Below are 72089 nucleotides of genomic sequence, written 5' to 3'. Positions count from 1 at the left end.
TGATATCTACTGTAATTTACTGTACTTTTTTATTTTCACCACAGTGCAACCATTTTGAAACTAATTTCAGATCTAATTGTTGCTACATGCTAACAATAGGGAGGAGAAACTAACTGCGTTTCAGTATTTGTCAAAAATGTTACCTTTTGTGGCTTATTATCGCGAATAATAACAGTTATTGATATAATTCATTCAGAACGCTGAACTTTGAACCCCCACAGAATCTGCCAGGAAGTGTAGTTCGGTAAAATTCCAACGCTGATCGACAGCTATAGATGCCCTCCACAAAATGGCAGCAAAAACAGTTAGTTAGCACCAGCCAGGTACCGACGTTAGCTCCCGGAACGTTAGCCAGTTAGTTAGCACCAGCCAGGTACCGACGTTAGCTCCCGGAACGTTAGCCAGTTAGTTAGCACCAGCCAGGTACCGATGTTAGCTCCCGGAACGTTAGCCAGTTAGTTAGCACCAGCCAGGTACCGACGTTAGCTCCAGGAAACGTTAGCCATTTAGTTAGCACCAGCCAGGTACCGACGCGAGCTCCCAGAACGATAGCCACCTAACCCTCTGCTGGCGTGTGCTGTGCACTACAATCAACTCCGTGTCAGTGTAATAGCAGTCTGTGACGTCACGGTATTGAGAATCATACCGGCGGGATCTCGAAATATCCTGGTATACCGTAATACCGTCATACCACCCAAGCCTAGTCTGTGTCTCTAATTATCATATTGACTCATCAGTATAGTCTCGAGTTCACGAGATCCTCCCTCACTCAACTAAGCTGTTCTGATTTGACCCGCTCCCTGACGTGAATAGGTACTGATCTGCATAACTAACGCCCCCTCTATAGCGCACAGTGAAACCCGACACTTCCTCAACCGGGAGGGAGGGAGAGAGGGAGAGAGAGATGCAGGGGGACTCAGGGAGAGACAGGGGAGAGATCGCGCCGTATGAGCCTCTCTTTCTCTATCTATCTCTCCCTCGAGTCGGGAGCACTATATATCACTGTAATATCTTTGCGCATGCTCCCACGCCCTTATTCAGATCCGTACAATAATAATCAGAGGTATATATTGTCATTTGAAACAAGTTACCAATGCATTGTCCTGTGGGATTATGCCCCCCGCGGCGAAATTAATTAGTATCCCCCTCAGTCTCTCTATCTCTCTGTCTGCCAGTCTCAGACTGTGTGGATGACTGTCACTCAAAGTGCTTATGGGCGGAGCCAGGCCAACACAGCCTGAAATCCAAGTGAGAAAAATGTGGCTTTTGAGTACTTGATTAGAAATATAAAACAATGAATTTTCTTGAATAAAACGTTACAGAGGTGTTCCATAGACTCACAGGAATTGTGTAAAGTTCAGGGCCCTCATTTATCAAGTTCTTAGAAAATGTTCTATTTCCACACGTAAGCACATAATTTAGAATGTGTGCACGCACAAAAAAAACAGGATTTATCACACGTGCGTACACAGGTCCTACGCACACCTGTTATGATAAATATCACCTTGCTCCTACGCTGAGACTCGTGCACACTTTCACGTATTTGCATACCAGAACCGCCCCGATTAACCATATACGGTAATGGAACACCCCCATGAAATGTGGAAAAGTGGACTAACCCGAGCGAACTCTGAGAGACTTCACTGAGAGCGAGATTGATCACCGAGGTCCAACCAACAAATTGAACATATACAGCATTTCCCGTTGTGAACAATCTTATTTGGAAACATGACACACAGAATAATAGTATTTAGCGTTTCATTTTAAACAAGCTGACCCGACATTAAGCACTGTAATGACATTAAGCACTGCACGCCAACTCTGCGCTCGCAATGCCTATTATGTGCGCTCGTCATGAGCCCGTGGTTCTTGGTCAGAGTCATTATGGCTTCAGTGGATAACCCTGATCTGCATTGTGATGTTTTAGATACCCCAGTAATAACATTACAATTGAATTAAATACAATTAGGCCTGAATGAGACTCCAGCCATCGGCACATTATCAGCCAAAATGCGCATCGCAGATTATCTGTACATTGACCGAGTGGAATCCCATTCACATTACTGGATTTGTTTATTGATGGAGCAAACTCTACGAGATTGTTCACAGAGGCGCTGCCGAACCAAGATATAATATGATGTGTAATGTGTATAATATAATGTGTGTAGAGGCATATGATACAATCTATTTTGTTGTTGTTATTAGGTAGCCTATGAATTACATATAATAGCAGCCAGCCTACATTATGCAACAGTAACTTGCGCATATAACACACAGCCATGCGAAGCCTGCATACAGTAAACTAACTTGATCATTAATCTAGCTGTTGTATCTTTACGCTTATGAAAACATTAAATAATATGTATAGGCTATAGGCCGTCGCTTTAGCCTATATTCTCAAATTGCATTTAATGGCTATCCGAGTCCTCGATATCCTCGCGGACGGACCAGTATACCTTTATATCATATCATATTCATATCATAGTTTACTCTATCAGCCTACCAGCATGTAATACGTTCTTTGTTAGAACTCAACTCGTTATTATTTTGCGCATAGATTGCAGAAATACGGGAACGTTTTGATTTAGGCTTTGACATTGTAAAACTAAATAAGTGAACTTCTGTAAGCAGAATACAAGTCATGATATCACCCACACGATATATGCTCTGTGTTTTCATTCATTTAAGACACATTTATTGCAAGGGTTTTGTATACACATACACTCAACAAATAACCTCAGTCTGTTCTCGTTGCAATGCGTTTTTTATTCTTTCTTATAGGAAGGGTGAAGAACACTATATCGTGGGTGTTCATATGACTTGTATTCTGCTTACAGCTTCGGGGTTCCACTTATTACGTTTAACAATGGCAACGCCTTTTAAATATAATCAAAACGTTCCCGTATTTCTGCAATATATGCGCAAAATAATAGCGAGTTGAGTTACGCGGAGCGCAGTCAGTGCTTATTTCCTTGTTGTAATAATATATTCTACCACCGGCGCCAACTACGCATGGTCCGACCTGTGCTTAAATATACGCACAAAGTCAAGCACAAGTTCAAATTGATAAATCCCACACTTTGCTTAGAAATGATCGTACGCACGGGTTACGCACATATCTGTGCGTACGCCACGTTGATAAATGAGGGCCCAGGGCTCTACAGTGCGACCATATTGCTCGCATATGCCCCTAAAAATATATGTGTGCGAACCTGAAAAATCAATTACTCGCACGGTGTGCGAGTGCAGATTACAGCCTCAGTCGTTCTTATTTCTCCGCTGAGAATCGTTAAAAAACTACAAGTCCCACATTGCACTCAAGCCAACGGTCCAATCACAGTAGAGTGACGTGACTGGTTTCATGGGAAATAAAGCAAATGACCAATCGGAAGCTCTCATTTTGCTTGTTTACTTCCTGAAAGTCTGCCATTGCGATATGCGAGCATTTTCCGAGCAGCAGAGCTCCGTGGAGTCCAGTCCGAGTACAGTCCGCTCGACTATGGGAGCACCTTTATTATAGTCTTACCAATAGCAATAGATTTTAGAACACCTAGATTTAGCGATAGCGATAGCAATAGTAATATAACGTTAATGCAACAAAACGAATGCCTTGCTTTGTTAATCATAACGTTGATGCAGTAGCGTATGTCGTTGTGTTGACTGTAACGGACATGATAACAACATAACACTGTGTACACATTCAAATTGCGATAATCGATTCTAACATTTTCAAATCTATGCAGTTGAATTTTCCCCTTAGGATCGATGCATTGTTACACCCCTACACCAAAGTAACTGGCCCACTGTGTATGTTTGTACAGCTAACTTGGCTAGCGTTATCAACAGCAGAGGTGGGCAATAGGGTCCAGCTGCAGCGCCGGATGGCCGGAGTGCAAGCGGTGTGACGTAATTGGCAGAATCGACTGTCAATCAATGGTCTACCTGACACGCAAACTCATAAACAATGTTTCTGTACTGGAGGTGTACAGTATTTCAATAGGCAACCCTAAAAGGATTCTTTTTCTAGAAGAGCAACACAGCCAAAACATAGGCATTGTATGCATAAAAGGGGCAAAAGCTAAAGTTAAGTGACTGTTACTTTTGTAGCAGTAGTTTGATTTGATAGTTTATTTGATAGGGACAGCACATGTTAATGAACATCAAGTACAAAATACAAAATGTAAACATGCAGGGTTGTAGCAAGAGCTAATTTACACCAGGAGACAGCAAAACTCTTTCAATAAATAAATAGCCTGCTTAGGGTAAAGCATGGTGACAATCAATGATAAAAACAAGAAACAAGTTACATAAACGAAATCAGATTAAAAATTATCACAGTTCTGGTTTGCCTTAAGATGCAGTTTAAGATGGGTCTTGAACATGGAGTATGTGGGGCACTCTCTAATCACAACTGGTAGGCTGTTCCAGTAGTTACCACCTTTAACAGAGAACACAGTTTTAGCAAAGGTAGTATACCGAAAGGGCACCTTACAGTCCCCTCTACTGATGGCCCTGGTGGTAATGCCAATGTCACTGCCTTTCTTATTAGGCCTAGTTGTTGGCTACAACTTTGCCACAGTAGGCATTAATCACTTAATAGTTCAAATGTCTGTGTCCCATTCCCGGGTGCACACGCAGATACACACACCAGGGCCAGTGACTTTGGTGGTATGTGCTATTGCACAGATGTGTGTCCCGTTCCCGTTTGCACATGCACGCACAGTACAAATATACATTTATTTTTGAAAATAAAAAATAAACTCTGTTACTTGAAACATTTTCACCGTGCTCCTAAATATTTTTGGGTGCTCCTAAATTTCTTTGTGTGCTCCTAAATGTTTTCATTTAGGAGCACATGTGCTCCTTGGGAAAAAGGTTAGCGTAGAGTGGTGAAGTTGCCCAAATAGTGCTAGGAATAGCAATGCATGTCCCCTTTTAAAAATACATAACAATGAATTTTATTGAAAAGAAACTTACAAGATGTGTTCCATAGACTCACAGGAATTGTGTAAAATTGCACAAATAGTGAAAAATAAAGCAAAATATGGCCCTTTAAACATTTCAAAACAGTTTTTCTAGATAAAATAAATGTGTAAATATGTGCACATATCTATTGTAAGGGGCTGAGGGGAATGGTGATCAATGGATGCTATGTTCCTGCCTGTTGGCTCCCCCCAATGGAGAGAAGAAGACTGACAGCTGCACACATGCAGAGTCACACACAGCTGTCTTTCAATTAGCAATCAGCATGTAGAGCTGCCGCGATAACCGCATTACCGCGGTATCGCTGTTGCATCACGCCCACCGCAGAGTTGGGCTGAATACCGCATCACTGCTGATTTTTTTAATAATAATAAAGTAGCGCCCAGACGTTGGACTTGCGGCTCTGCAGATATACCCTACTCGGTTCCAAGCGACCCTATTGGGTAGAAGTGGTACCAGAAAAGTCATGTGAAACATTGCAGACCACTGATTGGTCAGAAGAGAGACGCGTCACACATTTGGAGTCTCTGAACAAAAACAGAAAGCCGCCATCTTTACTGCCTCGCTAAGGATGTATTTCATTCAGGATTTGTTTGCGACAGCACCAAGTGTAATAAACAGAAAAGGATGGATTCACTGTGTATTCGGCCTCATTTATTGATGAAACAAAACCGACATCAACCCAATTTACCACAGAGCGGAAAGTTTAGTGTCACAACAAGATCGCTGATGTGTTAAGTTTGTTGTTATTAGCCTAATACTAACGTCAGCAGATATACACGAGAGGTAACGTTAAACCCGGGTTGCTTGGTAGAATAGACACAATGAGGTAACGTTAGCTTTAGCACAATAGACACAACGAGAGTCTGGTTAATGTTGTTATTGATTGATTGAAACTGTGTTAAACTCTGGCTTGCTGCAAGCCCTCGGACATGCCCACGGAGCTTTCAGTGTACACAAGCGGCCCCGCCTGCATCCCCACACGGAGACAAACAGAGCTTTTTTTTTTTTTTGTGCGCACTGTGCGGTAATAACAGCGGCGGTAGGAAATATTTCGCAAATTTGTGCGGTAAGGAAAATATCAATACCGCGGCAGCTCTATCAGCATGCCTCTCAAAGAGGACAGACCAAGAACATCAGAGGGTGTCTTGGAATGGAGAGTGGGAGAGCTGTTGGGAGACAACCAAACAGTGAGTTAACAGCCGGTAAGCCGGACAGCGGCCGGCCTAGTTAAAGACTGGACTATAGCAAAGACGGTTAGGTAGAGCTGCCGCGATTACCGCATTACCGCGGTATCGCTGTTACATCACGGCCACCGCAGAGTAGGCTGAATACCGCGTCACCGCTGTTTTTTATAATAATAATAATAAATTACCCTCCTCTCGTTGGGCTTGCGGCTCTGCAGATATACCCTACTCCTCTATAGAGGTTCCAAGCGACCCTATTGGGTACCAGAAAAGTCACGTGAAACATTGCAGACCACTGATTGGTCAGAAGAGAGACGCGTCACACGTTTTTTACGTCCTGAATGTCAGCTCATCACAACACGGCTAATAACGTTAGCTTTAACTCTCCGCCGGAGTGGACTACCATCGCTCTTCAGGAGTACTAAACGAGACATAATGATTTTACTGTCTGCAACGAATGTTATAATAAAAGCCCTTCGTTCTATACACTTGTCTGATTGAAAACTTTATTAACAGACCGCAGAATGGGACAACTCAGCACGCTCTGAGCAAAGAAAGGAACTGAGATATGAATAGAGTATTGCTTGGCTTGCTATGGTCCGGTAAATACGCTGATGTTATTGAACGTATAACTATATAATGTTAATGCCACAAAACGAATGCCTTTATTATAAAGTACTAACTTTATAGTAATAATAATAAGAAAGGGTCGGGGGGGTTAGGGGTAACCACCCCTGCCCGCGACACCGAGTGAACTGCGCACGACCAGAGGGGAAACTTCGAATCCGTGTTTCACTTTCAATAACTAATGCGTGCTTGCCGAATCCCAAACAATATTCATGCTGCAAAGTCATCCTCTAAAGATAGACATTTAGACTAGAGGCAGGCTATATGCTATAAAGAGTAGACTACTACTAAAAAAAAATTCATTCAAACTTTTATTTTTTATTTTTTGTGTGCGTGCGGTAATAACCGCGGCGGTAGGAAATATTTTGCAAATGTGTGCGGTAAGGAAAACATCAATACCGCGGCAGCTCTACGGTTAGGTGCTTCACTGGGAGCCAGTATGATTTTTGTTGGTTTCTTAATTTTCTGTTTTGTTTAAATAAATGCCCTTGGCCATTGCCCAGCGGGGAGCTAAAGCTGTTTGACTGTGTTTGATTATTTGTACAACCATATTGCACCTTCCACCTACCCCTGTCTGCTACCTTTGTTACACTATATTAAGGCTGTCAAAGTTAACGCGATATTAACGCTTTATCGCCCGATTCTATTAATGCCCCTATTGTTTTAACTCACGATTAACTTAAAAATCATTTTAATTTAATTTTTTTTTTTAACTTGACTTCACTCGGGTGTATTATTGATGCTCTCATTGATACTATGTTTGTTTCTTGTGTGTGTGTGTGAGAGATATAGAGACGGGGTGAGAGAGATGAGGAAGGGGGGGGGGGGTGATTACTCAGCCCTTGTGTGGGTGAATGTAACAAGTTCCTAATGTTTTCTTTCCCCTATTGCATGCACACTTTATTCATTGTTTTAAATTATTATTTTCTTAAGTTATTTTGTGCATCTCTGTTTTGAATTTGATGCAAATTTGCAATGCATGAGGGTCATCCTTTTGTGTTAAATGGCTGCATAAGGGCTTGTGTCCACCAGGGACGTTTTATGAGTTGTCAGCTCCTTTTCTGTCATTCATTTCTATGCTGGAGACGCGACACGTGCGCTCCTCTTCCCAGCGCCGCGCCTCGCGTTTTATGAGCTCTCGGCGGCAGTGTTTTTTGGCGGAGCGCTCCCAGCGCCTAAAGTTGAAACTAGTTCAACTTTTGGAAAGGAGCACGCTCATCTAGGTAACTTCTTTTTCCCAACCAATCAACATCGAGCAGGTGGGCGGAGCCGCGGCAGGCGCGAGCTCAAGCAGATTGAGGTCCAAGTTCAACGCCGCCATCTACATCAAATTATTTCGACATCGGCTGCGTTTATCATTCCAAATAAAGACATAAGAAATGGCTGAGAGGCTGATTGTTGCGGTGTCGGACAATCATGTCATCTATGACATGACAATGAAGGGTTATCACGATAACAATGTCAAAAATAGAGCCTGGAGAGATGTCTGTTCTTTTGGGGGTTTCAGGTGAGAATTATTAATTGTATTCTCATGTTTGGTTGCTGTTAGCTTGCTAATTTCTTTGTAGTTCATCATAATTTACCTCAATCAATAAAGCAATTCAATCAATACTAACGTTGGCTAATAACTGTCAGTTCGTATTATCTTAGGTTGATGTTAGTTTGCTGTTTACCTTGTAGTTATGTTAACGTTAGGTTATGACTATAACCAAGTTCTGTTAGTTAGGGGCGATGCTTGGCATCGCCTTCTGCACTATCTCGCGTACGTGCACGCGTACTGAATAAACCACAAATGTACCTCTAATACCAGTATTAGTCTGACCACACCCCTCATCAGCTTACCTTCATAAGCAGGTGTGTGGTCACCTGCTCTCCTCCTTCCAAAGCTTTCACCACAAGGTGAGGACAAGGGCTGCAGCGGCGTCCGATGCCAAGCATCGCCCCTAACTAACAGAACTTGGTTATAGTCATAACCTAACGTTCTGTATCGTTAGTGGCTTAGCTTGGCATCGCCTTCTGCACAAGGGAGGCCAAGCGGAGCCACTTGGCTGACAAATACACCCCGCTGACAGCCCCCCAAAACCATCAGAACAGGGAGGGCCGAGCCCCCCCGACCCCCCCTAATGGAGGGTAGCCCCCCTATTAGGGACGTCACGGGAGGGCGACGGACCCGACCGTGCGAAGAGGCACTCAAGCAACTCAACGCACAGGGTGAGCAGACCGTGGCTTGACCCACGACTACACACACGCACAACCCGCATGCCACCCGGGAACGAACGGAGGAACAACCTCGTTACTGCCCCCAGAATCACGGGGTCAAGGGCAAACCCAACCCCGTGGCAAGGCCGTAGCAGCGGAGCACGAAGGAAGACCCAGACCCACCAAAAGGACTGGACTCCCTGGAATGGGGGCCCGGAGAAGTCCATGATGCCAGCATCAAGACCCCACCAGGTGGGCACGTAGTGCCCCGCCCCCCACATCGCCAGCGTATTCGGACAAAGGCCCCTCAGTTACTGCACCTGGTATTCCCAGGCGGAACCAACCAGGCCAGTAAGCCGAGCGGGCCCCGTCCCCCCAATAGTACACCGCCTGGCACACTGACCCTGCAGAATAGGCAGTCAGCATGGCCGTAAGCACACAAAAAAGGTTAACCAACGGAAGCAGGCAGCGCACCGGGGAAAAACCAGGCAACAGGCTGTTAACCCTAGCCTGGAGACTGCGGACGAGACAGGCGCCAGAGGGGACAGCTGAACACAGCCGCCCCGGCGGAAGGAGCGTAAGCTGGCGGTGTTGCATGACCAAGCCTCCATTTAACAACCCCCACCCAGAGGGGTCGAGGCAGAGAAGGCTGACACGATTGGCAGACGTCATGAACGTGCAGGGGCACCCTCAACCGGTGAACCCGGGAGTTGACACTGCTCCAACACACCAGGGAATCAACCACCTCGGTGTTACCCAATGCGGTGGTTGTTCCTATAACCCCTCAAGAAAAAACTCCAAAACACACCTGCGGGTATACACCGGCTATACCGCAGTACAAGTGTTTCAGTTTCCAAAAAGGGTTAACCCAGGCCTACGGGTCGCAAACATCACTTCGGACCGGGCCTGGCGGTACGGGAAGCACAGGGTCACCAGAGGAGGTCAAAAAACCACCCCCACAGGCCCCTCTTCGCCATGCGTGAGAGAGGAGCGAAAAACAATGGAGAACCAGCCCCTAAGCACACCGTACCTGGTATTCCCCGGCGGTCTCCCAACCAAGTACTAACCAGGACCAACCTGTGTAGCGGCCGAGATCCGACGAGATCGAGCGCGTACAGAATGGCATGGCTGTAAGCCATGACGACAGTGCTGAGTAAAAACATACCCAACCAGGGTCTCCATAGCGCTTAACCCTGTGACACCCAGACCGACCTGGCATTTTTCCCCCTGAAAAAAGCCCAAGTCCCTCAGGGTACCAGAACAGCAGATCTGCATCCCCGGCGGACAACGGGTTCAACTGATCTGGACCAGCGTGACCAGAACCAGTCCCGTGCCCTAACCACGCCGACATGCCTACTCCAGGAGAAGGGCAGATATGCGTGTTGATCTTAACATGAAAAGAAGGCGCCACCCAGACGTCGGGACGAACCGCGCCTGGTGGCCCACCCCAAGGGCGTGAGACCCCACTACATATGTTCAGATCCATCCCGTCATCATCCCCCAGACATGAACGAGGATCCGTCGACAACCCACCCAGGTCATGGGATGTGGTCGCCGGAAGAGGAAAAACCCCCATCTCAGTTGCTTTATAAAAACGCTGTTTCAACCACAAGCAACTAAGGCGTGCCAGTCAATCGCCTGTTTACAGCGAGCTAGCACTATACGTGCGTCGGGACACACCCCCATCAATGAACAGGCTATTTAGACCTGTCATTGAATCCCCAAGGCGCCCAGGGGAACGACAAGAGGGGTGTGACACTCCCTAACTCCAACACTTCTGGAATAGAAAGAAGGAAGCATCAACAGTATGTATCCCAGTCTACACAGCCGGGGTAAAAAAATTTCACATTTTTACATCCCACCACCCTCCCATAGGAAAGAGACGGGGATCCCCAGAGAGACTTCCCACGCGAGCTGTACAGATTGAAAAGAATATATTGCACCTTGAGCCATGTAAAAAACTGGTTTTAGGGCCTCCGGGGAAGAGGCACCGAACCCATACACACTCAATAAACGAATTGAATCGAATATACATACAATAGAAAAGGACCCTTCTAGAGGGTCCACTCACTTTGACAATCTGAGGAGGAAGGCTCTGTACTCTGATGGAGGCTTCCTCACATGGATCACATGGAAGAAGGAGTCCGAACTCACAGAAGGCCTGAGTAGGCGCTTGGTGAGGAGGAGCCCTGACCACCCCCCCTGAAAACAGATCCATCACATGGACCTGAACAGCACACGGAAGTCCTACCAACAGAGACGCGCACGGTGACGTACTCTATGGCGGGGGAATTCCTGCGGTGCACACGCCCAATATACCAGGCCGTGGGACCAGGAACTCCCTCCCCCCCCCCCCCCCCCCCCCCCCGTAACGTGCCGAACCGCCACGTGACGGGAACCTTGAAGGACAGGGGGTGTACCCCTGACCGACAGAACAATGGGGAGAGGAAAGGTTACCAGTTCACCCCTTTACGACCCCACACCCATGATACGACGTAACGACAAAAAGAGAATATGACACAGTCATAGTCAGCTCTATGAAGCGTTTCACAGCTCCACACAGCGCACGAGCTAACCTGCTATCTGATTTTTACTAAGGAAAAACACAGAATAGAGAGGGCTCTAAGAACCCCGGTCCAACATACACATGTGCTTCTGTGGCCAGTACAACCCAGTTGTAGGTCACATGACACACACAACCCATCATCATCACAATGAGAGAATACATCATTCTTGATTAGTATCGACCACAGGCCTTGCCAAGCACACATGACAGCAACCAAACCAACTTCCCTTTAGGAAATAAGTTTCTCCAGCAGATTTAGCACAACCTCAGCAATCAAGCTGAGAGTTACATCGTATCCCTACCACACAAAAGACACAATTAATGCACAACATGTCTGATAGGAGGTGATAAAGTCCCCAGGGAACCGGGGGGGGGAAAAACACAATCCTCCTATTTTACCCTCAATACGGCCAGTTAAAACAGGAAAACCTGTTAATCTGTGAACTCACTGTCCATTGTCATTACAGTCTGAGAAAGAACATTCTTTTACTCACTCGTCACCAAGCATAGCTTCATAGGTTAGTTGCCTTAGTAGTGAGTACACGGTACACATAACACCATGATGTTTCTCACACAACAACCAGATCAATACATCACGACCTGCACGGAGAAGCTACTGCCAGTGACAAAAACAGCTCACACACAACCCGCAACGTATCTCAAATGCATTGCAACAACACACGTTTTGGGAAAAAACACCGTCATTCACAATACATTTAGCAAGGTAAAACCAGAAGACGTGTTATGAGGGTCTGGCCAACCCCGTACCTGCCCGGAACGCAGATCAGCGAAGTGCAGTCACAAGCCACCGTAGAACACATCCGTCCCGTGTTGTCCGATCCGGGCAGCGTCGCCGCTCCACCAGTCGCTACAGTCCTCTTTGTTGACGCAATCCCCGTCTAGGCTCGGGCAGGGTTGACGAACATCCCCTGTCAAGGATGACGTCGTGGTCAAGAGTGTAAAACATGTTAAAAATCAAAGCACGTTCAACAGAATAGCATCAAGCTAACGGCTGCTCCAACCGTTCGGTTGCTATCGCTTCCGCTCGCGAGACGCCGATCTACGACGCACGCGATCAGGAGCGAGCTCCCGGCGGCGCGCGAGAAGCCAAGCTACCCCGCGCCAGGCCACCGACCGGCTAACCGTAAGCTATGAACATGTAAACAATGACATAACACTCACCCAGACAGGCCGCCGTTCTGAACCCTCCTCACTTTTTAAGAGAAAAGAGAAAACAAGACGTCAACACCGCTTCACAACAGTGACATTAACACGTCCGGCGGAATCAGCACAGTACCAACTGGCCCGTATAGCTGACTTTGAACATGAATCTGCCGCTATCGCACATTACATGCACATATCCCCTCGTGAAGGAATACTCTCATTTGGATATGAAAGATGGGGTCTTAACACGGTGACAGAGAGAATCCACTCGTCCAGAACACACAGGGATCACCAGTGTCAATGGTCGCGGCCCACTAGTTAAAACTATAATGGTCGCCAGACCAAGGCCTTCTGTCGCCTAGACGGCTAAACAAAGGACCCTAGCCTGGGGCCGGTTTCCATAAACTTTGTCTAGTAGCCCCCATAGCACTAACAGACAAGTGGAGCCCGCCAGCAAACACTACTCACCCAACCTGGAACGCACCGCTCCTCACAACAGCGGCATGTCCGACAGTTCAGCTGTGGCCTGACAGGTTTCACCCCAACAAACACAGCAAGGAACTGCAGTTGAGAAGCATGCAGCGGCGTGCTCCCAATACGAAAACCGGTGGAGGGTTTGTAGAATGATCATCATCTTCTAGACACTCCAGTACGAAGACAATATCGCCGTATTTTCTCAAAAAATAGTGAGAGAGAAAATAAAGATATGATGTCAACGTATCCTTGTTTCCCAAGCTGTTCCTAATCCAATTTCTTCCATCATGGTGTCAAGTGTGGGGATCTACCGAGGCACCTCTTCCTTGTGGTGAAAGCGAGAAGGAGGAGAGCAGGTGACCACACACCTGCTTATGAAGGTAAGCTGATGAGGGGTGTGGTCAGACTAATACTGGTATTAGAGGTACATTTGTGGTTTATTCAGTACGCGTGCACGTACGCGAGATAGTGCAGAAGGCGATGCCAAGCTAAGCCACTAACGATACAGAACTAGCTAGCTGAGTTTTAACTGCCAGTTCAATAACGTTAGTGGTACCATGATTTCAAGGTTCTAACTGACATTTTGGACATTAGGTATTGTGTCCTAAACATTTTGTTATTGATAAAAGTAAAGCTCTGACAAGTGTCCTTTATGTATATGACTGGTTGAACACCTCAAATTGTTTATTTAAGTAAGATTTTTTTTTAATGAATGTATTCTAATAGAAAGTTAGCTAATTGTAGATACATCTTATATCAACAGTTGAGGAGTGCAAAAAAAATGGAAATACCTAAGGGACAAATATCTGAAGGAGAGGAAGCAGGAGAAGGAGCAGAAAAGAAGTGGAGCCGGGGCCACTACCCGCAAGAGGTGGAAATACATGGCCATCATGGGGTTCCTGGCACCTCACTGCAAGGAGAGGGCCACAACCTCAAACCTTTTTGTTCAGGGAGGAGAGGATGCAGAGGTGTCCAGTGAGGTCGAGGCCCTGCTGAGGCCAATGATGTCGCCCCAAAGAGAGGTAGTGTAGCAAGTGTTAAAACATACCCTAGTGTATTACCGCTGGACTATTTCCCATATGGGTAAAACTCAGGTAAACTTAAAATATTATCTTTTCTTTACAGGTTGAGGAACGTGAAGAGGAGGCAGCAGGCCCAGCACCTCCCCCAGAGGAGGAAAACCCTCCATCGACCTCTACCTCGGTTCCATTAAAAAGACCCAGAAAGGGCACACAGCCACAGCAGCTTACCCATTATCAAGAGAGTCTGTTGTCAACAATAGACAAGGAGGTGGATGGAGACGAACATTACATGCTGAGCTTGGTACCGACCCTGCGTGGGCTCTCTGAGTATAAAAAGAGGCTAGCCAGAATTGGCTTTGAGAAATTGCTCTTAGATTTGGAGTTTGGCCCCGAGATGTAGATATATTTTTTCCTTTTATTTATTTAACATGTTCTGTAAATATTTCAATAAGATTGCTTTTTACTTGTTCTTCTTTCTTGTTCTTGTCTAGTTGCAGTTTAATAATTTTTAGTAGTAGTTGCATAATAATTTCTCACTTGTTTTATATATTCTAATAAATTATTTAAAATTAGTTATTGTCCTAAACATTTATTTATTTAACATGTTCTGTAAATATTTCAATAAGATTGCTTTTTACTTGTTCTTCTTTCTTGTTCTTGTCTAGTTGCAGTTTAATAATTTTTAGTAGTAGTTGCATAATAATTTCTCACTTGTTTTATATACTAATAAATTATTAAAAATTAGTTATTGTGTCCTAAACATTTATTTATTTGACATGTTCTGTAAATATTTCAAATAAGATTGCTTTTTACTTGTTCTTTTTTCTTGTTCTTTCACTTGTTTCATATATTCCAATAAATTATTTTAAATTGTGGATCTGTTTTTACTTGTTACTTGCCTGCTGGCATGCAGTGGAACAGTTCAACAATACAAAATGTATTGCCACACTGCATTTTACCTTTTTATCTTTTAATATGAACAAAACTATATGCACAAAATAAATAAGTTTATAATATTTTATTTGATTATCATCGTCACTAGATGTATTAGGTAGGGATGTGTGTAGCGGCTGGTTTGCTGCCAATGGTAAGAAGCAGGGCACATTTAATCCAAGTAGCTCATCTCTTGCTTGACTCTGTCTGCTTCTGATGTTAGAATCCATGCCTCATGAAAACAAGTCAAATCCTCCTCATATCTTGTCAGTTGCAATTCAAGTGTATTGTATGTAAATCACGACCTTGATGAGCCAAGCTAAGACAGACCAACCTCAGCAAAACCCAAGAGATTACCACGTACTTATACACCTGCATATAACCCATACAACTCTGTATGATACATGTACTATAATGCAGTATTTACTCTTACCATATATATATCCACGTCTGCACATACCTGCATATAATAATTTTTACAACTCTGTAGAGTGTAGATCGTTTAGATACTATATCTATTGAAGATATAACGTTTATGTTGTTTGCTGGAGCCACTTCAGGGACAACCCTGGTCAAGAGAGTGGACACAAGAGACAGAACAGTCCTTTTGTATTTTAATTAGGATTTGTTGTTGAATGAGGGATCTCTCAAAATGAAGGAGTGTTTCAGAGTGATGGTATTCCAGAGTGGATTTCATCCAGGTTGTAAAAGGCCAAATGGATTAAATGTGTAATGGATTTAATGGCAGCTCCCACCCTCTGGAACTCCCTCCCCGCAGAACTCCGCACCGCCCCAACTCTGGACTCATTCAAAAAACTGCTCAAAACCCACCTTCAACTTGGCCTTTAACCCCTAATCTCTCACTTTATATGTATATGTTGTGTCTGTCCACTGTCTGTTACTTTGTTATCCCCCCCCCCCTATGTAAAGCGACCTTGGGTCCCTTGAAAGCGCATTATTATTATTGTTATTATTTATGCGACCGTGGGGTGGCGCTTCTGTTTATGAGCGCCAGGTACACCGACTAAGGTTTTGAGATGAGTAGATGGAGTCAGTTACCACCACTGTGTTTTCTGGCATTTCCAGCCGTGTTAAATTTAGTGGTTATCCAGTGACATCATTTTTCCATCTCATCTTTTTTTATTTATTATTATATTATACGTTTTTATTAGAGGTTGCGTATAGTATGTACCCGCTTCCTTATCTAAAGAGTTGGGTCAATAAGGCTTTTCCAAACCATAGCGTCTTTGTGTTTTGGACATGTGGGTTAGGGTAAAGGTTATTTTATTTAATTTCTTAATTTTGGGAGGTTCTATTTGTAGAGTCCGGGGTTTAAGTGAGTCATCCAGTTATGCCAGATGTGCTCTCCCGTTCTCTTGGTCCAGTGGATTCCATCCCTGATTGTTGTAAATAATCTTTGGTCTAGTTTGGGAAGGCAATCTACCATACCCTTAATTTTTTGGTTTAGGGTGTTAATATTTTGTTTATGGGAATGTCCCATGTTTGTGTCTGTGTTACAAGTGCTGAGAGGAGGCTAGCACAGGGGAAGGCCGTTCGCGCGCTTGTAATTAGTTCTCTAAAACTCTCTTCTAGTCTTGCGGTGTTGTTCTGCTGTTTGTTGTTAATGCCAAATGCCAGTATGACCACCTCGACGTCGCCTGTGGGTTCTGTTTTATTCTTAAGTATGTAGGCCGCATGCTTGAGATTTGCTCCCGGGTAGCAGTCGACCTGGACCCTGCTGTTGTGGATGGTGGGTAGGTTGGCCAAGTTAGAATCACCCATCACTATGAAGGGTCTGGTTGGTGTCAGGGTCCAGTTGGTTTTATCCCCGCGGTGTAGGTGTCTTGTGTATTTTGGTCTTATGTTATCGGTTAGGGGGCTGGGTTGGTGTGTTTTAAGTGGCAAGTGTTTGGTCTCAGGAAGCCCTGTGTCTATGTGTGTTGGCAGGGGGGTGATCTGGTGTTTGGGGTTCTTTTTTGGCGTGTGTGTATCTGCGTCCGTGTTAGTATTGGGGTTTGGTGTGGATGGCCGCTTTTTCTTTGGGGCTTCCGTGTCTGGTTTAGGTTTCCGTGTGTGTGTTGATTTTAGTGTTAGGACTAGTTGTGTAAAGTTTTGAAGTACCCCTGGAGCCATGGCTGCTAGTCTGTGTCTGGACCATGCTATGGCCACATCTGAGGCCTCTAACCAGCGCAGTGTGTTGAAATATTGGAGCTCCTCAAGGGCGGTTGCGTGGGCCTTTGCGTAGTCTGAATTTAAGATTCTTATTTCGTTTAGGAGCCTATTTCTGCTGTTGCCGTATATATACGTTCAGAGGTAGTTAGGGTCGGTGCCGATGTGTTAACTAATGTTAGAGTCTGTGTGCGATTTTATCCAGTTGTTGTCTGGCATTGCTCTCCTTCTTGTGTAGGTTGCAGTAGGCCAGTGGTGCCCAACCAGTTGATCGTGATAGACAGGTAGATCGCGGGCTGATTTCAAGTAGATCTCGATTAATAAATAATAAATAATAAATAAATATTTTTTTTTTTTTTTTTTTTTTTTTGCAAAATCAACTCTGCCTCTCCTTGTTAACTACAACAAGCAATGCTGTTTGTTATTTAAGATTAGGTCGGACTCGGCACTGACAGATTTGTGTTCATTATGCTGCTTTTATAAAGCCTCAAATGACTTACAATACAATGCAGCTTACAATATACAATTTTGGCTGGTAGCTCTCGGCTAGGTGGTAAATTAAAAAGTAGATCTTGGTTCAAAAAAGGTTGGGCACCCCTACAGTAGGCTATTCATAATTTTTGGAAGGTCTTGCATATGTAATGGAACTCGTCCTGGGAGCAGGTTCCATTTTTAGTGTGTGTGTGAGTGTATATAATATATATATTATTAGGTTAAAGGTTAGTGTTGAGGTTAGGCTTAGGTTAGGGTTAAGATTGAGAGTGTAGGAGAGGGAGAGAGAGTGTAGGAGGGTTAGGGTTAAGGTTAGGGTTAAGTTTTAGGGGTGTGGGTGTGCTTTTTGCAGTATCTGTAGTAGGGCTGACCCCTATTAATCGATTAGTCGACTAATCGGTCGAAAGGAGCCGTAGTCGACTGGCCAACCTCTTAGTCGAATATAATTTTAAAAAAAATGATCAAATGCAGACGCAGTTGTTCTGTTCTGTGGCCCCGCGCTGTCATCGCCGGCAGCTTGCACTGATGAGTGCAGCTGTGCATATGCTGACCAGCTTTCATGACTGCAATCTAAATGCTTGATTGCTCCGGCTGCGAACAGCGGTCATTATTGCTCGGATGCCCCTGACAGCGGTCAGTTATCGAAAAATAACTGACCGCTGCTATGGGCAACCGAGCGCTATTGTCCAATCACAATCAAGCATTTTCGCGAATGTTAAAACGCCATGTAATATATATATATATTTTTTTTGAGATAATGGTTGAAGAAGTGCGTCTTTAGTCGACGTCGAATATATAAGGAATACCCATCACCATACTAACACCGACCAGACCCTTCATAGTGATGGGCAAATGTATAAGGAAGTATCATTAATTAATAGTTACTCTATTGCTAAACGTTTCTTGGTCCAACAGGAGCATTGTTCCCTAGTGGAGTAAACTAAGTAGGTGCTTAATTAAAATTTAGGGTAGTTAAGTTATAGTCTATGTAATTTCTAAGTGAAGGTCCAAGTAATATCTAGGTGATTCGACATACGGTAGGCTATTTGGAGAGACGTGTGGTGTAGTAATGTGCTGTAGTGCTAATACTTACCTAAGTATACTTATGTTGTGTTTTTATATATTTAGTTACGTTTTTATTAGAGGTTAATTTAATTTTGGGAGGTTCTATCCGAGGACGCTGTCCTGCCAAGGCACTAGGCCGTCTGGAGAGGAGAAGTAACCTGTGAAGGTCTCTCTCACTGCAGCTGCTTCTCTGGAAGCATTGTTGCTGCCGACCCTCGGGATGTTCTGCACTGCACCCTGCGACTCTGCTGGCACAGTTGTAGTGTGGGGATTCTGGGGAACATCCTCTCCGTCACAATCCCAGCACAGGAAGTTGTGGAGGATACAGGTGGCCTTCACCACACGCTCAGCAACCTCTGGGGACACTCCGAGAACCCTCCTGTAGAGCCTCCACTGGGCGGCAAGGATCCCGAAGGAGCACTCCACCATCCGTCTCGCATGCGATAGGCGGAAGTTGAAGATCCTCCTCTCGTTCTCCAGATGTTGGCCAGGGTAGGGCCTCAAGAGGTTCCTCTGAAGAGTGTGGCTGGGGTCCGAGGTGGTCTGCTCCAGGCAGGGGTCGATCCTCTGGGAGGTCGAGGTTCCCACGCCGCAGAGCAGTGCCAAAGGCTGAAGAAGCCAGCGTGCCTCCATCGCTGCTCTTGCCGTAGGCACCCACGTCCACCACCGTGAACCGGTAGTGGGCATCCACCACTGCCAGAAGCACAATAGAGAAGGTCCCCCTGTAATTAAAATATTGGCTTACACTGGATGGTGGGGCTTGTATTGCTATGTGCTTCCCATCAATGGCACCAATGCAGTTTGGGAATGACCAGAGCCTCTCATAGTCCCCCGCAATTTTCCTCCAGGCTTCAGCCCCTGGTACGGGCATGTAGTCAGAGACCATACACTCCCATATGGCCTCACACACACTCCGCACAATCCGGGCTACAGTGCAGAACCCCACTCTGTAGCTGAAGGTGATGGAGCGGAATGAGTCTCCAGTTGACCGATACCTGCAACATAAAAAAGATACATTAGAGAAGAGAACTGTGTTTGCACGTGTAATTGCATGTCGAGTCGGAGTGTGTCTTAATGCCATGTATACCAGTACACAGGATAAATAAATAGATTGATTGATTGATATGAATGAATGAATTATTTTATTTCGAATGTTTAAAAAATCGACAAAAAAGGTCGGTCAGGTGGCGTAACGGAGATTGCGTTCGTCACCAACCCCGGAGACGCTGGATTCGCCTGTTCGAATCCAGCTCACAGCTCCGGGGTTGTCACCAGCTTGGCTGGCCGTTCACACTAATACAATTGGCAGTATTAGAGGGTGGGAGAAGCTGGCGGGTGGGTCCGGGTCATTGTAAACAGCGACTCCTACAGTTCGGTCGGGGCGCCTGCTAAGCGCGGATAGAATCTAAGTGGGATAGTGTGATCCTTCCACACGCTTCACCCTGCCAGGTGAAAAGAAGCGGTTGATTGGCTGGACGTGTGTCGGAGGAAGCACGTGGTAGCCTCCACTCTCCCAGACCGACTGTGGGGGGTAAGTGCGCAGCGACCAGGAAGGGGATTGGGAATTGGCATAACGACTAACATTGGGATGGGAGAAAATCTGAGGAAAAAGGAGGGGAAAAAAAATTAAAAAAAAATTAAAATCAACAAAAACGTTCCTAAAAAGAACATAAGCCAACATAGGAAAAATCATCTGCTTTAACAGCGGTCCAATTCAGTGCTTTATCCAGGTAAGCATTTGCGATCTTCATCTCGTCACCAAAATGTATCTTTAATTGTCGCATAGCCTCTGGATATCCTTTTTGCCCATTCATGTGCATGCAGCTGCTCACAATGGCTCTGGCTGGACCTGATGTGAATTGTTCAAGAAAGTAGAGCCTATCCTGGAAACAACTAGTCATGTCCTCAATTGCATGTTTAAAAGCCAGCATGAAAGACTGGTAAAATAGCAGATTTCCGTCAAACACTGGGACCTCTCTTTTGGGAAGTAGGGAGAGATTTTGCTGTCTGATCATTAAATCAGTTATTTCATTTTGTTTTTGTACCATTGCACTGAGATCTCCATGAGAGACATTACTGACATAATGCTCTTCCAGCTGTGGAATAGATGCATTTGTGGCTCCATGAGAACTACTGCTGATGTGTTCCACTGCCCTCTGCAGTGGGGTCTTAGGTATTGCAGTCAATTGAATGAATTCCATTCCAAGTGTCAGTATTAAGTGTAGATTCCACCTTTTGTGCAGGTTCCACAGTTCCATCATCATAATATTGATTCATAGCATCCATCTGTGATCCAGGCTCATCATTGCTTAGAAGGACTTTAATCCTGGCATCTGCTGCTGCAATTTGTGCATCCAGCTCCACTTTTTCCATTTTTGATTTGATCATTGTTTGTTCCATTGCTGCCTTTGATTTGATCCTCGTTTCTTCCATTGCTGCCTTTGATTTGATCGTCGTTTCTTCCATTGCTGCCTTTGATTTGATCATCGTTTCTTCCAGTTTTAAAGTATGTATGTCCTTTAAAGCAGCAGACCTGGCCTGCAGTGATGCCTTTTCAGCGGCTGCCAGTTTAGCTGCAGAAGATACCTTAGAGGATGCTCTAGATGATTTAGAATATATTGATGTTTTGGTTTTTGAAGATTTAGATGAGTGGGAGGATTTGGCTGTTGATGATGCTTTTACAAAGGAGACGCTGTCCTGTGGACAATCATTGGCTTGGTCATTTTGTTCAATGTGCCATGCTTGAACTTCCTTTAAAAAGTTTGTGAAATTCATACTCCACTTGATCTTTCACCTTTCCTTCATCTGATAGCAGCTGTTGCACCTGCTGGTGTACCTGGTCAAATTCATCAACAACTTGGTTAAACACTTCCACATGTATATTGACAGACTCCACATTTCCACCATCTACAAGCAGTGTTTTAGTTTCATTTAATCTCCTTGTGCATGCTGCAAGTTTGGCTTTGCGAGTTGCAATCAGAGTCTTTAGGAGAGCCTCTGCCTCCTCTGCGGTTATAACCTTGACACTTGGCACTTTTTATACACAAATTGTTTATTCACAAGTTGTTTATCCACGAGTTGCCATCATAGCCTTTGACGTAATTTTAAATAATAGCCTGTCCATTGGCTCCTTAATCCTCTTCTATATGTGTTGCATTTAGACACTGCCTTTAATACATATTATGCGCCGTTCTGCATGATTCCATTCAAACACATACTTGTTCCATAGCGCGAAAATGTGCTTCCAACAATGGACTTCAGCGTTGTCAACCGCATTGTAATTGACGCACGGACGTTGCCTTTAAATACATATTATGCGCCGTTCTGCATGATTCCATTCAAACACATAATTGTTCCATAGCGCGAATATGCGCTTCCAACAATGGACTTCAGCGTTGTGCCGTTGTGAACTGTGTTGCACTTGTATACACAGACGTTGCCTTAAATACTTATTATGCGCCGTTACAGGTTTCCATTCAAACCCACAATTATGTGGTCTTTAGCGCGGAAGTGCGCTTCCAGTTATGGATTTCACCGTTGTGAAATGCGTTGCATAACAGTGTTTGGCTTCGCCATACGTGAAGTAAAGCACAAGCGCATTCATTCATAAATCCATTGTTTGGGTTTGTTTACTCACGACCGCCCTTCATGTGATAGTTGCTGGTCGCGTCATCCTCCGTCCACATCAAACAAGCAGCGAGCCTTCATTCACAACCGAGGTTCCATCCAGTAGCTGGTCGCGTCCTGGGTCCAAGTTTCCTCGTTTATTATCTTGAAGTCCAGCTCGCTCGTCTTTGCTTGAGTTTTTCGACTATGAAGTGGCTAATCCTTCATAAATTTCCATTTAGCCACTGGTGTTAGTTGCAGATTTGGCGGACGCACATTCATCATAAAGCACTCAGAGAGGATGTAAGTAGATTGACATTTATTAAACATAAACTCCGGTTGACTTTGCTAAACTAAATAAAATAATATCGAACAGGATCTTGACAAAGTAAATGATATAATTGGTCTGGCTTGATGCGGTCGAAAAACTATTGCACACCAAACGCCGCTGTCTAACTCAGCTGTCAGACAGTTCATTCACTGATTTGAAGACTCCCATCTCCCGCATCTATGAGTGAATCTATGCCACGCCCCCACAGTCATCAACAGATAAGCGTCCAGGTAATATCTAGTTCAAGATTAATTTAAATCATACAGGTAAATACAATTTCATATCAATTATTAATATAATCCATAAATCAAAATATATATTATGTTACATGTTTCCCATTAAACTCAAATTGGGTCAATATGGCTCCAACACCGATACCCGATCGATACATCGGTGCACCCCTACTTTTAAATCACATCAATAACTACATTTGGAGCATGGAACACGCTTCAAACTCGTAATTGGTGTACTTCTCTCTTCTCCAGGTACAATTGCTGCATTGCTCCCCAACAGCAAGCAGAGATATGAATGAGTCAAGGCCTCACTGCTGTGACCAGTGTGGAAAGCGCTTCATCAAAAAGGCAGCTTTTCTAATACACCAGCGCATTCATACAGGAGAGAAGCCCTACCACTGTGACCAGTGTGAGAACAGTTTCAAGAGCTCTGGGGAGTTAAAGATTCACCAGCTCATTCATACAGGAGAGAAGCCCTACCACTGTGACCAGTGTGAGAAGAGCTTTAGTCAATCTGGATGCTTAAAGACTCACCAGCGAATTCATACAGGAGAGAAGCCCTACCACTGTGACCAGTGTGAGAAGAGCTTCATTACCTCTGGAGACTTAAAGAAACACCAGCGAATTCATACAGGAGAGAAGCCCTACCACTGTGACCAGTGTGAGAAGAGCTTCAGTACCTCTGGAGCGTTAAAGATTCACCAGCGCATTCATACAGGAGAGAAGCCCTACCACTGTGACCAGTGTGAGAAGAGTTTCAAGTCCTCTGAAGAGTTAAAGATGCACCAGCGCATTCATACAGGAGAGAAGCCCTACCACTGTGACCAGTGTGAGAAGAGCTTCAGTCAATCTGGACACTTAAAGATTCACAAGCGCATTCATACAGGAGAGAAGCCCTACCACTGTGACCAGTGTGAGAAGAGCTTCAGTACCTCTGGAGCCTTAAAGACTCACCAGCGCATTCATACAGGAGAGAAGCCCTACCACTGTGACCAGTGTGGAACGCGCTTCAAGAGCTCTCGAGAGTTAAATATTCACCAGCGCATTCATACAGGAGAGAAGCCCTACCACTGTGACCAGTGTGAGAAGAGCTTCAGTACCTCTGGAGCCTTAAAGACTCACCAGCGCATTCATACAGGAGAGAAGCCCTACCACTGTGACCAGTGTGGAACGCGCTTCAAGAGCTCTCAAGAGTTAAATATTCACCAGCGCATTCATACAGGAGAGAAGCCCTACCACTGTGACCAGTGTGGAACGCACTTCAATATCGCTGGACATTTAAAGATTCACCAGCGCATTCATACAGGAGAGAAGCCCTACCACTGTGACCAGTGTGAGAAGAGTTTCAAGTCCTCTGAAGAGTTAAAGATGCACCAGCGCATTCATACAGGAGAGAAGCCCTACCACTGTGACCAGTGTGAGAAGAGCTTCAGGCAATCTGGACACTTAAAGATTCACCAGCGCTTTCATACAGGAGAGAAGCCCTACCACTGTGACCAGTGTGAGAAGAGCTTCAGTACCTCTGGAGCCTTAAAGACTCACCAGCGCATTCATACAGGAGAGAAGCCCTACCACTGTGACCAGTGTGGAACGCGCTTCAAGAGCTCTCAAGAGTTAAATATTCACCAGCGCATTCATACAGGAGAGAAGCCCTACCACTGTGACCAGTGTGGAACGCGCTTCAATATCTCTGGACATTTAAAGATTCACCAGCGCATTCATACAGGAGAGAAGCCCTACCACTGTGACCAGTGTGAGAAGAGTTTCAAGTCCTCTGCAGAGTTAAAGATGCACCAGCGCATTCATACAGGAGAGAAGCCCTACCACTGTGACCAGTGTGAGAAGAGCTTCAGGCAATCTGGACACTTAAAGATTCACCAATGCATTCATACAGGAGCGAAGCCCTACCACTGTGAGCAGTGTGAGAAGAGCTTCAAGAGCTTTGGGGAATTACAGAGTCACCAGCGCATTCATACAGGAGAGAAGCCCTACCACTGTGACCAGTGTGAGAAGAGCTTCAAGAGCTCTGGAGTGTTAAAGATTCACCAGCGCATTCATACAGGAGAGAAGCCCTACCACTGTGAGCAGTGTGAGAAGAGCTTCAAGAGCTCTTGGGAATTACAGAGTCACCAGCGCATTCATACAGGAGAGAAGCCCTACCACTGTGACCAGTGTGAGAAGAGCTTCAAGAGCTCTGGAGACTTAAATATTCACCAACGCATTCATACAGGAGAGAAGCCCTACCACTGTGAGCAGTGTGAGAAGAGCTTCAAGAGCTCTCGGGAATTACAGAGTCACCAGCGCATTCATACAGGAGAGAAGCCCTACCACTGTGAGCAGTGTGAGAAGAGCTTCAAGAGCTCTCGGGAATTACAGAATCACCAGCGCATTCATACAGGAGAGAAGCCCTACCACTGTGACAGGGTTCCCACGGTACCTGGAAAACATGGAACTAATTTTTAAATTTTCCAGGTATGGAAAAGTCATGGAAACTGAGCAAAAGTGAACACTTACATGGAAATAGAAACAATTGTCCTGGGAAATTGTATTGGATGATGTGTAAAATAGTAATAAAATTAAACTATTGAGCACAAAATAAGATGAGTTTATAAAAATTACATGTGAACAGCGTTTACTGTAGATAGAAATGGATCATCCCATGTTGTAGAGCATGCTCTTGGCATCCTATATGGTATATTGGATGTTGGAATTTGATCCAGGCAACTTGGTGATATGGACTTTAAAAGTATAGTTTCCGATTGGTGGACTTCAGGAATAATAACGTTACTCCCAATCTCAATAGAAGGGTCAAATACATGCATTTCCCAGCCAACACGGGAGCCTTGACATCTACAGTGAAACTTCTTATGCAAGTTTATCCTCAAATGTAAGTACTGTAGTTGTGTTTTAACTGTGTGGTAAACCTGGGTTTATCAACATTACTTAGTAAGCAGTGCAATCTTGCTAACTAGCTAGCAACTTGAGTTTGAGTTTGAGGGGATGCTTTTAATCGTCAAGGTAAGAGGATTTTAAGTCATGGTATCCATAAACTTCAATCGGTTTGGATCCTTTGAATGAATGAGAATCTAAACAAACTGAGAAATCACTGACTGCGCTCAGAGAGGAGTCGTTCGGCAAAAAATAGTTCCGAGTATATCTGCTTAGAAAACGTAATTGTCAAATTCAATTATTTTTTATTTCTCCATGTGGTAAATACACACGTCACAACATGTTTACAGGAACGTTTTGGAGTTGTATTTGGAGTGTATTTGGTGACTGTAGGGAACGTCAGGCTCTAACCCTCCCCCACTTCTAGTGATGAAGCTAAGCTACGCTAACGGAGCGACTGTTCTCTAAGCTAAATGCACGCACAGAGACAAAAAAGGTATGTATCTTGTCTAACTCCAGGGAAGATGTTAAATAAGCTAATTTCCCAAAATGTTGGAGTTTTCCTTAATTTTTTTTTTAATTCAACAAACATGACCATGTTCACGTCTTAAACTCATACTGAGGCCTTAGTTTTGGTTTTAAATTGCATAGCATCATTCATTTGTTTATTGTCACACAGAGCAGAAGAATTTTGCCAAAACAAACGCATTTCCTGGGCGGCTACGTGGCGTAGTGGGCAAGGCACTCGCCACGAAATGCTGGAGACGCTGGGCTCGTCAGTTCGAGCCCAGCGCTCCACATAGGGCTGGGCGATATAACGATAACGATAAATATCGCGATATATTTTAATAATCGATATCGAATATCGAAATAAAAAAAAATCGAAAAATCGTTTTTTTTTTTTTTTTTTACCTGCAACAGGGCAGTTTTAAAACCAGAGACAGTGGACAGACTTGTCTTTCTTGCCTGCAACTTAAAGTAATGGCTTTGCTTGTCCAAATGACAATACTGACCAAATTCAGATTTCTTTTTCTCTTGTCCATTTATTTTGTTTGCTTTCTAATTTAAAATACATTTTGAAACCGTCTGTACACAGTAGGCTATGTGTGCTAGCAGAACTAGACTCCAGTCACGAGTCACAGTGCACATGTGCAGTGGTTTGTCCACCAAAAAAGCGCCAAAAGATCGAAAATAAACTAGCAGAGCCAGAACTGTTCAACTCCTCTGGAGCCACAGCCAGCAGAGAAGCCGGTTTACTTTAGCTTTTAAACCAGCTGCAGCCTGAGAACTGGAGTGTGAGGGGATGTAACACTAAAGATGGCGGCAATGACAAAGAATTGCTGCAAAATAAACATACATATGTTGTTTAAAAAAAATAAAAATAAATATTTTTTTTATACTTATAACAATTTGATAATTATCGATATCGAGAAATAAAATAAAATTATCATATCGTTATCGCGATATGATTTTTTTCCATATCGCCCAGCCCTAGCTCCACATTTGCTTTCAGTTTGCAATGTATGACTTAGTCCACATTGCAGCCGGCTTGTGGGAGGCAAGAAACAGCGTCCGTGACAGGGGAGGGTTGAATTGGATGATACGAAATTGGGATGGGAGAAAATATAGAAAATGGGAGAAAAAGTGGATACAAATTATTTATGTCAAGGATTGCAATGCCTCGCTTGAATGAAGTTGAATGAACTTTTCACCTGGATAACGTCAACATTCAGGGTGAATGTAATGTGAGAAATTGGGATAAAAAATTAAAATAAAGATTTAATTATAATTCTTTTTGGATCGGATCGGGAAAGATCGGTATCGGTAGATACTCAAAATCACATGATCGGATCGGGAGCAAAAAAATGTGATCGGGACATCCCTAATGCAAGCACATGGAGTGCAATCTTGCTAGCCAACATACAGTTTGCTAACTAACTAGCTACTAGCTATTGTTGGCTAGCTTGCATTGCTAGCTAACTACCAATACATTTTCACATTAGGCTGTGACATTACTTCTATACTAGTTGACATGAATAGTCTAGTCTTGATACATTTTGTAACATTCATTCTTATATCGTAAGGTAATCCTATAACCCTAGTTATATGAATACTGGCTGAGCGTCTCGCTCTGCCTACTGAAGAGCGAGATGCGAAGCCAGATGATATATAACGTAAGGTTATTCTATAACCCTAGTTATATGAATACTGGCTGAGTGTCTCGCTCTTCAGTAGGCAGAGCGAGACGCGAAGCCAGATGATATATAACTACTTTTAGCTATTTTGTGATTTTTTGTTTTTTTCTTAAAAAAGATTATACTACTAAATAGGAACATGCCTAGACTGATTCTATACATCTATACTGTTAAGCTAAACTTACTAGTGGGGTTGCTGTACTGAGGAACCACAGGGGAACCAGCCTTATGTTTTCCCTTTTAGGTTCATTAGTTTGATTTACAAAAGATTTTACAGAGTAAGAGTAGGCATACTACCCCTTCTACGTAAGACTCAATCTAATAAGACTAATAATAAAGGAAAGAGGGAGGAGGAAGAGAAGAGGGGTGAAGATGAAAGAGGATGAGGAGGGTATTAGATAGCAAGTATTAGGTGTATATCTCGTATACTACATTTATTTAAATGGTGATTTCATTGGATGTTTACTGTTAATGCTTGTATGTCTAATTTTATGTTATGTTTAAAAAATAATACAAAAAATAAAAAGTAAGTAGTCAGGTGTCCTAGGGGGTTGTGTGTGTGACGGGAGGGGGGCACGGATGGGGGCGGAAAGCTTCAGGGGCCTATAGATCACACTTACACTATTACACTAGCACACTATTACACTATTACACACTATTATATTATTACACACTATTACACGATTACACACTTATACACTATTACACACTATTACACACTATTACACTATTACACTAGCACACTATTACACACTATTACACACTATTACACACTAGCACACTATTACACTATTACGCTATTACACTAGTACACTATTACACAATATTACACTATTACACACTATTACACTATTATACACTATTACACACTAGCACACTATTACACTATTACACACTACTACACACTATTACACCATTAGTGTGAGGTTTGGTTCGTTCCCCGCCACACGCTCTCCTGAGGTACGGTGCTGATTGGTGCATTCCCCGCCACACGCTTTTTGAGCGATTGCCACTTTCATCACGCAGCTGTCATAGTTTGTGATTAGCGCCCCAGAGGGCTTTATATACCTGGACCTTCTTTCTATCGTCGGGTCGTTCTGGAATACAACTGCATTTGCCTGCTTTTTCCCTGTTGCTGTTCCTGGTCTACTTTCTCTCCAGGACCTTTCTGTGGAGAACCGCTGTTGAGAACCTTGTTCCCCGTTTGGAGCTGCGCCTCGTTTTCCCGCTTTACGCGTTGCGCTTGGGTGAGTGGAACCAAACCCCTCAGGATTATTCTGATTGTGTGTTTTAGAAAAGACACTGAAGATTTCGTTACCCCTCTGGATTATTCTGATTGTGTGTTTTAGAAGAGACACTGAAGATTTCGTTTTGTTTGCACTGACTCAGCTAATTGTGTGTTGTGGGGAACACTGAAGACTGTCACTGTCAACTGGTTCTGGACACAGCTAAGGGAGGAGGTAACCACACTGCCTCTGTGTTTCGTTGGACTGTTTCTGATACCTCTCTCTCTCTCCATTTTCCACCTTGAGTAAAAGCTGGGAGTATCTGCAGAGCCGCTACAAACGTCACATGCCTTTTCCCCACCGCTATCACCAGGAGGATTCTGCAGAGCCGCAGATGACTCTGCCGAAGGCAGTCTCCCTGTTTGTTTGATAATTGTACTTTACCCTTTTTTTGACTCTGTAAATAAATACCCCCTAGTATTTGGCTAACTCTGAACTACCTGTCTCTGCCGTTGCGTTTGAGGTCGGTTACAAACCATAACAATTAGCACACTATTACACACTAGCACACTATTACACTATTACACACTATTACACTATTACACACTAGCACACTATTACACTATTACACTATTACACACTATTACACCATTAGCACACTATTACACTATTACACACTAGCACACTATTACACTATTACACACTATTACGCTATTACACACTATAACACTAGCACACTATTACACTATTACATACTATTACACTATTACACACTAGCACACTATTACACTAGCACACTAGCACACTATTACACACTATTACACACTATTACACTAGCACACTATTACACTATTACACACTATTACACTATAACACTAGCACACTATTACACTATTACACACTATTACACTAGCACACTATTACACTATTACACACTATTACACTAGCACACTATTACACTATTACACACTATTACAGACTTACACTATTACACTATTACACACTAGCACACTATTACACACTATTACACTAGCACACTATTACACTATTACACACTAGCACACTATTACACTATTACACACTATTACACACTTACACTATTACACACTAGCACACTATTACACTAGCACACTATTACACACTATTACACACTATTACACTATTACACACTAGCACACTATTACACTATTACACACTATTACACACTATTACACCATTAGCACACTATTACACTATTACACACTAGCACACTATTACACTATTACACACTATTACGCTATTACACACTATAACACTAGCACACTATTACACTATTACATACTATTACACTATTACACACTAGCACACTATTACACTATTACCCTAGCACACTAGCACACTATTACACACTATTACACACTATTACACTAGCACACTATTACACTATTACACACTATTACACACTATTACACTAGCACACTATTACACTATTACACAATAGCACACTATTACACTATTACACACTAGCACACTATTACACACTATTACACTAGCACACTATTACACACTATTACACACTATTACACTTACACACTATTACACTATTACACACTATTACACTATTACACACTATTACACCATTACACACTATTACACACTATTACACTATTACACACTATTACACTATTACACTATTACACACTATTGCACACTATTACACTATTACACACTATTACACTATTACACACTAGCACACTATTACACACTAGCACACTAGCACACTATTACACTATTACACACTATTACACTATTACACTAGCACACTATTACACTATTACACACTATTACACTATTACACACAATAACACTATTAAGGCCCTCCCATAGTCGAGCAGACTGTATACAGAGCAGACTCCGCGGAGGTCCGCGCGGCTCTTTGAGCCTTCATAGTCGAGCGGACCTCCGCGGACCAATTTCCTACATGTCACGCGCCAGTTTACACAATTGTCCCCACGCTGTTCAACTTCTGTCATGTCGTCGTCATCCGATGTCAAAATAAAGAGTATGTTATCTCCGTTTCCAATATTTCGATAATAAAACGGGCAGTTTTACGCACTTGAATAACAGGTATATAGGCAGCGAGATGCAATGTACCGTAAAGGCTTGAGGTGGACAGCGCTGGTGCTGAAATGACAAACACGCATTGCATGAAATAAAAGCACCAGTTTTATTTCAAAATATTGGAACATTCTATGTTATCTCCGTTTCCAATATTTCGAAATAAAACTGACAATTTTACACACTTCATTTAGAAAAGCCATTCAAACATCTCTCATGGCACGGAGCGAGTGGTCAGAGTAAAATGCAGATCGGCGTCACATTAAATGCAGTTCGATGTCAACCAAAACGCCGAGCAGCGTTTTGTGTGACACCAAGTCAGCAGCGCGGATGTCCGCGCGTCAGAAAATAGTAGCTTCGCACCTGTGGGTCTGCTGTCCGCTGAGATCAAAGCTCAAAGAGCCGCGCGGACCTCCGCGGAGTCTGCTCTGTGTACAGTCTGCTCGACTATGGGAGGGCCTTTACACTATTACACACTATTACACTATTACACAAAATGTAATTTTTTTTTTTCATTTTGGGATATGTTGGGGTATTTTGGGGTACTGTGGGGTACTTTGGGGTATTTTTGGGTACTTTGGGGTATTTTCTGGTATTTGGGGGGGTATTTTCTGGTACTTTGGGGTATACTTTGGGGTATTTTAGGGTATTTGGGGGTATTTTCTGGTACTTTGGGGTATTTTAGGGTATTTTCTGGTATTTTGGGGTATACTTTGGGGTATTTTAGGGTATTTTGGGGTATTGTCTGGTATTTTCTGGTACTTTGGGGTATATTTTGTGGTATTTTCCGGTATTTTGGGGTATACTTTGGGGTATTTTAGGGTATTTGGGGTATTTTCTGGTATTTGGGGGTATACTTTGGGGTATTTTAGGGTATTTTGGGGTATTTCAGGGTATTTTCTGGTATTTTCTCGTACTTTGGGGTATACTTTGGGGTATTTTCTGGTATTTTGGGGTATACTTCGGGGTATTTTGGGGTATTTTCTGGTACTTTGGGGTATACTTTGGGGTATTTTCTTGTATTTTGGGGTATACTTTGGGGTATTTTCTGGTACTTTGGGGTGATTAGTAGGACCCATCAAGGGTGGTTCTGTCTTTAATGAGACACTTGTGGTCTCTCCTGTTGGCGCACAATAGAAGGAATGTCAACTTCAATGTTTGTGCATGCGATCTGCATCAGATGAAATAACGTTTCATTTTTGTGTGGGCGCGCGCGCTTACCTGATGTATAATGCAGTGCAGCATTGGACACTCAACGCCACTCTGCCTTAGAAGCCCGGCGAATCCTGTGTGTTTTCCTTTCATTGCAGGTGCTCCATCGGTAACAACAGCTGACAGTTTATCAAACCCCCCATATTGCTGCATGGCACTTTCAACAGCGTTGAATATGTCCACACTAGGGCTGACCCCTATTAGTCGAATAGTCGACTAATCGATCGAAAGGAGCCGTAGTCGACTGCCAACCTCTTAGTCGAATGCAAAAAAAATTTATATTTATAATTTTTTATTTATTTTTTTAATATTGGCCTGGGACCGCATGGAGCGTCGGTGAGGGCCGCCAGTTGCCCCTCCCTGTTATAGAATATAGAATATCAGAGCAGCTGGGTAGCGCAGCGGACTAAGCGCCTGCCTACCACCGCAGATACACTGGTATCGAATCCAGCTGTCAGCGGTACTTCCGGCTTGGTCGGTCGTCCATACCGGTGGGGTATGTATCCTGGTCGGATGGGGCGCCTGCTCAGCGAAGAAGGGAACTGAGGGAAGTAGTGTGAGCCTCCCACGAAAAGAAGCGGCTGGCTGACTCCACATGTATCGGAGGGGACATGTGATAGTATCTATCAACCCTCCCTAGACCGGCAAGTGGGGGGCAAATGCGCGCAATGACCAGGAAGGGAGGGAAGGGAATTGGCATAACGACTAAATTGGGATGGGAGAAAAATACAGAAAAAAGGGGGGAGAAAAGGTAGATACAAAAAAAAAGAATATAGAATATCAGGCCTATAAATTACCTTATTATAGCCAACTTGCACATCTATGGATCGGGCCAAATCTACTCTTTCCAATGCCAGAGTTCAATTTGGATTTAGTATCACCAAGCGTGCAGGAAGAACCGAGAATGAAATCTACTGTATGTACAGTTCCATTCTTATAATGGATATAGCTCCGCTAATTTTGGATCGGATTGCAACAGGGATTGTTGCTAAATGTTCACAGAAGGTAGACAAACTAAATGCGCTCCAATCTATTTTGTGGTAGATAATCCCGAGAAATAAAAAATAATAATCAGGAAGTAATTTGCTTGCAGGAAGCTGGAATCGGCTGGGAAAGGTCGTTTTTCGAATTTTCAACGCTCATTGAGAGCTCTGGATGCCCTCTCCTCATATAACTACAAAACCTTTAGCAACGCAAATTCAAAATGGCGGATATTCGCTAAATTATAAAGACATTCCATAAACTTAAATCTCACTAATAACACTTTACCCTATTGGTAAACAAACCTATTGTTGAAAATATACACTATGACTGCTGGATTATAGTCTTTACTCTTGGATACATTTGGAAAAGAAAACGCAACATTATGTCATACAGTCTAGAGCAGGGGTCTCAAACTCGCGGCCTGCGGGCCAATTGCGGCCCGCTGGATGATATTTTGCGGCCCCCTACTTGACATCAAAGTAAAGAAAGAAATTTTTTTTAATTTCTTTTAATATTTTTCTTTTTATTCATTTTTTTATGTTGTGGGACTTGTACAGCACTTTGTTCAACTTTTTCAGTGCTGTAACGTTTAAACCTTTTAAAATCTTAGACAAACAAAACACTTTGCTTTCATGAAATATTGTAAGCCGTCATTTGAGGCTTTATAAAAGCAGCACAATGAACACAAATCTGTCAGTGCCGAGTTCAACCTCATCTTAAATAACAAACAGCATTGCTTGTTGTATTTAACAAAGAGAGGCAGAGTTGATTTTGCAAAAAAAATAAAAAAATCATATATATATAATATTTGATGTGGCCCAGCCTCACCCAGACTCTACCTCCAGCGGCCCCCAGGTAAATTGAGTTTGAGACCCCTGATCTAGAGATATGACGTGATGTCATTTTGGGACTGGTACCGGACCCGTCGGGCTTAAGAGGTTAAGAGGTTAAAGTAGACGCAAATGTCTTTTAATATGTCTAGGCCTCTACATTTCTATGTTTCATATACAATGCAAAATTGTAAGATTGCAATATGTCACTGCTGCGGAAATAAACCTTTTGATTGAGGAAACAAATACATTTGTTATTGTTTGGTAAATTGGGTATTTTTTGTTACAATTAATCGATTAATTGATCATTAACGTTATCAATGATCGATTAAGGAACGTTCTTACAATTTGCAACCCTACTACAACCAATGCAAAGTCAATGGGGTCAAATTCCTGTCTGTACAAGCTGACTGAAGACAACTGAAATCTACTTGGATGTATGAGGAACAGCATGGATCGTGCTGATAAAGGATTCTATTGATCAATATCATGATTGGTAAGTAAGAAATAAGGCTAGCAGTCCAAATCTCACTCAGAGCCCACCTACTAGAGTAGACCAACGGACCAATCAGAGCACACCAACTAGATCAACGGACCAATCGGAACCCTACTAACCAGCAGGCTGTCCTGTGTTCTGAGGACCTCCTGGCCGGACACCCAGTCCTGAGCAGAGGCCAGGGCCCTCATTCATCAACGTGTTCTACGCACAGATTTGTGCTTACCCTGTGCGTACGATCATTTCTAAGCAAAGAGTGGGATTCATCAATTTCAACTTGAACTTGACTTCGTGCTTATATTTACGCACAGCTCGGACCATGCGTACCTGGCGCCCAGTGGTAGAATATATTATTACAACAAGGAAATGAGCTTCTGTGCATAATAACACTGGATGTTCTGTATGAACCGTAATTCATTATAGTTCATTGTAAAATAGCAACAGTAGTGTAATTATGGTCAAAACCCTATAAATAGCATTTGGAATAATAGATCTTTCTCTCAGAATGAATGCAGCATGGTTTATATAGCGTTATCGGAATATACGGGGTGTAGGCTACTGACTGACTGCGCTCCGCGTAGCTTGATTGATTGATTGATTGAAAGGTTTATTAACAGATTGCAGAATGGGTACAGTACAGCTCAGTACATACAATTGTTAAGGGGATGCAGACCAGAGAAAGACTTTCGTCTTGTTTACATCAGGGTCCCCCATTTTCAATTCATCATAAATCATAAAGCTCAACTCGTTATTATTTTGCACACAGACCGCCGAAACACGGGAACGGTTTGATTATATTTAAAAGGCTTTACGTTAAACGAAACAAGTGGAATTTCGAAGCTGTAAGCAGAATACAAGTCATATGAATATAGTGTTCTTCCCCCTTTTTACTGTATAAGAAAGAATAGAAAACGCATTGCAATGACACCAGATAGTGGACAGACTATGTATATGATGGGATTCAAGTTCATGTATTGAAAGGCAGGCTACATCATACATGCAGTGAGATTCATTGTTCTTGTATATGCTCTCGTATTATTGTTTATATAGGCTACCCAATACTGACATCAAAATAGATTGTAGTATGCCTCTAGAAATCATATGCAGCAGGTAGAAAATTGACGGGAGATCCATCGCGATTTGGAATAAAATTGAGGAGAACTTTAATCCCTGGGTATTAATCAAACAACACGGGAAAAGGCAGTCATATTCCAGCGCGGTCTTTATTAGCCGACAACAAAATAGATGCCTCTAAAAATCATATAGCCAATTGAACACAACTAATAAAGGCATTCATATTACAGCACGGTTATAATGACACACAACCAACGCCAAACAGTGGTCAACGAACGGTCTTTATTAGTATTTTGAGCTGTCCAGGCAGAATTGCAGCAATGGTCTTAGGGAGCCGTTGATATCTGACATCACCGTTTACAAGTCCGGCTTTTATTTATCCCATAATACGCGATAGTGTCTTCTTGGTTCGACAGCAGTGAACAATCTCCGTGGAGTTTCTCAGAGTTCCGCTCGGGTCAGTCCATTATTTCACATCCCATGGGGGGTGTTTCCTCACTTTCATGACCATATATGGATAATCATGCACAAGCATTGACGGTAGAACAAAGTGGTATTCATCAACACGGAGGAGCATAGAGCCTGCGTACGCACGTGTGATGAATCCCGACTTCCCTGTGCGTACACTGGTTCTACATTCCGTGCTTACGTGTGGAAATAGAACATGTTCTACGCACACATTGATGAATGAGGGCCCAGGTCTTTAGCACATCTGAGGGAGAGGGACTCGGACAGGCGGGCCTCACCGACCACCCTGGCCAGGCTGGCGGCCGTTCGGAGCGATGCCACATCGTTCTTCCTGGCGATGACTTTGGCTGCATCATAACTGGCATCCGCTGCCAGGTAGCTGGGTAGAAATATATAAACAAAAGTTCTGGTACCCATTTGGTTGATAACATACTGTAGATGGTGTGTAGTGTACTGTCTGATCCCACCAGAACTTTCCCTCCTGTGTCTCTCCTTATCTGTTATCCTCTCACCCTTCCTACTGACTCAATAAAGAACCTTCTCTCCTGTGTCTCCTCTACTCTGTCTCCCTCTCAACCTTCCTACTGACTCAATAAAGAACCTTCTCTCTTGTGTCTCTCCTACTCTGTCTCCCTCTCAGCCTTCCTACTGTCTCAATAAAGAACCGTCTCTCCTGTGTCTCCCCTACTCTGTGTCCCTCACAGCCGTCCTACTGACTCAATAAAGAACCTTCTCTCCTGTCTCTCCCCTACTCTGTCTCCCTCTCAGCCTTCCTACTGTCTCAATAAAGAACCGTCTCTCCTACTCTGTCTCCCTCACAGCCGTCCTACTGACTCAATAAAGAACCTTCTCTCCTGTGTCTCCCCTATTCTGTCTCCCTCTCAGCCTACCTACAGACTCAATAAATAACCTTCTATCCTGTGTCTCTCCTACTCTGTCTCCCTCTCAGCCTTCCTGCTGTCTTAATAAATAACCTTCTATCCCAGTGATTCCCAACCTGGGGTCCGCGGACCCCCTGGGGGGGCGCAGGGGGTCCGCCAGACCACAGATGATTTGAGGTATTTTTTTTTTTTTTCAGAGAAATATTTATTTAGCATATTTTTATCATCAGAAGCATGAATAGTCTCTCCACTACAATAAAAAATAAAGATAAATAAATAAACATCTAGACATGATTTTTGAACGTTAACAGTAGGCTACCGGGTAGCCGCTAAAACGCGAATCAGTTGACTATCACTTTCTGTAGCTAGCCTAGCACGCTAGTTAACTTTCTCGGCTCGTCTGCAGTCAGCCGCCAGAGGCGAAAATGTGTGACAAACGAAAAGGAGATGACGGCAGCTCATCTGCAAAAAAAGTTAGGACCTACAGCAATCGCGAAAATTACATCACCATGGGCTTCACTGAGGGACCAGACAAATGACCTGAGTGTGTGATTTGTGGAGAAAAGTTGGCAAACTTGAGCCTGAAGCCCAGCAAGCTGAAGAGACATCAGGCGTCTAAGCACCCAGAAACCGTTGGGAAGGATCCGGACTTTTTTCGGAGGAAAGAACAGTCTCTCAAGGCGAACAAGCCTGTTGATGTTAGAGTAGCGTGGAGCAGGGGTGGCAGTGATTTACAGAAGGCTACCGAAGCCTCCTTTGAGTGTTTGCTTTTAATTGCAAAAGCAAAGAAACCGCACAATATTGGCGAGCAGCTCATCAAACCAGCCTGCATCAAAATGGTTTCGAAACTGTGCTGCCCACAGGTGGCGGATAAACTAAAGTCAGTACCACTCTCGAACAATGTAGTGAAAGACCGAATTGATAAGATGTCAAGTGATTGCGAGCAGCAGCTGTCAGAAAAGCTTAGAAAGGGTCCATTTGCCATACAACTTGATGAAACTACAACTGTCGCAGACGAGGCTGTGCTCATCGTTTATGTGCAATATATCGAAAATGAGGATCTGAAGCAGGACATTCTCATGTCAGTCAACCTTACTACCACCACTCGAGGTGAGGATATTTTTACTGCAGTGGATTCTTACTTCATTCAACATAAATGCAAACCGTTCACCATTAGGGCCTGATTTGAGAGGGTGAATACAGGATTTGAATATTGGCCAAAATTTTGAAATACATATGGTGCAAGATTAGATTTGTTGATTGAAGGCACAAGTCAAAGAAGCATAGTGGGTCTAATTATGATGCATATGCCTGTGTATAAGCAGTTTGTTATTAAAATGACAAAAAAAAAGTATTAAACCCAGCTAGGACAGATTCTCTCTGCTACTGATTGGAATTTCCTGTCTCATATTTAGTTTAATTTGTTGCATTGATTTGTTCCATAAATGCAAACCGTTCACCATTAGGGACTGATTTGAGAGGATGAATACAGGATTTGAATATTGGCCACACATTTTGAAATGCATATGGTGCAAGATGAGATTTGTTGATTGAAGGCACAAGTTAAAGAAGCATAGTGGGTCTAATTGTGATGCATATGCCTGTGTATAAGCAGTTTGTTATTAAAATGACAAAAAAAAGGTATTAAACCCAGCTAGGACAGATTCTCTCTGCTACTGATTGGAATTTCCTGTCTCATATTTAGTTTAATTTGTTGCATTGATTTGTTCCATAAATGCAAACCGTTCACCATTAGGGCCTGATTTGAGAGGATGAATACAGCATTTGAATATTGGCCAAACATTTTGAAATGCATATGGTGCAAGATAAGATTTGTTGATTGAAGGCACAAGTCAAAGAAGCATAGTGGGTCTAATTGTGATGCATATGCCTGTGTATAAGCAGTTTGTTATTAAAATGAAAAAAAATATATATTTTATGGTATCTTATTAGGAGGGGGTCCGTGAATTTCATCAGAGATGTTTGGGGGTCCCTGGGGGGAAAAAGGTTGGGAACCACTGTTCTATCCCATGTCTCCCCTACTCTGTCTCCCTCTCACTCTTCCTACTGACTCAATAAAAAACATTCTCTCCTGTCTCTCCCTTACTCTCGTCTCCCTCTCAGCCTTCCTACTGTCTACTAGGATCATACCATTATGTCTCACAGCGAGTGTAGTGGTACAGGCCAGGTACACCACACACACACACAGCGACAGAGAGCCAGATTTAAATAAGAGAGTCTGGAAAAACGTAAGAAATTAGCGAAAATAGAAAAAGAAGCACATCTGGCTGCATTTCAACAATATTGGAGACTGCAAAGCTGAGTGCAGAACTTGCTAAATTAAAATATGCTGTGGTTCTGTGTTCAATTGTTCATTAAAGGTTTGATTAAAATGTTAAACAATAGTAACTGCCTTTTTTTTTGTAACAAAGAGAGCTGAGCCAAAAGAGCCAAATCTTTTAAAAGAGCCGGACTTCCCATCACTAGTATAAAAGTCTACTGGATCATGTCTCCAGCACCCCAGCACAGTTGGTGACAATATTGTCACAAGGAAAGATGAAATAACATACCTAGGTTCCATCCTAGAGGAAAATATTTCCTGTGACAAATGGCATCCAATGTAATCAAAAAAGTCAGCCAGCGAACTAGATTCTTGTACCGGATCTCCTCTCTGGTAAACAAGAATACCCTGAAGACTCTGGCAGGAGCACTCATTCAAGGGTACTACGACTATGCTTGCACCTCATGGTACCAAAGCACCTCAAAGGCGGTACAAAATTTATTACAAACATCACAAAACAAATTGGTCAGACTACTGCTTGACCTTACTCCTAGAACCCACCTCACCCCTGCCCACTTTGACAACCTAGGATGGCTTAGAGTAGACGACAGAGTACAGCAACTTGCAATGGGCCTGGTCTACAAGATACACTACACGACTAAGGTACCCATGTACATGTCAAAATACTTCCCAAAGGTCAGTGAACACGGACATGCCACCAGGGGTAGTCCAACAGACATCATCCCAGTGAGATGTAATAGAAAAATAGGCCAAAACTCATTAATATATTCAGCAGCAGTACTATGATGGAATAGCCTACCAATGGAGTTGAAGTCCATAAGCCCCTTCTCCACCTTTAAATCAGCTATAAAGAGGTGGATCATAAGTAGCAGAAGCTGGGAGTAGTGACCAAAGGGTTTCCAATATGTGTTATTCCTTTTTATTCTTTTATTGTCTATAAAATGGAATATTAATGTATGTATGCATGTATTATTGGTATTGCACAGTTGAACAATTTTATTGTAAGTTGTATGCAATATATCGCCCCTACCCCCCTCCCTGTGGTCACCCATGCGTATCCACAGACAATTTCTTTTTTTATACCACACATCCTGACATACAGACACTACAAACACCCACGTCCACACACCAGTACATAAATCCACGGACACCAATGATGAAGGACCACAATGGAAACAAGCCTATGGCTTTATTCAGGGACGCGGGAAGGGGGGGTGCGGGGGGTGCTGCAGCACCCCCTCTCAATTATTGCACACAAAAAATATATATAATTTTTTTTTTTTTTTTTTATGGCAGTATTTGTATATTTGTATATACTGTAACTGTATAACTGTAACACTGTATATTATAAGTTTATCCTGCTCAAAGCACGTCACCATTTTAATATTGTGTGTATTGAGCCGTACTGTATTGTAGCTATTCTCCAATCTGTTAAATAAAGTTTTCATTCATTCATTACACTACTGTATGTACACAATCATACGTGTAAAACCGAGTAGATTTTCGAGTGATGACAGACTGTCACAGACTGATTGAATGACAGGTGAAACAACTAATTGTATTCACCTCCCGCCCTTCCCACGCGCCACGAACCACTGAGCTACTGTGATACAGTGCTTGCGCAGTCAGTCGATTTGAGCTAGTAGTCAGACTTTGCTAGCACAGAATGTCTCACTCGCAGAAAAGAAAAATATCAGATTTATTTTCGAAACGTCCCGCCGGTCCCAGTGACAGTCCCACTAAATCTGATAAACGTCAGAGAGAGACAGAGACGACAGGTTCAGCCTCAGCATCAGGTATTGAAGAGTTAACTGAGTCTGTTCCCCTATACGGGCGCCAGGGGCTTCCACTGAGGGGTGATGAAAATAGGGATGGGGTGGTATGGCAGCTCATGATGGAAAGAGTGCGCACCGAGTCTGATCCCGAGTTGAAGAATTGGCTCCAAAAGAGAGACAACTGGATGTCCAACAACATCCAAAACGAAATCTTACAGCTGCTTGCCCATGATATTCAGCGACAAATTAGAGGCAAAGCATCCAAAAGCCCAATCTTTGGCTTGAGCGCTGACGGAACCACTGATCTCACTCACTGGAAAAGAACAATTCTCGTGTAATATACCGTTAGCCGATGACAACTTGGAAGCTCAGAACTTCTTTTGGGGTTTTTACAATGCCCGGCCCAGACACAACAGCCGAGACGCTGTTTTTGTGTATAAAATACTTTTACGCCTCGACCTGCCCATGGAGAGGCTGATAGGATACTGTTTTGACGGGGCCAGCAATATGTCTGGGGGGTACAGGCTAGACCAGGGGTTCCCAAACTTTTCAGGCCACGACCCAAAAAAAACGGTGTCAGAGAGCCGCGACCCCCACTATTATAGGAGGTAAAAAAAAAAATTTTAAATGGAAATGTATGGTTGAAACATGCAAACGTTCAAACGCACACACACTAATAAGCATTGGAGGCTTTTAACCAGGGCCGGACTGGGGAAATCATTCAGGCCAGGAAATATAGCCCCAGTCAGGCCACTTTTTAAGCAGGGGGTCTGGGGGTCCCCCACCAGGAATTTTTTTGTTACAAAGACTTAATTTCCTGCATTCTGGTGCAGGCATTTTTTTTATTTGTACCCTTTAAATGCCAGTGTTTGTGATGGCATCACAACTTATTGTTAAAAAACAGGCTAATGTATGATTAGCAACAACACAGATTTTTATGGATTTTCAGTTTTTTGTAATTGATAAATACAATATTTTATTCAACTTCAGCCCTGATCATAACACCACATATTCATTTTATAATTCTAACCCTTTAAATGCCAGTGTGTGTGATGGCATATATTTGCAATATATCAAATGCAAAGTACATTTTTCTGGGGGGGATTATTACAGGCTAGCATGTGTCAATGATTAGCAGTTTTTCGTAAGGATCCCGCCTCCACCAATCACATGCGGCTCCCTTTGTGTGTGTGTGAGAGCAAGAGAGAGAGAGAGAGAGATAGTTCTCCAACTTGTGTGAGTTGCAGTGATCTCCTGGTTGTTCCCCACCTAGGTTATCTAACTATTGCGCTGGTGCAAATAGAAACACTGGCCTGGCCTGCTTCTAAGTTCAGTGGCCTGACCGCAATTTTTTTATTTGTTTTTTTTCATCTGGCGACCCCCCAGCACCCCCTGCCGTTTTATAGTTCCCGCGTGCCTGGCTTTATTGTGTTTATTTTAATCCTATTGGTAAATGGTGATATGGATACCTGTTCATCTTGTGTTGAAATGTATATGGGTTATTCCATTCTAAATCAATAAACTATTCTATCTATCTACTACGACCACAACACCAGAGGGAGCTCCACAAATCATGTTAAACCCAGATTTGGCTCAAACAAGGGACTAAACACGTTTTGCAATTATGCCACATCAATGTGGAACGCCCTACCCACAGCTGTAAAGGAATGTGAATCACTACCCACTTTCAAAACCACTCTCAAAAAGCACCTACGGGAGACTGCAATTCGAAACTGCCGCCTGTAAATGTCCTAACCCAACCCCCTCCAATCTACAGTTACCCCCCCACCCACCCAACCACCTCCAATGTACAGTTTCCCTCCCCTTAAGTCAAGGCTATCGTCAACATTCATTACTTTTCTCCCCCCACACTTCCTCCATGAGCTCAGAATACCGGAAGTGTTGTGGCGGTCTTGCCCCATATCATTTCCTGATACGTAGAACCGTCAATAGGGGATATCTGCAGAGCCGCAAGCATACTAGGTCCGCTACTGTTCCTAATTTATGCAAATGACATGTCGTCAGCTTGTGACTGCAACTTGTTCCTGTTTGCGGACGACTCAGCCCTGCTGGTCTCTGACAAGAACAAGTTACAGGTTGAAAAAACCCTCAGCTCAGAACTAGGCAAAATCTGCATATAGCTCGCTGATAACAAACTATCATTACACATGGGCAAAACAGAGTCCATTCTCTTCGGTTCAAATAACAAACTCAGCAAGACCGACGGCTTCTCAGTTACAGTGGGTGACAATATTGTCACAAGGAAAGAAGATATTACCTACCTGGGTTCCATCCTAGAGGCAAATCTTTCCTGTGACAAAATGGCATCCAATGTAATAAAAAAAGTCAACCAACGAACTCGATTCTTGTACCTGATCTCCTCACTGGTAAACAAGAATACCCTGAAGACTCTGGCAGGAGCACTCATTCAAGGGTACTACGACTATGCTTGCACCTCATGGTACCAAAGCACCTCAAAGGCGCTAAAAACAAAATTACAAACATCTCAAAAGAAACTAGTCAGACTACTGCTTGACCTTACTCCTAGAACCCACCTCACCCCTGCCCACTTTGACAACCTAGGATGGCTTAGAGTAGACGACAGAGTACAGCAACTTGCAATGGGCCTGGTCTACAAGATACACTACACGACCAAGGTACCCATGTACATGTCAAAATACTTCCCAAAGGTCAGTGAATACCACGATCACAACACCAGAGGGAGCTCCACAAATCATGTTAAACCCAGATTCGGCTCAAACAAGGGATTAAACACGTTTCGCAATTATGCCACATCAATTTGGAACGCCCTACCCAAAGCTGTAAAGGAATGTGAATCACTACCCACTTTCAAAAACACTCTCAAAAAACACCTACGGGAGACTGCAATTCGAAACTGGCCCCTGTAAATGTCCTAACACAACCCCCTCCAATGTACAGTAAATTACCAAGTATGGTCTTGTCAATATTCCAATGTACAGTTTGGTTTGTACAGTTGTACAGTGTCCCCCACCCACCCCTCCTACCCAACCTCCCCCCCCCCCCACTCCTACCCAACCCCCCCCCCCCCCCCCACCCACCCAAGATGTAGCAGTACTGTCTATCTGTATATATCATATATGTTACGATGAATTGAAAATGGGGGACCCTGATGTAAACAAGACGAAAGTCTTTCTCTGGTCTGCATCCGCTTAACAATTGTATGTATTGAGCTGTACTATATTGTACCTATTCTGCAATCTGTTAATAAAGTTTTCAATCAATCATTCAACATCTGGGCGGGGCTTCGGGGCTTGTACTCTGTTTGAGGCTGGACTTCGGGGCTTGTACTCTGTTTGACTGTGCGTGGGCGGGGCGTCAGGGTTTGTACCTTGTTTTGCACTACTGCGCATGGGGGGGGGGCTCTCTCTCTCTCTCCTACGTGGACTTTCGCCTTGTTTACGACATACACAACATCGTCTTGTGTTACATTTGTGATTGATTGATTGAAAACGTTATTAACAGATTGCAGAATGGGTACAATACAGTACAGCTCAATACACACAATTGTTAAGGGGATGCAGACCAGAGAAAGACTTTCGTCTTGTTTACATCAGGGTCCCCCATTTTCAATGCATCATCATAACATACAGTATATGACATACATGACATACAGATAGACAGTACTGCTACATCTATACATTTATGACATACCAGATTTACAAATACAGTACTGTTTGTGATACAAAAAGAGTCTAAAAAGAGAGTATATACATTTGAGGGGGAATAAACTGTACATTGGAAGAGGTTGGGTAGGTGGGGTGGGGGGGGGGGAGAAACTACATTGGAGGGGGTTGGGTTTGGACATTTAAGTTTGTGACATACAAGATATGCAAATATGGTTAGAGTTACATATGGAGAGACTGTTAATTAACTGGTTAGAGTTACATCAGAATCAGTATAATAATAATAATAATAATAATAATAATAATAATAATAATAATAATAATAATAATAATAATAATAATAATAATAATAATAATAATAGATCAAATTTATATAGCGCCTTTCATAGAACCCAAGGTCGCTTTACAATCAGGACAAAAAATAGGGCAAGGAAAATAGGGGGGGGGGGGATGAGGGAAAGTAGGGGATAATGGACCTAATTTAATCTAAAACTAACTGATGGGGAAAGCCTTGGTGAAGAGGTGTGTTTTTAGAGCGGATTTGAAGGTGTCCAGGGTTGGGGCATTGCGGATTTCGGGGGGGAGAGAGTTCCAGAGGGCAGGGGACGCCACGCTGAAGGCTCTGTCCCCAAAAGTCTGTAACCTGGTGCGAGGGATGTAGAGGAGACCTAGATCAGAGGATCGTAGGTTCCGGGATGGAGTGTACTGGTGGAGGAGATCAGACAGGTACCGGGGGGCGAGGGCATGGAGGGATTTGTAGGTGAGGAGCAGGAGTTTGAAGGTGATGCGGAACCTGACTGGAAGCCAGTGGAGATGGATGAGGGTGGGGGTGATGTGCTGTCAGGGCTTGGTGTGAGTGAGAACCCTGGCAGCTGAGTTCTGGACATACTGGAGCCTGTCCAGGGCTTTGCTGGGTACCCCGAACAGGACTCCATTACAGTAGTCCAACCGGGAGGTGACGAATGAGTGGATCAGGGTCTCAGCCACAGAGTCTGAGAGTGAGGGTCGGAGACGGGAGATGTTCCTGAGGTGGTAGAAGGCAGACTTGGTGACAGATTTGATGTGGGAGTGAAATGAAAGTGTGGAGTCAAGGGTGACGCCCAGGTTACGGACTTCGAGAGACGGGGAGATGGAACAGCCGTCAACGTGGAGGAGGAGATCTCCAACCTTCCCGAGCAGTGCCTTGGGGGCCACAAATAAGAGGTTGAATACAAATAAGAGGTTGAATACAATTATATGGGATATAAACTAAATTAAATATAGCACATATATAAAAATAAAATAGGAATAGGCCAGGGCTGTACAACTGGGCAGATGTGGTCAATTATATACACTAATTAGAATGAGTAACAATGCAGTGGTCAAGTATATTCCAGTAGTGTGTGTTAATGTAACACAGTGGAGGGGTGTCAGTGAGGGTCCCGAGCCTTGTTGATGAGGCTCACTGCAGAGGGGAAGAAACGATAGGTTATGTAGATAACCTAGTTATATTAGTATTGGCTGAGCATCCCGCTCTGAGCCTTATGAGATACCCCTTATCTCCTATGATACCTACTGTATCTCCCACGAAACAACTACATGCACCCCACCTGTCTGGGGCCCCGCCCCTATGGTGGCACCGCCCATATAACCGTGACTCTGGTCACCAAAACACCCTTCCTCGCCAAATCCCGTCCCAGGAAAAGATCCCTCAAGAGGGAACTCAGGGCCGCGCAGAGCGGGACGCTCAGCCAATACTAATATAACTAGGTTATCTACATAACCTATCGTTATATATCGTATTTGCTTTCGCGTCCCGCTCTGAGCCTTATGAGATATGGGGAAGAGCGGACGCGAGACCTGACAAATGTACCCCCTGAGGACCCGTAAGCCCACATCAAGGGGTGCAGAGAGCCCTGTCACCCCATCCTTCCTAATGAAGGGGGGGCGCAGTCAACTCCACCTGAATGCGAACAAGAGGGAACTAGAACCCCTTGAACACACCGTACAGGCGGAACCACGTGTGACTCAACACACTGTGGCCCATACCCATACACTCCTGCTACCCGACCAAAGGACGGGAAGCAGGAAAGGCCACAGACCCCAGAACCGCCTGGGAGACAGAACCCCCGGTCATGTCCATGAGGTAAAACCTTACAAAGGGACCCGGGGAGGACCATGAAGCTGCAGCACAGATGTCCTCCACCGAGGCCCCACCCAGGAGAGCGGCAGAAGCAGCCACCCCACGAGTGGAGTGCGCCCTGACGCCCCCAGGGGGATCCTGCCCAGCCAACGTGTAGCAGAGGGTAATGCCCTCGCACAACCAATGGGACAGGCGCTGCTCCGACAGTGCCTTACCAGCACGAGCCCCACCGTAACAGACAAAAAGCTGGTCGGTAACCCTGAAGTCCTGAGTACGGCTGAGGTAAATCCCCAAGCACGGACTGGACATGACAGGTGAAGGCCCGCATCTAACTCACTAGTGTGAGGAGGAGGACGAAACGCCTGAACCACAATATCCCGGGAGCGGAAGGAACTCTGGATATTCTTAGGCACGAAAGCAGGATTAAGTCGCAGAGTGGCACCGCAATCGGTCCGAAAAGACAGGCACTCTGGACGTACCGAGAGAGCACAGAGCTCACCTACGCGTTTAGCGGAAGTGACAGCCAGTAGGAACGCGGTCTTAAAGGACAGCTGTCCCAACGGCGCCTGCTCGAGCGGCTCAAACGGGGCCAAGGACAACCGACCGAGGACCAATTGAAGATCCCAAGTCGGAGCCAAGGAGCGTTGCACCGGCTTAACGCGTCGAGCGCCAAGCAGGAAACGCTTCACAAGAGGGTGGCTGAACAAGACATCCCCTCAAACCCCTCATGATAGGAGGATATAGCTGCTGCATATACCCTCACCGTCGAAACCGACAGTCTATCAAGGAGAGACTGGAGGTAACTAAGGACAGCATCCAGGGGGCAGGAGACTGAGTCCCGGCCCCCCGCCTTACACCACACTTGGAAAATACGTCATCTGCCCGCGTAAGCGCGACAGTGGAGGGAGCATGCGCATTCCAGATGGTAACACCATCAGGATCAAGAACCTGCGCCCCTCAACGTACCCGTCCCAACAACTGACCTAACAGATGTATGGGGAAGAATCCCTGGCGGCACGGCATCGGTCCCAGACCCGCCTGGCCATGTCCAGACGTAATCCTCACCCGTCAGGATGAGGACCGCCCCGCGACAGTACACCTGCACCCACATTCTCCCTGCCGGGGACGTGGGGAGCCCTCAGGCCGCACAGATGGAGGACGCCCATAGCCAGCCGCCCGCCGCCTGGTGCAGACAGGGGAAGCGTTCTCCTCCCTGTCTGTCGATACACGACACTGACGTCGTATCGTCCGTCCTGATCAACACCATTTGTGGACCAGAAGGACCGCTTTCAACACCAACACATTGAGCGTAGCGCAGACCGGGCAGCATGGTTTGCCAGCTGCCCCCTACTGCGTTGGCCCGACCCGTCACCAGCGAGGGAGGTGTCGGTGAAAACGCGACGTGAGACAGCGCCGTAACCGTCCTAGGACGGAACCTCCCGAGCGTGTTGACAACACGCTCTGAGATGGATGCCCATAGCCCTCCAACCGTTGACTGGGAAGAGGAGTACTCTACATCCAGTCTACACCAACCCCAGGCTGGTAGAGACCTGCCTGGTACGAGACCTGACGATCCACCTTGACCGCGAAGGACCAGAACGTCATCAGGGCAGAACACTCCGTAACCCCTGACGACGCAGAGGCCCCAGTGCGGCCTCCACGCACTTGGTGAAGATGCGGGGAGCCATAGAAAACCGAAAGGCAGCCTCTGGTACTCATACGCTAACCCTGCAAAGGAAGCATAGGTAAGCCCTAGGATGGAAGATCGGAGATGCGCATACGCATCCTACAGGTCTATGGAGGAGAACCAGACCCTCACCTGACAGTGTTCAACAGGTAGGAGATGATCCAAAAAATGCTGAACCTTCCCATGGGACAGGTCCAGCCTGGGTCTTACACCCCTCCCTCCCGACTTCTCAGGCAGAGAACACCGGGAGGAGAACGCCGCGACGATGGCTTGCTTCGTCCACAGAGATTGGATCTCGTTGACCAGAGCTGTCACTGCTGGAGACCCTGACAATAGGGTCTGTACCAAACCTGAAAACGGGTGGGGTTGTGTAAACACAAGTCCCCGCCTCAGCGTTCTCTCCATCCACCTCGACATATGGTACTGCCGTAGTCATATGTGACAACACTCCCAACGCACCCGCCGTCACGTGGCGCAGGTCCACCAGGAACTGTAGATAGTTGGCCCGGTCCCCCCGCTGTGCGTAGCCAACCCTGGAACCGTGCGAGCAGCGCGTTCCGTGTCGGAACATCCGACCCTGACACCACCCACGAGGCAATCGCACCCAAGGGGGAACCCCGACAGAAAGGGCTGGTCTGATACGGGGGGCTTCCGATGAAAAAAGCCCCCCCACTGAACACCCCTCCAGAACATGCTGAGGAGTTGTTCTGCAGCCGGACATGCAAGGTGTAAGGCCCCCATGGGTTCCTACACACCGTAGCCCTGCAGTGATATTACTACCACCCCAAATCATGTGAGCTGCGACCACTTGCCAATATTTCAGGAGTGGGAGGCACCAACATGATACCTGGCCTGGCGAAGGCGAGGCCGGGGAAGCCCGCACTGTGTGCCTCAAAAGGTTTCGAGCCCCCCTGCTGACAACACTTAAGTTGACAGACGTAACACCAGGCTCAACCAACACAGTTCAAGGTGTGGGAGCCGCTTGACAGCACAACATTCTCACGGACAGACCCAGGCTCAGCCATCAACTGGGTGTCAGCCCCTGTCCCCATGAGAAGTGAAAGGGGGACCGCCCGCGCATCAACGAAGGCACACGGCCCGCAGCCAAAGGAAACAATCAGAGCCCACTTTTTCCGCTGGTGTTGGGGAAGGGAGTGATCGAAGAGCGGGCTGCTCGCGGCATGACGGTGACGGCTTGTTTGTTCAAGCCGAACCCATCTTACATGGCCGATCCCTCGGCCGCCAAGGCTGTCGGCCTTGTGGACACCTGTCGAATCAACGCCCAGGATACCTCCGGCGGGGGAAAACATGGCCGCCTGTCGAGGGCCTCGTCATCGCCGCTGACGAGGCCGTGCTCTCTCCTCTTCTGGCTGCGCGGTGTGAGGCGGTGTAGGGCCTAGGACAATACCGCCCGCGCTCCAGCAGAAGACCAAAATCCCCTGCGGAGAGGGGAACCCTGAGCGGTTATAGCTTGCGGCTGGGTCAAAGCTAATAACGTCAACAACCTCGCGCAATGTGTCGACGTCGGCTGGCCCTCAAGGCCCCGCCACCAGACACCATTTTTTTTATAGAAAAAAACAGCAATTCGAACACAGTTCTAATCGTTGCCAATTCCATACCGTGGCGGTACAAGCTTTAACAGCCCACCAGCCACTCACCAGGCCGACCCACCCATGGCGTCGGCCGGGCGGGGCACTGTTTCAATATGTCAAAAACAAAGGACTGATGTTAACACGGAGCACCAGTGGTGGTTGCAAACAGCAACCTCCACTGTGGTGTGCACCATGAAAGGGTTAAATGAATAAAAGAACTAAACCACAAAATACTGTAGAATGAGCAAACCCATACACACAAAGTTAAGGGGAGGCGGACCAGAGCGAACTAGTCCCGCCTTCATTCAAAATATTCACAACAGCACACCAGCCCTAGTTTAACCAAAAAAAGGTAAACAAAGCCCCCCCTCGCACTACTCCCCCAGTATACCGATTGACCGTCAGTATGAATGGTTGAGAGGAGAGAAAACTGTAGCAAGACAGACCTTCTCATAGCAGAGTGACAAAACGAAACAATAGCCCACTACACAGGGCCGCCTCAGGGGGTGGGGGGCCTCGCGTCTAAATACGCACAGGGCCTCACATTTCTCCCAGGCGGCCCTGCCCTTATACTACTGCAGCCTAGCGTGAGGCGATGTGGGACCCAGATCAACAATTGCCTGCACACAGACACGTAACATGTTTACCATGTCGGCTGGACCCATAGCCCCACTACCCGACGCCAATGTGGATAGGAACTAGCCAGCTGAGCCATAACCCGCCGTCAAGTCCCATCCTGCAGTAATATAGCTCTACTGCTACACCGCCGAGCTCACGCATCGCCCCAGATGGGGACACCGTTCAACAGACTCCGCCGGAACACAAGGTAACATACCTGGCTAGGCAACCTAGCCAAGGCCTACCCTGTTGTCAACCCATTTACCCGAAAAAAGGTAAATAGGACTCATCAAAAAAAACCACAACAGCTACCGACTGACCTTCATTAATGAACCGGGCAAGAGGAGGGAGAAGTGACAACATCTCACGGCGGAGACATTAGAACAGCGTAGCAGTTAGCAGTAGTAATAGCATGTGGCATTAGCGATAGCATGTAGCATAGCATTAGATGTTTAGTAGCATGCCCAAGACAGCTTGGAAACCGTTCCCTGAAGTGAACGTTCACCAAACCATAGAGCTGCCGCGGTATTGATGTTTTCCTTACCGCACAAATTTGCTAAATATTTCCTACACACACACACACAAAAAAAAAGTTTGAATGCATTTTTTTTGTAGTCTACTCTTTATAGCATATAGCCTGCCTCTAGTCTAAATGTCTATCTTTAGAGGATGACTTTGCAGAATGAATATTGTTTGGGATTCGGCATGCACGCATTCGTTATTAAAAGTGAAACACGGATTCGAAGTCTCCCCTCGGTGTCGCGAGCAGGGATGGTAGCGGCGCGCCCGCCGGTTACCCCCCCGACCCTTTCTTCTTCTTATTATTATAACGTTACTACTTATGATTACAAAGGCATTCGATTTGTGGCATTAACGTTAGTATAGTTACACGTTCGTATTTACCGGACCATAGCAAGGCAAGCGTTACTCAATTAATATCTAAGTTCCTTTCTTTGCTCAGAGCGTGCCGAGTTGTACCCATTCTGCGGTCTGTTAATAAAGTTTTCAATCAGACAAGTGTATAGAACGAAGGGCTTTTATTATAACATTTCGTTGCAGTAAAATCATTATGCCTCGTTCCCTGAGGAGCGACGGCGTCGGTAATCCACTCCGGTCTCCGGTGGGAGCTAACGTACTATTAGCCGTGTTGTGACTGTGAGCTCTGATCAATGGCTCATGGCTGAGATTCAGGAAGTAAAAGCACTGCAAGATGCTCCAGCATGTGACGCGTATCTCTTCTGACCAATCAGTGGTCTGCAGTGTTTCATGTGACTTTTCTGGTACCCAATAGGGTCGCTTGGAATCTCGACAGAGAAGTAGGGTATATCTGCAGAGCCGCAAGCCCAACGAGAGCGTAATAATAATAATAATATAATAAAAAACAGCGGTGATGCCGGTATTCAGCCCAACGCTGCAGTGGGCATGATGTAACAGCGATACCAAACCATCCTGCCCCCGGCGCCAACACACAACATGGTTGTGTAACAAAACAAACCAGCATTACTAACACTAATACCCATGCCTGAAGACACAGGGCCTACCTGAGTACAAGCAGGCCCGACAGCCAGTCTTGTACAGCTGAACCTCGATGTGCTGTCATCAGACGAGGAACATCAACATAGGCCCGTCGTGTCGCCGAAAACATGCGTCGAAGATGCCAGGGGCCAGCAACCTCCGGTAAGCTTTCAACATTATGACTCTGATCTTTTTCATCCTGCTAGTTAACGTATGGTGCACGCAGCCATTACGCTGGGACGAAAATAGAGGAAGGGTGTTTTGGTGACCAGAGTCACGGTTATATGGGCGGTGCCACCATAGAGGCGGGGCCCCAGACAGGTGGGGTGCATGTAGTTGTTTCGTGGGAGATAGAGTAGGTATCATAGGAGATAAGGGGTATCTCATAAGGCTCAGAGCGGGACGCGAAAGCAAATACGATATATAACTGTTCTTGTGGGGTGAGGTTTTGGCCCTGGTGGACCACAGCCTCCTTCCAGAGGGGAGTGACTCAAACAGGTTGTGACCAGGGTGGTAGGGGTTGGCCACAATCTTACCTGCATGCTTCCGATTTCTGGAGAGGCGTACAGGTCCTGGAGAGATGGCAGATTGCAGCCGATCACCTTCTCAGCAGAGTGGATGACACGCTGCAGCCTGCCTTTGTCCTTGGCTGCAGCGTACCATAGTGTGATGGAGGTGAGGATGGACTCAATGTACCTATAAATACTAACTAGATAGTTGATGATAAACATTTAATTTCATTATCTGAAATATTCTAAAATCTAATTGTTTTACCCTGTGCACCCCAGACACAAACGTTGGTTACAATTTTAATAATTTTCTAGAGGTTTAAATTGCTGGGGTGAAATTTACCTCAAGGAAACCAAATGTAATGTAAATTGTAAATTTGAGGATAGCAGGATGTTAAATGCACACAAGTTTACTTTAGCCTCTCCTGAGCTAGACATTATCAAACAGATCTATAAGCAGATGTATAGATGTCTGGCATCTTTATGTCATGACAGCTAAAGCTTCTTTCGGTTTAGTGTCTGTGGCTGTGCAGGGATTCATGGGAAAAGAAACGGGTTGGTGCGTAATGGGCTGCTGGAGTTAAAATGACTTGTACCTGAGGCCTGCCTGGACACATAACGATAGGTTATGTAGATAACCTAGTTATATTAGTATAGGCTAAGCGTCCCGCTCTGAGCCTTACGAGATACTTCCATCTCCTGTGATACCTAATGTATCTCCCACGAACAAAAAACACATGCACCCCACCTGTATGGGGCCCCGCCCCTTATGGTGGTACCACCCATATAACCATGACTCTGGTCATGAAACACCCTTCCTCGCCAAAAACCCGTCCCAGGAAAAGACCCCTCAAGAGGGAACTCAGGGCGCGCAGAGCGGGACGCTTAGCCTATACTAATATAACTAGGTTATCTACATAACCTATCGTTATATTTCGTATAGCATCGCGTCCCGCTCTGAGCCTTACGAGATAATGGGGAAGAGCGGGCGCGAGACCCGACAGATGTACCCCCTGAGGACCCGTAAGCCCACATCAAGGGGTGCGGGGAGCCCTGTCACCCCATCCTTCCTAACGAAGGGGGGGGCGCAGTCAACTCCACCTGAATGCGAACAAGAGGGAGCCAGAACCCCTTGAACACACCGTACAGGCGGAACCACGTGTGACTCAACACACTGCGGCCCATACCCATACACTCCTGCTACCCGACCAAAGGACGGGAAGCAGGAAAGGCCACAGACCCCAGAACCGCCTAGGAGACAGAACCCCCGGTCATGTCCATGAGGTAAAACCTTACAAAGGGGCCCGGTGAGGACCATGAAGCTGCAGCACAGATGTCCTCCACCGAGGCCCCACCCAGGAGAGCGGCAGAGGCAGCCACCCCACGAGTGGAGTGCGCCCTGACGCCCCCAGGGGGATCCTGCCCAGCCAACGTGTAGCAGAGGGCAATACCCTCGCACAACCAATGGGACAGGCGCTGCTTCGACAGTGCCTTACCAGCACGAGCCCCACCGTAACAGACAAAAAGCTGGTCGGTAACCCTGAAGTCCTGAGTACGGCTGAGGTAAAACCCCAAAGCACGGACTGGACATGACAGGTGAAGGCCCGCATCTAACTCACTAGTGTGAGGAGGAGGACGAAAAGCCTGAACCACAATATCCCGGGAGCGGAAGGAACTCCGGATATTCTTAGGCACGAAAGCAGGATTAGGTCGCAGAGTGGCACCGCAATCGGTCCGAAAAGACAGGCACTCTGGACGTACCGAGAGAGCACAGAGCTCACCCACGCGTTTAGCGGAAGTGACAGCCAGTAGGAACGCGGTCTTGAAAGACAGCCGTCCCAACGGCGCCTGCTCGAGCGGCTCAAACGGGGCCAAGGACAACCGACCGAGGACCAATTGAAGATCCCAAGTCGGAGCCAAGGAGCGTTGCACCGGCTTAACGCGTCGAGCGCCAAGCAGGAAACGCTTCACAAGAGGGTGGCTGAACAAGACATCCCCCTCAAATCCCTCATGATAGGAGGATATAGCTGCTGTATATACCCTCACTGTCGAAGCCGACAGACTATCAAGGAGAGACTGGAGATAACCCAGAACAGCATCCAGGGGGCAGGAGACTGGGTCCCAGCCCCCCCCCTTACACCATTCTTGGAACGCACGCCACCTGCCCGCGTAAACCGCGACAGTGGAGGGAGCATGCGCACACCGGATAGTATCAACCACAGCGGGATCCATCCTCTCCAGACTCACCCTCCCACCAGCCACACCACCAGGCGTTGACCCAACACCGGAGGCTGGACAAGCACTCCGTTGTGCTGCGAGAGGGCCGTCGCTGACCACGGAATGACCCAAGGAGGAGCGACCAGAAGCTGGATTAAGACCGGGAACCACACTGACGTGCCCCGGTCCGGCGCGACCAGGATCACCGTCCTGCGCTCCCTCCGTATCCGCTCCAACAGCTGACTCAACAGCTGTACAGGAGGGAAGGCGTACAGAAGACCGGGCGGCCACGGAAAGGTCGAGAAGGCATCCACCCCCAAGGGGGGATGATCCGCTCGACTGAGCGAGAACCACAAGGGGCACTTGTGAGAACGTCGGCACGCAAACAGATCTACCGAGGCCTCCCCGAACCGATCCCAGATCTGTCTGACTATGTCGGGGCGGAGTTCCCACTCGTCGCGACGAGGACCGCCCCGAGACATTATATCCGCCGCCACATTTTCCGTACCAGGAACGTGGAGCGCCCGCAGACTGCGCAGCCTGCGGGATGCCCATAGCAACAGTTCGCGCGCCACCCGGAGCAGGCGGGCGGAACGAGTCCCACCCTGCCTGTTGATATACGCCGCCGCCGTCACATTGTCCGTCCTGATCAAAACATGTTCGCCTACCACCAGGTGGCCGAGCCGTTTGAGGACCAGGAGGACCGCCTTCAACTCCAACACATTGATATGCAGGACAGCTGGGTCGGCATGGCCCGTCCAGCTGCCCCCCACTGCGTGGGTCCGAAACGCCCCTCCCCAACCTGTGAGAGAGGCGTCGGTGAAAACCGTGACGTGGGAGCCACTGCTGCCCATGGGGACCCCAGCGGAGAGGATACCCAGCCTCCCCCAGTGGGCGAGATCCCCCCATATCGACAAAGGAACCGTCAACCGTCTCCCTTTGCCCCACACCGGATCTATTCTCAAAGAGAGAAACCACCTCTGTATCCGCCTCATAAAGAGGAGGCCAAGAGGAACCACCGTGTGGGCCGCCGACATAAGGCCCAGCAGACGCATCACCTGCAGCGCCGTAACCGTCCCTCCCAGACGGAAACCCCCGAGCGCGTGACGGAGAGCCCCCCGACGCTGCTCCGAGAGGGTCGCAAGCATGGGCTTCGACCTCAATGTCAAGCCCAAGTACTCCACCTGTTGACTGGGAAGAGGGGTACTCTTCTTCCAATTCACAGCAAAACCCAGGCTGGTGAGGAATTCCACCACCAGTCGAGTATGAGACCTGGCAACCTCCTCTGAACGGCTGAGGAGCAGAATGTCGTCGAGATAGAACAGAACTCGTATCCCCCGACGACGTAAAGGCCCCAGAGCAGCCGCCACGCACTTGGTGAATGTGCGGGGAGCCAGAGAATAACCGAACGGCATTCTGTGGTACTCGTACGCTACGCCCTGAAACAGGAACCGTAGGAACTTCCTGTGAGGAGGGAAAATGGGTATGTGAAAATACGCATCCTTCAGGTCTATGGAGGTGAACCAGTCCCCCCTCCTGACAGCAAGCAGAAGGAGTCGGACGGTCAACATCCTGAACGGTCTCACTACAATCAACCGATTGAACATGGACAGATTCAGTATAGGTCTGACCCCCCCAGTTTTCTTGGGCACCAGAAAATAACGGGAGTAGACGCCTGACATTGCGTCCTCTCTCGGGACCACAACGACGGCCTGCTTCGCCAACAGAGATTGAATCTCGTCGGCCAGGGCTGTCACCGCGCCCGACCCTAACAATAGGGTCGGCACCAAACCTGAGAACGGAGGATGGGGCCGCGCAAACTGCAAAACCAGCCCCGCCTCTAACGTTCTCCTCATCCACCGATTCAAGGGACATTCCCGTCGCCATATGTGAATATAATCCCACAGCGCCCCCGCCGTCAACTGACGCTGGGCCGCAAGGAACAGCAGATAATTGGCCCGGTCCCCCCCGTCGTGCAAAGCACCCAAGGGGGGACCCCGACAGAAAGGGCCGGTTTGATACGGGAGAAGCGGTCATCAAACTTGTGGACACACACTCACCCCCTGAACACCCCTCCAGCACACGCTGAGGAGCCGTTCCGCAGCCAGACACGCAAGGCCTGAGGACCCCATGGGCTCCTACACGCCGAAGCCCTGCAGTGATATTGCTACCACTCAAATCACGCCAGCCTCTCCTTTGCAGACCACTGCCGGTTTGACGGGAGTGGGAGGCAACAGCGCGATACCCCGCCTGGCGAGGGCGAAGCCGGGGTAACCCCTGCTGAGCATTCAACAGAAGAGGCACCGAGTCCCCCTGCTGACCACTGGAGCTAGTGGCAGCTGCAACACCAGGTTCCACCCACCCACAACCTGCGGTGTAGGAACCACGCGACGACGGAACATTCTCACGGACAGACCCAGGCTCAGCCATCAACTGGGTGTCAGCCCCTGTCTCCATGAGAAGTGAAGAATGGGGCCGCATACGCTTCAAAGAAGGTTCGCGGCCCGCAGCCAAAGGAGAACGCTCAAAGCCCCGCTTCTGGGGATACCAGAGAGAGGACTGAACGGGGAGCGGGCTGCTCGCGGCAAAATGACGACGGGGTGGTTTACCAACCCCGAAATCACCCAAAATGGCCGATCCCTCGGCCGCCAAGACTGTCGGCCTTGCGAAAACCTGTCGATTCTCCAACCAGGGCACCACTGGCGGGGGAAACATGGCCGCCTGTCGAGGATCTCGCCACAGTCGTTGACGAGACCGTGCTCCCACCCCTGGCTGCACAGCGTGAGGCGGTGTAGGACCCGAATCAAAAACCGCCTGCGCCTCCACAGAACGCCCAAAAAGACTATCTGTGGAAAAAGGAGTCGTGAGGAGAGAAAACCTATCCTCTTCCCCAAGAGGAGACTGCTCCAACCAAAGATGCCTAACAACCAAAGTCGATAGCATCCGAATCCTCCCCACAGTTATAGCTTGCGACTGAGTCAAGATCTCTATAACACCACAAACATGAATCACGTTCATAGTGTCGGTTGGACCCAAAGACCTACAACCCGACGCCATCTTGGATAGGAAAGTAGCCAGCTGAGCCACAACACTGGCCGCCGCTAAATGCCATCCTGCAGCAGTATACCACTCATTCGTCCATACTGCCACCCTCCGAGCCGACATGCTATCAAGCAACGGCCGGGCGGAACGTCGTTCATCCCCGCCTGGGCACAAAAAAGAAGCTACCTGGCTACTTAGCCAAGGTACCCCCGGGCTGCACCCCGTCGTCAGCCCCTTCACCCGCAAAAAAGGTAAATAGAGCTCAGCGAACCCCCCCACACCCACCACCGACTGACCTTCATCAATGAAGGTGGCAAGAGGAGGGAAAAGCGGAATCCCGCGGCGGGGATTATTAGACATTCCAGCGTCAACATCAGCGTTAGCAGAAGAAGCAGCAGTAGCATTAGCATTAGCAGTAGCAGTAGCATTAGCGTCAACAGCATGTTCCAGGATCGCCAAGACATCGCCCACTACAGTGGAACGATCGCCAAGCCGCCCCGGCCCTGGTGCCGAAACATACTCCACAGCACGACCAACACCGACATCGACGCCTACTGACACAGACCTCACCTTTGTACAAGCCGACCCGTTAGCCAAACCTTGTACGCTGCCCCTCGGTCCGTCGCCGTCAGCCGAGGAACCACCAGCATAGGTCTGCGTCGTCGAAACAAGCTCCGGAGAATCCAGGGAAACACAATCCTCCGGTAAGCCCTCAACATTATTAATCTTCCTTAATCTTTTCATTCCGCTAGCTCGTATGGTGCAAGCATCCAGTACGCTGGGACGAAAATAGAGGAAGGGTGTTTCATGACCAGAGTCATGGTTATATGGGTGGTACCACCATAAGGGGCGGGGCCCCATACAGGTGGGGTGCATGTGTTTTTTGTTCGTGGGAGATACATTAGGTATCACAGGAGATGGAAGTATCCCGTAAGGCTCAGAGCGGGACGCGATGCTATACGAAATATAACATAAGTGGTGGTCCACCCGTCACCTCTCACTTTACCATGACTGCACATAAACCTGGCACACAACATACTTGTTCACATATATAATTTTTCTTTCACTCTAAAAGAAATATGTCTCGCATACATTAGACCCCCCCAGTACTTTGTGGAGACGAAGATGGGAGGCCCGTCTGTGGACCTGATGATGAGTACCAGTTTTCTCCTCAGACATATAAAATCAGTTTTTCACATTAGGATCTAACATCCCAACAGGCCACCTTGTTTATGGTTTGATTCAGTTTTAGTAGAATGTGAAAGACATGAATGATGTGACATACTATAAAATTGAAGTTGTGTACTTTTCAGGGGAGATTTAAAAGGCCCTGAAGGATAAAATAATTCAGGAGTACAGTTTTGAGTAAAACATCAAACATTTATTTTTCTCTTTTTTTCTCTCTTAAAGAAAATGAATATTTTTTTTTATCTTGCAGCATATTTTAAGTTTTTCTTTCTTATATTAAAGTATATTTAGTTTTTAAGAATTGTAAAGGATAGGCAAAAATAAGCATGTGCTTCAGCCTATTCATTTTTTCGGTCATTGAGTTTGGATTTTGTGTGTGAGCTTACTTTGAATATGTACATTTGTGATTTTTTCTTTTTTTCTTTTCCTTTTGAAAGTCCACACATGTGTGTTTTTGATTTATCTGTAAACAAAGACAGAAAATAAACTATTCATCATCATCATCAAATCAGTTTGCAATGGAATAGTTCTGGATTACTGTATAGTTCAAAGTAATGTTTACCTTCTGTTGGTATCCACAGTTTAAAACCTAAGTCTTCCCTCTTGTCTGACACCCACTCTTAATGGTTTATATGGTATATATCAGTAAACTTGCAAGCCATTCTGAAGAAGGTGTGTTCACACCGAAACGTCATGATTACAGGCTGCCAATAAATTTGGAAAAACCTGGAGTGCGTGCCTGGACATTGTTTCCCTATTTTTATATATCAGTAAACACAATGGGTTTGATAAGCGATTGTTTTGATAATCAACCATGTGAGAAAGTACTGTATATCAAGTGCAATGCTGCATATTTCCATCTCTAGATTCCACATACTATAAATACTGCCAACAATGTAGAATGCATTACAGTTACCAGGAATGGAAAGATTGTCTACACAACTTCAACGACATTGATCTACCCTTGTGCCTTTACTTTAGGAATGTTACAGGTTAGAAACGGACTGAAAACGTATTAAATGTACATGGAAATTTGAGGCTCTTACAGATTGAAACTTTATTAACAGATGCAGAATACAATACAGTACGACTCAAGACACAGAACATGAGTATGCAAAATAAAAAATGAACACAGATTTGAGGGCGAATAGAGTTACGAGGTTTATACAGATGATCTGTTTAATGCTTTCCCATTAGGGGTATAAAGGTACACATATCCGTACTGAACCGTTTCAGTGTGTAATGTACCGAACAAATACAACGGTATGTTAACCACTAATGATTGACCGCCCATCTGTTTTTTTCACAATCCAATATAATTTTTTTTTCTCTTTTACAAGTCGATTATTCATTTTGATATAAAATATTTGTTGACAGCCCTACAAGTACAATTAGTTACTGCACACTACATCACCCCTGAGTGGAACATGGAAAGCCAAACTTTCCCCCACTGTACCGAAAACCCGTACCCAACTTCAAAACCAAGGTACGTACCAAACCATGGTTTTTGTGTACCGTTACACCCCTATTTCCCATTCTTTACTTTGTAAAACCACACACACATGGAGGATGATCTACAGAGTTGATTTATAAAAAAAATTATATCTTGCTTTTGTGGAAACATGTGCCAAACCTTGTCATACCATTGCCATTGTCCTTTTCCTTCCTTTAAAGTGTCCTTTTCTTGTGTGTTTAAAGTGACCTGTGGTGCGTTTGTGTGTGCGAGTGCAGTGTGGGGGCAGCTACAGAGAAAGCTCTGTCTCCCTGTGTGGAACGCCTGGTGCTGGGGATGGTGAGGAGGTCGGAGTTGGAGGAGTGTAGGGGTGGAGTAGGTCGGTCAGGTAGGAAGGGATCAACCCGTGCAGGGATTTGTAGGTGAGGAGGAGGATCTTGTAGGGGATTCGGTAGTTGATGGGGAGCCAGTGGAGTTTTTGCAGGGTGGGGGTGATGTGCTGCCAGGGTTTGTGTGCGTGAGGACCCTTGCAGCTGAGTTTGATGTGTTCAGCGCTGCTTCTTCCTTTCACGGTTGATTTTGTAAATTAGCCCCTGCATCATGCATTATTTTTCAATAACTGCACACCTCGACACATTATAATTGAAATCTCTCAACAAAGGCTTGTTTCATTCTCCTGTAAGATATTAACTTGAGACACATTGACCCCACACAATTTGTATTACAGCATTGTCTGATTCATTGAGTAAATGAGGAGAAATACATAGTACATACATAGTGAAAAGTAAAAATAGCATACAAATTCACCTCAGGCAGCAATACTTGCTGGCCAGGATGTCTGACAAGAAGTCAAACACTGTGTTTTGATGCCCGTTGTCCTGAAAATAGACTGGGGCACATGTTGACCATGACTGCTTCTTGCTTGGTGACCTCTGGATGTACTTCTGCAACCACTTTGACGGTTATCTGCCACTTACGACGGCCTGCGAGTACAGAAAAGCAATGTGAGAGAATCATCCAGGATCAAATCAATGTAGACATCAGATAGGCTTGGTAGACACAAATTTGGCAACAGGTCTTTAGTCCGATGTGCTGTGATGATGAAGTCCACCGGCTTTTTTTGTTCAGCACTGCGGTCCATGGGAACCTGGAGGTGTTGTGGGATACTGGTAGTAATCCTTGAAGTCCAAGGCACCCTGTAAACAGGTTGTAGCCGTCCTTGGAGCAGACACCTCGACTCCCTGGTCCTGTGGGCAAACCTCTTGCCGTGCCTTTCAAATTAAGAAAAACAATTTATCAGTGGAATTACTGACACAAAGCAAAATTCTGACTGAAAACAAATGACAGCCGATATGTAACAAAGGTTTCATATCATTGATTCAACACAAACCAGCATTTCAAAAGTGACTACAATTCATTTCCTGTCAGCTGTCTACAGCCAAGGAATACTGGCAATGAATGTTGACTAATTATATAAAAAAGCAACAAAGTAAAAAAGTAAAGTCACTGTATTAATCCCATTGCTGGCAAATTGGGCGACAACTTTACCAACTCCAGCCGCCCTGGATCAGGAAATGAACTGTAGTTGTACATGTTTTCTAGCAACACACCAAAGACTAAACTGTAACGTACCCGGCCCTCAGGCCCTGCCCACACGATCACGGGTATTAATGATACAGAAGTTTTGAAAAAAATAAACCTCTGTCCACACAGGTGAATAACCGGTCCGCGTATAACCGTATACTCACGGCGGCTGGAAAACCAGCAACCGATACATGTAGTACAATGCCAAAGCAGTAGGCGGCGATGTTGTTCAGACATGAAGGCCATTTCAACCAATCAGAAAAGGTTGAACGCTCACTACACTTCCTGCTTAAAAACAACAAAGGCACCATCTTTAAATACCTTGCGTTAGCCATTTAGCCAATGTAGCATATATTTTTCAGCAAAGAAAGTGCAATAAAAGTGCAATAAACAAACGGATACATTCACTGTGTGTTCTGCCTCTCATTTGTTGATGAAACAAAACCAACAGCAACACAATTTACCACCAAGAGCGGATAGTTTAGTCTCACAAAAAGATCTCCGGTGTTGTTAGCTACATGCTAATGTGAATGGCATTCTCTATGTATAGTAAGCATCGAGGCTAGCTGAGGCTAGCATCGGCAATTTTGTTAACTTACATGCTAACGTAATAATGTGGTAACGTTAATGCTAGTAGAATGAATGGATGCAAACGTTATTTAACACATTGCAGAATGGGTACAATACAATACGGCTCAATACAAACAATTGTTAAGGGGATGCAGTCTGGACTGGGTTCCTTATAACAATAACTTTAGTTTAGCCGCAGCTACATGTTTACTCTGAGCGTCAGGTCAGGAATGCGACCGATCGAATGTGATCAGTCGATCACAACACTCTTCAACACAGACGATACGTTTCAAACAAAAGTTTGTTACAATCATTTTGATATAACGCTACTTGGGACAGCTCTGCTGTAAACACTGGTGTAGCTGGCTCTGCTCTAATCTCTCTACCCGCGCTCGGTTGCTAACTTGCTATTGTTTGCGACAGCCTGCGACAGTCTGCCGTGAACATGGGAAATAATTGCGACAGCTCTGCTGTAAACACTGGGAATAACCTCGGTTGCTATGCCCACACGCACCCACTGCAACCGGGATGTGCGCAAAACTTCACCCTGGACTCCGGTTTTCAAAGACCGCGGTTGCAGTGTAGCAAAACCCCGGTTGTGTGTGGCCGAACAGTGCAACTGCACACATACAATCATGGTTACATTAAATCCAGCGCTCGTGTAGACAGCCCCTCAGTTTGGAAGCACTCCATTAGTAGAGTACACCACAACTCACAGTGAGCTGTGGCGTTCCACAAGGAAGCATACTAGGACCGCTACTCTTCCTAATTTATGCAAATTACATGTCGTCAGCCTGTGACTGCAACTTGTTCCTGTTTGCGGACGACTCAGCCCTGCTGGTCTCTGACAAGAACAAGTTGCAGGTTGAAAAAACCCTCAGCTCGGAACTAGGCAAAATCTGCATATGGCTCGCTGATAACAAACTATCATTACACATGCAAAACAGAGTCCATTCTCTTCGGTTCAAATAACAAACTCAGCAAGACCGACGGCTTCTCAGTTGCAGTGGGTGACAATATTGTCACAAGGAAAGACGAAATTACCTACCTGGGGTCCATCCTAGAGGCAAATCTTTCCTGTGACAAAATGGCATCCAATGTAATAAAAAAAGTCAACCAACGAACTAGATTCTTGTACCGGATCTCCTCTCTGGTAAACAAGAATACCCTGAAGACTCTGGCAGGAGCACTCATTCAAGGATACTACGACTATGCGTGCACCTCATGGTACCAAAGCACCGCAAAGGCGCTTAAAACAAAATTACAAACATCACAAAACAAACTGGTCAGACTACTACTTGACCTTACCCCCAGAACCCACCTCACCCCTGCCCACTTTGACAACCTAGGATGGCTTAGAGTAGACGACAGAGTACAGCAACTTGCAATGGGCCTGGTCTACAAGATACACTATACGACTAAGGTACCCATGTACATGTCAAAATACTTCCCAAAGGTCAGTGAATACCACAACCACTACACCAGAGGAAGCTCAACAAATCATGTTAAACCCAGATTCGGCTCAAACAAGGGACTAAACACGTTTCGCAATTATGCCACATCAATGTGGAACGACCTACCCAAAGCTGTAAAGGAATGTGAATCCCTACCCACATTCAAAACCGCTCTTAAAGAGCACCTACGGGAGGCTGCAATTCGAAACTGGCCACCGTAAATGCCCAAAACCCCCACCACCTCCTAATAGACAGTCTCCTCCCCACCGCATGCATATATTCCCTCCCCGCCGTATGTATATTTCTCTCCCACCCACCCACCCCCTCCTAATGTACAGTCCCCTCCCCATCATATGTATATACTCTGTCAGGATCTAGGGGAAACAGTACTGTATATTTGAATACCGTTTATGTCACAAATGTATCAGTACTAAATACCTATATGTCCCTATGCCATAAATGTCATGTATGTTGTGTATGTCATAAATGTCTATTATGAATTGAAAATGGGGGACCCTGATTGAAACAAGACAAACGTCTTTCTCAGGTCTGCAGCCCCTTAACAATTGTGTGTATTGAGCCGTACTGTTTTGTACCCATTCTGCAATCTGTTAAATAAAGTTTTCATTCATTCATTCATTCATGAATGAGAGAGAGAGAGCGAGAGAGCCCCCCCCCTCATCCGCATGCGCAGTAGTGCAAAACAAGGTACATGACCCGACGCCACGCCCACGCACAGTCAAACAGAGTACAAGCCCCAAAGCCCCAATAGTATCCAGCTGCAGAACCCCAGAACCACCACCGTAGCGGCGCTTAGAGGCCCCGGCGGTTTTAGACCCCGGCGGTTTCAGACCCCTCGCTTCCATTGGCTGATTTGGGTCACGTGACCGTCCCACCCAATGGCTGAATTGGAGTGTTGCACTGCGGGCATTGGCTGATTTGGGTCACGTTGCACTGCGGGATTGATTGATTGATTGATTGAAAACTTTATTAACATATTGCAGAATGGGTACACCGTACACGTGACCGCCACAGGCCCTGATTGATTGATTGAAAACTTTATTAACAGATTGTAGAATGGGTACAGTGACCGATTGATTGATTGATTGATTGATTGATTGATTGATTGAAAACTTTATTAACAGATTGTAGAATGGGTACAGTGACGGATTGATTGATTGATTGATTGATTGATTGATTGATTGAAAACTTTATTAACAGATTGTAGAATGGGTACAGTGACCGATTGATTGATTGATTGATTGATTGATTGATTGATTGATTGAAAACTTTATTAACAGATTGCAGAATGGGTACAGTGACGTCACAGGCCCGGATTGATTGATTGATTGATTGATTGAAAACTTTATTAACAGATTGCAGAATGGGTATAGAGGTGTGATAGGTGTGATAGGTGTGATAGGTGGGATCGGTGTGATAGGTGTGATAGGTGTGATAGGTGTGATAGGTGGGATCGGTGTGATAGGTGTGATAGGTGGGATCGGTGTGATAGGTGTTATAGGTGTGATAGGTGGGATCGGTGTGATAGGTGTAATAGGTGGGATCGGTGTGATAGGTGGGATTGGTATGATATGTGGGATCGGTGTGATAGTTGTGATAGGTGTGATAGGTGGGATCGGTGTGATAGGTGTGATAGGTGTGATAGGTGGGATCGGTGTGATAGGTGGGATCGGTGTGATAGGTGTGATAGGTGTGATAGGTGTGATAGGTGGGATAGGTGGGATCGGTGTGATAGGTGTGATAGGTGTGCTAGGTGGGATCGGTGTGATAGGTGTGATAGGTGTGATAGGTGGGATCGGTGTGATAGGTGTGATAGGTGTGATAGGTGTGATAGGTGGGATCGGTGTGATAGGTGTGATAGGTGTGTGTGATAGGTGTGATAGGTGTGATAGGTGTGATAGGTGGGATCGGTGTGATAGGTGTGATAGGTGGGATCGGTGTGATAGGTGTGATAGGTGTGATAGGTGTGTGTGATAGGTGTGATAGGTGTGTGTGATAGGTGTGATAGGTGTGATAGGTGGGATCGGTGTGATAGGTGGGATCGGTGTGATATGTGTGATAGGTGTGATAGGTGGGATAGGTGTGAGAGGTGTGATACAGTGACCGTCACAGGCCCGGATTGATTGATTGATTGATTGAAAACTTTATTAACAGATTGCAGAATGCAGTACAGCTCAATACACACAATTGTTAAGGGGATGCAGACCATGCAGTACTGTTACATTTGTGACATACAGTAAATATATACAAGGGGGAGGGAACTGTACATTTATGATGAATTGAAAATGGGGGACCCTGATGTAAACAAGACGGAAGTCTTTCTCTGGTCTGCATCCCCTTAACAATTGTGTGTATTGAGCTGTACTGCAGATATATTTCAATTGCCTTACTTATTTACATAAGTATTATAGGCCTACAGCAGTATTGTACAGACAGTAACTATAGAGAGTGTGCTGACCTACGGTGTGTCTGTGTGGTTCTCCAGCTGCACAAAGGCAGAGCAAGAGGCTCTACAGAGGGTGGTGAAGGCGGCAGGCAGGATCGTCGGGACTCCTCTATCAAACATCACCTCCGTCTTCACCTCCCGCTGCCTACACCGCTCCAAGTGTATCATCAAGGACCAGTCTCACCCAGCACATCACCTCTTTCAGCTCCTTCCCCCAGGGAGGAGATACCGGTCCATACATGTCAAGAGTTCAAGATTTAAGAACAGCTTCCGGTTTAGCTGCAACATGTAGCGCACGCATTTGGCAATAGCTCCGCTCCCGTCAACGTTAATTTCGTTTAAAAACCTTATTTGGACAATACCAAAAGAGATTAGACCACATCGTATGTATTGATAAGACCTTCTACTAACTATATCAAAAGACAACATGGTTAAGGATAAGGAAAGGACGGGAAAGAAACAAGAAACGGCAACTTCAGCGGCGCAGATTGAAACACGATCAAGAAGAAACGTTCAAGGCGACGCGGATACAGATCCGTTGGCGACAAGCCCCGACGAGGAGAATAAAGAGGAGAATACACCGAGACCATCGACTATTGTCCCCGACAGGGAGACAATAGTTGTCAACATAACAGGAGCGACAGGAACAAGCTCCGTGAGAGATATAGCAGTTGATTTTGAGAAGATAATAGCAGACAAATCCATCGGCATCGTCACTGCACCTATACCACCAACTGACACAAGCAGTACAATCACACCACCCGATTTCAACTCATTGACTAACCTGATGAAAGAACAGATGGTCGCTTTCAGATTACACATCGAGGAACTCAAAGATGAATTCAAAGCACACGTCGATGCTAAACTCGATCACATCGATGCTAAATTAGAAGAAGTTAAGAAAGCGGTCGCTGTACAGTCCGAGCGAATCACGACAGTGTAGAATACGGTGACAGATATTACACAGGCAGTCAAAGTGAACGAGAACACCATCTGCATTGGCATGACAGAGGTGACAAAAGAGATAGAAAGGGTGGAAGAAGCATGCCGGAGGAAAATACAAGAGGTTAAAGATGAAGCGATGGAGAGGCTACTCGAAACCCAACGCTACCACAGGCGAAATAACATCCGCATTGTAGGACTCGATGAAGCAGTCAATTGCGCAGACGACAACTTTCCAACAGTGCTATCAGTGATTTTGGGTAACAACTTTCTAAACACAGTGCCGAAAGTGGACCAAGCTTACAGAATCGGTTCTCGGGAGCAAAGAAACAACGGGCCAAGAGTCATCATTGTTACTCTGCGGAAGACATCAATAAGAGATGACATCATCAAAATTGCTCGCATCCAACGTGGGAAGCTGAAACATGGTGATCATTCAATATTTATCTACGAGGATTTAAGCAAAGACGCCATCGCTCGACGTCTACCATACAAGGAGGTGATGCAAAAATTGTTCAAGTCTGGCCACAGACCAAGGCTAACATACCCGGCGCTGTTATCGATCGTGAGCAGGGACGGCCACAGGATTGGATTACACACACCTAAAGAGGCTGAGGATTATTGGAATCGATATGGAGCAGATCCCCCAGGGCAGAACGACACTGTCTGAGAACAGATAAGCCGATTCATCTCCCTCTTTCTCTGTGTATATCAGTATTAGAATGACTTTTATTGTGTTCATCAAAAGTAGCAGATGATATGCAGGCCGTCTACACCAATGCGTATTGTGTATAATACGATTCGTAATACATTATAATTTCAGACCTCTGGTCTCCGGGGAGACAAGAACATATCATTGGCAATAAGAACAATCTAGAACATTCTGGGTTTATCGCTCGACTGCCCTGGGTCACTTGTCTTAGATCATTCTGGAACACAACAACAGTCTATTAGTACTAGTGTATTCTACAACCTTCTAGAATATAATGCACCATGACAACGAAGGCTTGCAACTCTAACATTAAACATCCGGTGTGTATAAACATAGCATATAATCAATTGACTGAAGTTCAATCAGACCTTAATAATACTTAAAAAAATCAACCACACCTAAACGTATGAACACAACAAGGTTATTCTAACAATTCAAGTAATCACTCCACTGATGAAGAGACTGGCACATTGAAGCTCTAAAAGGCTCTGTTTTTCTATTTTATCTAATCACTCAATTCGGTTCTAGTGGCTTCTCCACGTTGAGTATTATTCTATCTCTCACTCCTTATCTTTATCTTTTTTTTATTATTTCTATTTTTCTCTCTTTCTTTTATCTTACATTGTTCTTTTCCATTGTTCTTCACATTAAGGTGTCAACATTTCTCTACAATCTTTTCCTTTTTCCTGATGTTTCCTACATATGTTAGTAGAGGGTTCAAGTGAATATGTCGATGAAAGTTTATTCTCTTTTTTTTCATTTTTCACAATATTTCATTACAGTAAGGGAAGGTGCAAGACCAAAAGCGACATTCTATTGTATTAGAATGAAAATGTTAGATCCTATGGCAATTAGCATAGGAAGATTAGGATTACAATGCTCAGTTTGGGCAATCCGGTGGACTAAGGGAGAAAGTCATACGCGGAGGATGTGTTTTTGGAACACAGGCCTGTACGACTCTCTGGGTGAGGGGAAAATAGGGGATTTTTATTTGTATATATATATGTTTTTAAGCTCGGCTCTCAACGGGACCTCAATAATTGGTTGTACATCTATTGTAGCTTCGCACTCCAGAAGCATTACCAAAAACTACACAAAAACATGCATAGATTATGGCTAGTCTGAATATAATGATATGGAACACTGGTGGGATAAACAAACAACACAAACGCAAAAGCGTGCTCACACTGATGAAAAAAGAACATGTGGACGTGGCTCTACTAAGCTAAACGCACATTTTAGAGGAAGACATAGATACGTTAGCGGACTGGACTGGTCAGATGAACTCAATGGTACACTGGTTGAAGAAACATGGCTTGGTTTCAAAACCAAATTCTCAACAATACTAAACGACATGGCCCCCCTAAGAACCACCAGGGTAAAAAATCGCGCTGAGCCGTGGATGCACTCCGAAATACTGGCCGCTATGAAAACCAGAGACAAAAAATGCTCTGAGTTTCGTAAAAGTCAGTCAAAGCTTACTAAAAGCACGAGCAGTGAACTCCAAGCCCACGTGACTGAACTCAAACTAGAAAGAAACAGACTAAGAAACGACGTAAACTCCATGATCAAAACTGCAAAAAAGAATTTCATCAATGACAAAACTGAGGAAAACAAAAACAAACCACGTGAACTTTGGAAATTACTCAATAATCAACTAGGATGCAGTAAAAAACTTAAAACCAGATTCTCAAATATAAACATAAAAACGGACAACACGCTCATCACAGACAAGCTGGATGTAGCCAATTACTTAAACATTTTCTTCACAAACATAGCCACAACACTGGTAAACAAACTACCCTCCCACTCAGGGCTTTATGGGGTAGAACACATAGTAGCTTACTACAAAAACCTAGGGGTCCGCAAGGACGACTTCAAGCTGGAAATGGTAACAACAGATGAGGTACTCAATAAACTGAGCGCCCTCCAACCTAACAAGGCCACTGGCCACGACAACATCCCTTCCAAATTCCTCAGAGACTCAGCAGCCGCCATCACCCCAATCATCACACACATAATAAACCTCTCCATAAAACAGGGACACGTCCCCAAGGATTTCAAAATTGCGAGGGTGACCCCTCTGCACAAAAAGGGCAGCAAATTAGACCCAGGCAACTACCGCCCTGTTTCTATTCTCACCTCCATCTCGAAAGTCATGGAAAAAATTGTCTACGAACAGGTCGAAAAGTACCTAGCGGAAAAAAATCTAATCTACGAATTCCAATCTGGCTTCAGAACGTCCCACTCCACTGACACATGCCTTCTCTATTTGAATGACCACATCAAACAAGAGGTGGACGCAGGCAAATACTGCGGCATGGTCATGCTGGACCTACAAAAGGCCTTTGACACGGTCAATCACTCCATTCTGATTGACAAGCTAAAAGCAATTGGTTTTGATAGTTTATCAGTGAGCTGGATGCAATCCTACCTTGAGGGGAGGGAACAGATGGTGGAGGTAAACGGTACCCTATCCCCCCCCCTCACAGTGAGCTGTGGTGTTCCACAAGGAAGCATACTAGGACCGCTACTGTTCCTAATTTACGCAAATGACATGTCGTCAGCTTGTGACTGCAACTTGTTCCTGTTTGCGGACGACTCAGCCCTGCTGGTCTCTGACAAGAACAAGTTACAGGTTAAAAAAACCCTCAGCTCGGAACTAGGCAGAATCTGCATATGGCTCGCTGATAACAAACTATCATTACACATGGGCAAAACAGAGTCCATTCTCTTCGGTTCAAATAACAAACTCAGCAAGACCGACGGCTTCTCAGTTACAGTGGGTGACAATATTGTCACAAGGAAAGATGAAATTACCTACCTGGGTTCCATCCTAGAGGCTAATCTCTCCTGTGACAAAATGGCATCCAATGTAATAAAAAAAGTCAACCAACGAACTCGATTCTTGTACCGGATCTCCTCTCTGGTAAACAAGAATACCCTGAAGACTCTGGCAGGAGCACTCATTCAGGGGTACTACGACTATGCTTGCACCTCATGGTACCAAAGCACCTCAAAGGCGCTAAAAACAAAATTACAAACATCTCAAAACAAACTGGTCAGACTACTGCTTGACCTTACTCCTAGAACCCACCTCACCCCTGCCCACTTTGACAACCTAGGATGGCTTAGAGTAGACGACAGAGTACAGCAACTTGCAATGGGCCTGGTCTACAAGATACACTACACGACCAAGGTACCCATGTACATGTCAAAATACTTCCCAAAGGTCAGTGAATACCACGATCACAACACCAGAGGGAGCTCCA

Source organism: Notolepis coatsorum, assembly GCF_963971535.1.
Source record: "Notolepis coatsorum genome assembly, chromosome: 16".
NCBI classification, from domain to species: domain Eukaryota; kingdom Metazoa; phylum Chordata; class Actinopteri; order Aulopiformes; family Paralepididae; genus Notolepis; species Notolepis coatsorum.
Note: the sequence above shows the minus strand (reverse complement) of the source record.